Genomic DNA, 72,089 nt, shown 5'->3' on the forward strand with positions numbered 1-72,089 from the left:
CTCCCGGACGACTATGAAGTGTCTGAGGGTAAAGCATTGTATTTGTTGTGGTCATGTTTGGTCAATTCAATTGTAGAGCGATGAAATAGCAATATTTCCAATAATGTCGCTCTTTGTTTGATTATCAGGTTTTTAGGCAATATTTGGGTTGTCTGTAGCACTTTTGTAGTAGAATCAGTATCCGGATTCTTCTTTACATTGTTATCCTTCTTGATCATCCAAATTTGCTTCCGATTTGCCTGTGCTTGCCACAATTTTTTTGCTACCCAAATTTGCTTGACTTTAGGTTGTGATGTCTCTGTCCTTGAGTACTTAGGATTCTCTGGTGATTGTACTGAAGGGAGTTTCTGCTTTTTGATCTTTGGAATCCAAATTTCTTTGCTATGGCTTTGTGCTGTCGTCAACTTATTTGGAATCCAAATTTGTTTCGCTGAATTTGACTGTCTGAAATCACTCTGTTGTCTGGTGTTGAAGACTTTGTTTTCTACCTTTGTTCTCTCTGGCACAACCTTCTTTGGCCTCCATACCAAGTTTGAGTCTGTCTTTATCCACGGTTGAGCTGTGCTTGTATTTTCAGTCTTCTTTACCCATGTCTGAGATTTCTTTTTTGAGGAGCATTCCGGTTGTGTAGAAGTGGATTTTGGTTGCCATTGCTCCTGTTATACCTCTTGAGGTCGTTTACCCTTGTCATTGGATTCTTCATCTTGCACCTGTTCGGTTGCTTTGGAGAATGGAATTGATTGACTTTCCTCCTCATATTTGATGTTAAATGAATTAGAGCTCCAATTAATCATCACATTGTACTACTTTTGCCATGGTTGTCCTAGCAACAACGGATGTTGCGTAGCTTTGTCTTCAACCACATAAAACATATGAGGATACACATATTGATTTATCTATATGTGGAGTACTGTGCATCTGATTGCTTTAATGAGTGTTCTGAATAACTCTTCAACTCCTGTTTGGTAGTTTGCAGCTTAGTGTCATGTTTCAATTGCTTGTACAAACTGACTGAAAGTAGGTTAGCTTGTGCTCCTGAATCCAATAGTGCTATGGCTTTAATCTGGTTTGTCCCCACTTTGACCTCGATGATGGGTTCTACTTTGTTTTCACCCATTTCAGAAACACTGACTGCGTTTATGCGTAAGGCTCCTTCATTGTGCTATCTCTGACGCAGTAGTCTTCTTTTCTCCATTCTTTCTTTTGCTTCCTCAACAATCTTTTTCTTTTTCTGAAGTCGCAGCTTATCTTGATGTATTTTGAGAAGCATCTCTTGGGTTAGTGACAGATGATACTTCTTCAATCTGCATCCACTAATCCAGTTTGGCATTTCTTCTCCGTCTAATGTAGCAAGCTTGACGGCCCCACTTGGTGATAGATCTCTAATCACAAGAGGTCCCATCCCTTGCTTTTTAAGTTTTTTTGCATGTTGTTTTAGAGTGTATACTAGGACAAAGTCCCCAATCTTAAACTCTTTAGTTCGCACATGCTTATCAAAGAACTCTTTTTGTCGCCTTTTCTGAGAGTAGATTGAAGCCACGGCTTTCAAGCGAAGCTCATCTAGCTTTTCAAGGTCGTCTATTCTATCTGAAAGCTCATGTCCTATCCACTTTAATTCCTTAGCTACTCTCAGTGTTGGAATTAAAAATTCTATTAGTAAAATAGCATTCAAACCAGAAACCATGTTGTTATATGGGGTCGTTCCTATGGATGTTTTATATGCTAGACTATACGCCCATAATGTCGAATGCAATTTTTGGTCCCAATCAGTTCTCGACTCAGATACAATCTTTGTAAGGACCGTGCATATGGTTTTGTTCGTTGCTTCAGCTTGTCCATTGGCTTGTGGATGATATGGAGCTGATTTGCGATGTATTACCATGAATTCTTCTAGAAGGATCTCTATCACTTCATTTATGAAGTGTGTGCCTCGGTCACTCACAATTTCTATTGGTAATCCATATTGTACAAAGACGTATTCATAAGGAAATTGTGTCGTGGTCCTGGCATCTGCTTTTTGAGTTGCTTTTGCCTCAACCCACTTTGTTAGATAGTCCGTCGCCATAATGATGTATTGTGCATGAGTCCTGTATGCAGGAGGTGAGATAGGTCCAACATAATCAATCCCCCATTTTGCAAAGGCTCTTGCTCCCATCATTGGTCTAAGCGGCATATCATCTCTTTTCAGTGGTACTTTTGTCCGCTGACAGTCATCACATCGTTTTACGTATTCCTCAGCGTCCATGTGTAATGTCGGCCACCATATTCCTACAGCTAAGACAATTTTTGTTGTCTTATCACCTGAGAAATGGCCTCCACCTACTCCTCCATGAGCTTGCTCTAGGATTATCACATACTCTGACTCTGATGCACAAATCCTAAGCTGGTTGTCTTTACCTCTCTTATAGAGTTGATTCCCTATTAAAGCATAATCTCGCGCTTCTGTCTGTACAGCTCTCTGATGCGCTTTTGAGGTTCCCTCTGGAAAAGTTCTATTTGTGAGATATTCAAAAATATATTGACTCCATTCAGAAGCGATCATTATCTGATACAGTGTTGAATACTCAGCTGGCAGTTTTGACGAACATGTAATACATATTGTGACATATTCATGTACACTCTCTTCCATTCCTGGCCAGTAGACTCCCAGTTGTAACAGATTCCTATACATGTTACTTCTTGAACAATGAAATGCATATTCCTGAACATGTGCTTTTCACAGATATATGTTATATGCTTCAGGATTGATGCATAACCTTAAAATGTTATCGATTCCTAAGTGATACAACCTTCCTGCAATCAACTGAAGATTCTTGGATTGCTGAATAGTAACTTGTTTCTGGTTGTATTCTTTTCTATCAAACTCTCCTCCATAGGTTAATAGACTAACAACATCGTGAGACCACTTTGGTATCATTTCTATGTTGAATAAGTACGCATCTGGCATGTCGTCATCTACACCTATAGGGGTCTTCTCCATTCGTCAACCTTGAAAGGTGATCAGCTCTGAAATGTGTCTTTCCTTTCTTTACTACTACCGTGAAGTCGAATTCTAATAAGATGATGAACCATCTCACTATCCGTCCCGTATTGCATGGTTTGTTCACTAGGTAGAGCAAGGCTTGATGATCTGTGAAAAACACAAACTTATTGGCTAGAAGATAATGCCAAAATTTCTTCACAGCATAAATCATTCCTAATCCCTCTCGCTCTGTTGTGGTGTAATTCTTTTCAGCATTGTTGAGCTGTCGACTAGCATAACAGATTGGAAAATCCATATTTCCTTCTTCTGGCTGTGAGCAAGGATGCATCCTCTTGCATATGCCGAAGCATCTATATGCACATGGAATATCTTCTCCCAATCTGGTGATTTCAATACTGGAGCAGTAATGAGTGCCTCTTTCAGTTTCTTGAAGGATTCCTCACACTCCTCTATCCATTCGAAATTCACTATTAGCCTGTAAAGTGGTTGGCCTATTATAGCGTACATGTAAATGAATCGTCTATAATATCCACAACGTCCCATAAAGCTATGCACTTGTTTCGCGTTGGTTGGTCTAGGCATATCCACTATTACTTTTATTTTTTCCATATCCATGGATATTCCGTTATGTGAGACAATATGTCCCAGGATTCTGCCTTGTGGGACCATAAACACACACTTCTCAGGATTGAGACAAATGCGATATGTCCTACATTTCTCGGATACCTTTTTTAGGTGTTCTAGATGCTCATCTCTCAGAAGAGAGTGTACACACAGGTCATCCATGTATATTTCTAGAAACAACCTCAAGTACTCTTTGAATGCATGCGTTATCAGCCTTTGGAATGTTGCGGGAGCATTAGTTAAACCAAACGGCATAACTCGATACGCATAAATTCTCCACTCCGTTGCAAAAGTTGTTTTGTGTTGATCCTCTGGCACAATGGCAAGCTGATTATATCTTGAAAATCCATCTAGAAAGGAATATGCTCTTTTCCCCGATACACGTTCTAGAACATGATCAGTTATTGGCAAGGGATAATTGTCCCTGATTGTGCAGCATTTACTTTCTTCAATTTGACACACACTTGGAGTTTCCCGTTTTTCTTAGGCACTACCACAATTGGAGATACCCAGTCCGTGTGTTCAATCTCATATATGAATTCAGCTTCCATTAGCTTGTCTATTTCTTCTTTGATTTGCTTAGCAAATGTGTCATTATACGTGTACGGTCTCTGTCTGCTAGGCTTAGCATCTTGTTTCAATGGAATAGTGTGTTGGCATATTGATGGATCGACTCCTTTCAAGTCCTTGTACGACCATGCAAACACATCCCTGTATTCTTTGAGAAGACTCAAAAGTCTCTCTTCTTCTTTCGAAGACAAATCTCTAGCTATGTATACCGGTCTCGGTTCCTCTCCTGGAGCTGCTAAATCAACCTTTTTAGAGTCCTCCGGTCCATCATAGGATTTGTTCTCCTTTCTTTCTCTGATAGGCTGGGTTAATATCACCTTCCTATCCTCTATCGTAAATTTCTTGTAGTGAGAGGGAACATCCACGTTTCCCTTGATATTGGTGTTTTCTTCCTCACCACTCTCGATTTCAGTCGTCCAAACTTCTTTCAGAGTTTTCTTTAACTCTCTGTACTTGTTTCGGCGTTCTAATTTGGACTCTTTGTTTTCCTTGTTTCTCATGTTCTTTTCCGCTTTATCTGTTTCGGTTTTCGTTTCACTGGGTTGAACTCGGTTTCTTGAGCTTCGTTTGTCTTTCCGTGAGCTCGTTTCCACCTTTCCTCTCATTCTTCCAGAAATATTGTCCTTGACACAATCTTCCACCTTTACTAGCATTAGGAATTAGTTTTTCCCTCTTATCCTAGGCATCGGATTGTTTCTAACCCCTTTCGTTTTTCTCTTTTCTCTATAGCATTTCTGGCGTTTTTCAGTTTGATTTGGGAAGTCGTAGAATCTGACATCCTTTATGGTTTCCTCGTTCTCGCTTGAGTTGTATATGGACTCATTGTCAACTTCATTTCCCCATTCTGGATGATCGAGAATGTCGTGAAACATCTCCTCTTCATCTTCCTTGTCTAGTGTATCAATCTTTCAGTCTCCTTTTCGAGTACAGCTCTCATCATGAAGGACGGAACCACTTCATATCCATCTTTGTCACTGAACTTCGTTGTGGGACCATCTTGGATCGCACAAACATCTAGGGTTGCTAAAATGTGTGTCCATTCTAATGGTTCAAGTGCATCCTCTGGAAAGGGTTCACCTATATAAGTTTCGTCTTCAATTGCCCTTTCTAAAACACATTCTTCGCGCTTCAGACTTCCACAGTTCGAAGCTCCACACATCCATAACTCTTTGGGTTTGCCTAACCAAGCTGGAAACTCTGATCCTGCCAAAGTAGCTGAATCAAACTCTTTAACTAGTGTTCGGTTCACATCCTTGTAGCTATGGTCTTTTAGGTTCACACGAGTAGTGGTTTCCATATGTCTCAAGTATATGTGGTCGTAACCCCAATCCTGGACCATTTTCAATTATCTCATGGACGGTCTTCCAAGTATAATATCATAGTTATTCTCCTTGCCAAAGTCAACAATAGCAAAAGTATGCTCGTACTCAATTCCGCAAGAAGTCACTACGACTTTCTCTAATAGTCCCAAAGGTCTCTCCATATGTCCGTCCGCTAGTTGGAGTTTCAACCTCGTTTTTCTTATCGCCGGTTTTTTCCATTTTTTCCAGATTTCTTTCGAAGCAATGGCTACCCGAGCCCCGCTGTCAAGTATTGCCATCGTATTAACTCCCTGGAATTCAATTGGTAAGGTTGTATTCCCCTCTTCGCCTTCGCAATACTCTCCGACCTGTTGGGGTATAAAGCCCAATGTGGTCGCCCAGGTAAGTGGGCGGGCCGCCAGGTATGTACACATATTCTTTTGTAAAAACCTAATAAGAACTCACTATGCTCTACACATTACAGTAGAGCGAGTTCACCATATCGTCGTGCTCGTCTTCTCGCACTCTCTCTCGCGTCGCACTTCTGCTCGTACTCCTTCAACTGGTATCAGAGCTCAGATTGAGGCTCGGGGCAGCACTGCAGGAGGCTAGAGTCACCAGCTCAGATTGGAGTGAAATTCGACAGGCAAAGACACGGCCCCAAATCTTGTGGGAGCACCCGTAGGACTTGGTGTGCTCAGAATTTCATTCTGAGGTCATCTCGGTCACCATTCGGCTTCGACAAAGTTCTGCGCAGGCCATTTTCGACTATGTGGTCTCAGCGGGTGCAGATCCGACTCTGCAAATTTGGGGTTTTCGGCCTACGACTACAGGTGCTGAGGATATCGACACTCCCAGAGTGTTGATTTGTGGCTGTCTACACATCGAAGGACGGCTCACAGTTCTTGGAGGCGTGTCACATACGACACGGGCGCATCTACACACAGACTGTAGGCAACATCCACTAGTTCATCAGGTAGCTTGTGTTTGCTGCTTGATATTCCAGATTTCATCCTGACATTGCAGGTACTTCCACATGGGATGTATTGTCAGAGATGATGTATGTCTGTTGAGGGTTTGTTGGCTGTGAGTCACGCAGCAAACAACTGCCGCAGCGATTACAGCATACAGTGGGAAATTTGTGGATGTATGACTTTGTGGGAAGTCTATGTACTGTCAGATTTATTGCAGCCTTTGTTGAGGGTCGAGTGAGGTTTTATTGAGCTGGGGGATTCTCGAATGTTGAGATCCTTTTGGTGATACAGGTCTTGGAGCGATCCCTCGAGCACCCTTAGATAGGCAGCTAGGATGTATTAACTGTGAGTTAGACAGTTGGGATTGCATCTTTGCTTTACTGCCGTTGAGGCATTGTCACAGTCTATGCTTACAGGACAATGACAGGACAGTGAGAGACAGTACAGGTGCAGGACAGGTTTACCTGCATCTTACAGTGTCAGAGAGACAGTGTTTTTTTTTTGAGCTATTTTTGGTATGTTTTTTGAGTACACCAGAGCCATTTTACAAAGGAGACTCTGCCAAAATTTATGCAGAATCTGAAGCTTTCTTGGTTCATTCGACAGGTTGATATTGGTTTAGAGGTCAGTTTACAGGGGAAACTCTGCCGAATTTTTCCCAGGAAAGTAAACTACTGTGAAGCGTAGCTATGGCTGGATCACAGGACACTGCTCTTTACAATATCAAGAAGCTGGATGGAACCAATTTCCCATTGTGGAAGAAGCAGATTTGGCATGTGTTGGTACAAAAGAAGCAGATAAAACCAATAAAGCTCAAGGGGATAAAACCAGAAGATATGGACGAAGATGAATGGAGCGAAATGGATGAATTGGCACTTTCTACCATTATGCTGACTTTGGCAGAAAGCGTTTACTTCAATGTAGCAGACGAGATGTCGGCTTATCAAGCATGGTTAAAGCTCAGTGATCTTTATGAGAAACAGAGTGCAGCTTCACAGGTATACTGGCTTAAGAAGCTTGTTGGCTTGAAGATGAAAGAAGGGACACCTATGTCCAATCATCTGAATGAATTCAACACAATCTATAGTCAGTTGTCAGCTCAAGGTGTCAAGTTTGATGAACCTGTTAGAGCTATGTTCCTGTTGATCACATTGCCGGAAAGTTGGGACACTTTTCGCACAGCTTTGAGTAATTCTGCACCTCCAGATGGTTTGAACATAGCAGGTGTAGAAGGAAGTCTGCTTACTGAAGAAACCAATAGAAAGACAATGGACAAAGGCAAAGGAACAGCCTTAGTTGCAGGGGAAGGACCAAAGAAAAGTACAAAGGTGGAAAGAGGAATCAGTCTCATAGCAAGTCCCGCAGTGCTAAAGGCAAGAGTGACATAGAATGCTACCATTGTGGCAAGAAGGGTCACATGAAAAGAGACTGCAGAGAATGGAAAGCAGAAAAAGGCAAAGAGAAAGCTGAAGACCATGGTGAGAAGAACAAGTCCTCAGTGAAGATTCAAGAAATAAATGTGACAAACACTGTTGCAGAGGATGACAGTCTAGTGTCAGGAGACATCTACTTCTTGAAGAATACAATGGACTCAGCTCTTCTTACAGCATCTGATGGAAATGCATTGAGTGACTGGATTATAGACTCAGGGGCATCACTTCATGTGTCTCCAAACAAGGAGTGGTTTACTTCTTATGTGACCACTAAAGATCATGTTCGGCTAGGCAATGGGCATACATGTGAGATCTTAGGTGTTGGAGATGTTCAATTGAAGTTTTAGAATGGCTCTTCTTTCACGCTGAAGAATGTGAGACATGTTCCCGCAATTACAAAGAGCTTGATCAGCACAGGTTTACTTGATGATGCTGGCTACGTCACCACTTTTGGACAGATCATGTGGAAGATATCCAAGGGTTCTATGATAGTAGCACATGGAGTAAAGTCTTGAGGACTTTACATGATTTATGTATCAAATGTCTCTAAAAATGTAATCAATGTAACCGAGCAGCCGAACGTTTCTTTGTGGCATAGCCGGTTAGGACATATGTCCAAGAAGGGAATGGAAATCTTGTCTCGTTCTGGTTATTTGCCTGGCTTTTCATTTAATGATTTTGAATTCTGTGAACATTGTCTGTATGGTAAGCAAACACAGCAGCCACACAAGCATAGAAGCAGTAAAAGAGATACACAGTTGGCACTTGTTCATAGTGATTTGTGTGGACCTATGCCTAACCTATCTCTAGGGGGAGCTTCTTACTTTATGACATTTATAGATGATTACTCGAGGAAAGTATGGGTTTACTTTCTCAAGCACAAGGATGAAGCGTTTAGTGTTTTCAAAACGTTTGTGACACTTGTGGAGAATTAGAGTGGCAAGAAGCTTAAATGCTTACGCACTGACAATGGTGGAGAGTATGTTTCAAAGGCCTTTCAGGACTTTTGTGAGTCAAAAGGTATAAAACGTGAACTTACCGCTCCTTACAATCCTCCTCAAAATGGTGTTGCTGAGAGGATGAATAGGACCATACAAGAGAAGGTCAGAAGTATGTTGTCTAATGCACAGCTGCCAAATGGGTTTTGGGCTGAAGCTGTATCAACAGCTGTTCATCTTGTAAATAGATCTCCTAGCAAGGTTTTGCAGAAGGATTCAGTGCCAGAGATGGTATGGTTAGGCAAAATTCCCTCATACAAGCATCTCAGAGTCTTTGGCTGTGAGGCATATACTCACGTTCCAAAGGAATTTAGGAACAAACTTGAGCCAAAGAGTAGAAAGTGCATCTTTCTAGGCTATGGTAATTCTGGTGAGATGGGGTACAGACTTTGGGATCCCGAATCCAGAAAGGTTGTCCGCAGCAATGATGTTCACTTTAATGAATCCAAATATCATTCTAAACCAGAGAGGGTTGAGGAGATTAGAAGAGTTGTCTTCCAAGAAGATGGACCTGCATGTGCAAGACAAAATGTCAGGGCTCAAGAGGAGCAAGGACAGGATAGAGTGGAACCACAGGTTGTGGCTGCGCCTGAGCCACCTATTGTGCGTAGATCTGGACGTGTCACGCGACCACCTGATAGGTTTGTTCCATCTATGAACTATGTCATGTTGACTGATTGCAATGAGCCTTCATGTTACAAGGAAGCAGTGCAAATGAAGGACTTCGGGAATTGGCAATTGGCCATGCAGTCAGAGATGACAGCTCTGCATAAAAACAAGACATGGAAGCTAATTAAATTACCACAGGGCAAAAAGGCTCTACCTTGTAAATGGGTTTACAGGTATAAGATCACCACTCATGATAGTCAGCCAAAGTACAAAGCAAGGCTTGTTGCCAAGGGCTTTAAGCAAGAACAAGGCATTGACTTTGATGGTCTTCTCTCCGGTGGTCAAGATGACTACATTGAGATGATTTCTTGCATTGGTTGCCATATTAGATTTGGTGTTGCACCAAATGGATGTCAAGACAACGTTCTTGCATGGTGATTTAGATGTGGAAATTTACATGCAGCAGCCAGAAGGGTTTGTTGAGAAAGGCAAGGAAGATTGGGTATGCCAGTTGTTAAAGAGTCTTTATGGCTTAAAACAATCACCGAGGGCATGGTACCATAAATTCCACAAGTTTATGCTTTCTCAAGGCTACAAACGTAGTGAGTTCGATCACTGTCTATATACAAAGAAGGCTAAGGATGGTAGTTGGCTGATCCTTATTTTGTATGTGGATGACATGTTGATTGCTGGCAAGCACTTGGAAGAAATTTCAGCTTTGAAGTCAAAGATGGCAAAATCGTTTGACATGAAAGACATGGGTGAGGCAAGTCATATCCTTGGTATGCGCATTGAGAGAGACAGATCAAAGAAGTTGATTTGGTTATCTCAAACACAGTATATTGACAAGGTTTTGCAACGTTTCAATATGGAGAAGGGAAAGGCATTGAGTGTTCCATTGCCACCATATGTGAAACTTAGCAAACAAGATTGTCCCGTGTCTGAGGAAGAACAAGCTGAAATGGATAAGATTCCATATGCGTCTGCAGTGGGTAGTTTGATGTATGCAATGATTGCTACTCGCCCAGACATTGCATTTGCAGTGGGAGTAGTAAATCGATACATGTCAAACCCAGGCAAGAAACATTGGGAGGCAGTGAAAGGAATATTGAGATACCTGAAAGCTACAAAGAGTATGCGTATATGCTATGGGAGTCAAGAGCTAAGTGTAAAGGGTTTTACAGACTCAGATTATGTAGGTGGCTTAGACAACCGAAGGTCTACGTCAGGGTATGTCTTTACATTGGCTGGTGGAGCAGTATCATGGCGTTCTAGATTACAAGATTGTGTTACTCAGTCTAGTACAGAGGCTGAATATGTTGCAGCATCAGAGGCATGCAAAGAATCAATTTGGCTTAATCGACTAGTAACAGATTTGGGAATCAAAGAAGAGATGCCTGTGTTATATTGTGATAGTCAAAGTGCTATACAATTGGCTCACAATCTAGTTTTTCACTCAAAGACAAAGCATGTGGATGTGAAGTATCATTTCATCAGGGAAATGCTCGAGGATAAGCAACTTCAGCTTGTCAAAGTTCACACCACAGAAAATCCTGCTGATCTACTTACAAAAGGACTTCCCTCAGAGAGCTTTGCGCATTTTCGCAAGCAGTTAGGTGTAGGGTAGTACATCACTTCTCTACATCTCTTGTATATTAGCTTGTATAGTAGCTTCTCTCACACTTAAAGTATCACATTGGACTTTAAGTGGGAGGTTGTTGGGGTATAAAGCCCAATGTGGTCGCCCAGGTAAGTGGGCGGGCCGCCAGGTATGTACATCTATTCTTTTGTAAAAAGCTAATAAGAACTCACTATGCTCTACACATTACAGTAGAGCGAGTTCACCATATCGTCGTGCTCTTCTTCTCGCGCACTCTCTCGCGGCGCACTTCCGCTCGTACTCCTTCACGACCTTGTTCAAAGGTACAGGCTTAGCGTTTTTGTGTGGCTTACTCAGCTCTCGTATGCCCTCTTGCAGTTTTGCAGTTGGGTCTTTTATCCCAAATTTCTCCAAGCATGTTCCTATAGTTGCCCACATGTTTGGTCGTAGTCTCAAAAGCTCAGCTAGGGTGATAGTGCATGTCACTGGTGTTGATAAAATCTCTATCAATCCTTGCAAGTCCATAACTTTTCCTAATCTCATATTTTGCTTCGTATTCTCCTAAGTATGAAGGTAAGGTATTCAACGAATGAGGTTTACTCTTTACTGTTCTAATAGAGCCTCCATCTCCCCATTAAGAATGCAGATCTAAGTCCACTTGAGATCCTGCCTCAAATTCCTCTATGGGAGGATTCCTGATGTCCTTTTCCCCATTAGTCTTATTAGCTTGACAACTCAGCTCGTTTGCAAAGTTTGCCTCTCTCACTTGTTTCCAAAACTCATTGTAATCCTCATCTCTTCCGTAAGACCTTTGTATCATACGATGAAAACTCTCTATTTCTTGATCTGTTGTGTTCATCACTATACGTTTATCCCCGTGCATTTTTTCAGGCTTTTGTGCACTGTTAGGCTTTTCAACTACCCATTGAGAGGATAGTCTCTTGATGAATTGGGTTTTCCGCTCCACAATTCATTGGTTCTCTAGGTGGTTCTAACAAGGCTTGTGCAGTCTCGATCATTCTCTGACACATTTCAAGTCTCTGCTTTTCCAATTCCGCGTTTGGATAAGTCAACCACCATTGTTCTTGTGTTTGGTTGCTCTTTAATCTCGCTTCATAAGCTCTCATCAGTGCATCCAATGGTTCGTGTACTTTGTCGACTAACACTGATCCCCCTGAGCTCACGCTCGTTGTCTCTTTGACGCTCTTTAGTTTCGACTTTTCAAAGTCCATTTCCCGTATTCCATTTTGACTCTCAAGTTTCTCTAATCTGTCTTTTGTTTGTTTTGATTCCTCAGCTAGAATCGTGTCTTGCTGTTCTTTTTTCAGTTTCATGCGTGCTTTCCTAGCTTTCCATGTGTTTCTATGGCTTTGTCGTCCTTGACTAGCCAATTCAGCCTCTGACTTTCCATTCTCTGGTTCTCTAGTGGTTTTCTTCGCTTGAGCTCTAGTAACAACTTGCGTTGGTATCAGAGTTTCATTTTCAGACCCACTGCTAGTAGGAATCGACTCTAGCATGTTCAATGTCTTCTTTTGCACTTTGTTGGGATTCTTTGAACAATCCTCAATGAAGTGAGTGACACCACACTCTGTGCAATATGCATTTATTCTAATGATCTCCGTGTGTGGACAAACATTCATCAAATGGTCACCTCCACACTTATAACAGGGTCCTAATGCAGGTCTTTGTGTCCCTTGATTTTCCCTTTGTGGGTAAGCTGGTCTTTAGCCTGACAACCCTCCATGAGCTACGAACATAAGTGTTCTTGCGTCCAAGCTATACCTCTCTTCATCTGAGGCGTGTGCGGTTGTTGGTGGTCCAACATTTCCCATCATGCTCCAAGGTTCTGGTTGTTTTGGTTCTTCAGGTGGGTAATACACAGTAGGAGCCATGAGTGCACCGAAATCTTCGTAATAAGTCTGAACAGGCACTAAAGCTTGTTCTTCATGATTCTCTAGGGTGGGTGCATATCTAATGCCCACTGGTCTCGCTCCTAGTAAAGGTGGTTGTTGCCCCAATACCAGCTGTGGTCTTTCTATCCCCATAGGTCCTGGTACGTTTCTCGTTGGGTATCGAGGTACTGGATGTACCTGAGGTGGTGCTATTTGAGCTGGAGGCGCATACTGACACTCCTTCACATAACCCTTGTTGTAATAGCACTCCTCTGTTGAGTGATTCGTCCATTTTTGTTCAATCGCACACCATTTCGTTAGTTTTGGCATTGGTTTAGGGTATGGTGCTAATCTCCTTATATCATCCTCTATCATTTGTTCCATGTTCGGCACTGTTGTTGTTTGGACATTCTTCTTAGTGGTGGTCTCACTAGCTACGGATGATGAGCTACTGGATGCGACATCCGTATTCGTTGTCACCTCTCCATAAACCACACAGTTATCCACTAAGTACAATGCTTCTCTGGTCACTTGCTCAAAACTTGTACAATTTTTCAGGTGCAAGTATTTCTTGAGAGTGTCATTTCTCAACCCTTCTATAAAGAGGACAGATAGTCTATCATCTTGCGGTCGTTCCCGTACTAGACATCTCTCTATGTATTGTTTGAAGCGAAGCGAAGCGAAGCTTCCTTCACCTTTTCTTGCTCCTTCTATTTGAAAGCATATATTTGGGATACATTGTTGTGTTTGATCCCTCTTTTCGAAAATTCCTCGGCAAACTCTCGCAGCAAATGGTCAATGTCATGGAAACCTCCGCCATTCAGTGGTTGAAACCATGTCAATGTCGCCCCTTCTAAAGTAAGACAAAATCCTTCGTATTGTGTGTGGAAATCTGTTATTTGCTCAGCTCTTAAGACTTTCTTAAAGAGTGAGACATGTGCATATGGATCCCTTGATCCACTATACTTCTTCGGCATACACTTGGCCACTTGAGATAGTCTCATGCGTCTATTGTCTGCGACCAAAATCTCAATGCTCCTGTATCTCGACTAAAACTTTCTCTTGCGTCATGGACTTCATGGGCTGCTCTAGTTGGCTCCCTTGCCACGAATCTACTACTAGGAGGCAAATGTGATGGTGCTGCTACAAACATCGGACCTACTGTAGTATGTGTAGGGAATGGAACTGCACTACCTCGATTCGTAGCCATTGACTCTCTAGAATGTGATGGTGCAGCTGCAAACATCGGACCTACCGTAGTATGTGTAGGGAATGGAAATGCACTACCTCGATTCGTAGCCATTGGGTTTGGCATAGAATAATGAGGTCGACTGAAAGATTCAGTTACATGAGTCCTCTCTTCCCCTATTGCCATCGGGTCTGGCATGACAATTGTAGGTGCTGGTCTCTGTGAGCTAGGAGTGACATAATACTGATGGAGTGGTCCCCCAAAGTATGTGTATCCTTCCAACTCCTTTTTATCCATTGTCGAGTATTGCCTTCCATACTTGTCGTATGCGACAATTTTTGTTTATGATCCCTCTGTGTAGGTGAAGACATAAAGTCTTTTCCGCTCTGACGTAGGGTTCCTCGCATCTATAATAGAGATCTTCCTCTCCGTTATTATACTTGTATAACCCCACGTAGATGTTATCAGTGTTGACTCTCGAAGTTCCGTTTTCTCGCCTTAATCTCGCATTAGGGAAGCTCATTGTTGGTGCTTTCTCCGCAGGTTCCTCATCTACTTTGGCTTTCATGCCCATCAATCCCCACTTGTCCACAATGTTAGGATTCAGGACTACCAAGTACATGATACCTTCATCATCTAGGTACCTATCTCCGCTATAGCTCACAGGCACTAAGTCCTTGAACTCACTTGGTCTATCGTCTATTTTCACACAGTAGCGGTCCATACCATCTTTGTAGATCTTGGCACCTTGCTTGTTGTCATACCGATACTTGATGAACAATAGCTTCATTGTGGCCGAAGGTTTTGATGGTCTTGCTGCCATGTTTTCTCTTTCGTTTAGGTTTAAATGTCCCAAGTGTTCCATGAAATACTCGTAAGATCTCTCTGAAGAAGTATCGGAAATACTTTCTTCAGGGATCTGCTGTAACGGTCATACTAAACCTTGGTTTACACTCTCCTCGATTGATATAACACTCGCTTGTTCTCTTTGTCTCGGTTGGTTATTCTGGAGATATCTACCGGATCTCAAATTCATCAATCCTCCTAAAGGAATCTAACTTTTCAGTCTCGGCAGTTTGTTTATCCCAATTTTCTCTAGGTTTTTTAACCTTTGATTTCTCTAAAATATATAGGTTCAAAAGGAGCATTAAAAGCGAGGAGCATTTTTAAAAAATATCAGTAAACTTCTGTAATTGGGATATTATGTTGTAATTTTCAAAATCTTTAAGTAAAAGGAAAGTTGGAAAATAAAGAACGCTTCTAGGCAATTGGTCGTGACCTTTTTAGTTAGAGTGAAAAGGGATGAATTGAGGGTAAGACACTGAGGGTGAGAAACGATGGGAGAAAAAAGCTCATGGAAGAAGAAAGAAGAAAGTGAAAGGTGAAGCGAGAAAAATGGCACCCAAGACCTTTGCATCATGTAGAAGAGGGCGACCACCTGCAAGTACTCTTTTATTCCTTTCCTTAGGAAGATGAAAAGGCACATTCGCTACTCGTAGCTGAGTGCAAGCAGGGCCTTCTCAAGTCTATTGTTTCTTTTGAACCTCCTCCGCCATCCGCGTCAACACGGATCACCACAGAGAGCAACCTTAGCTTATCTCAAAACGCGCCCACAGGCATACTTCTGCTATTCTTGGATCACTTCCATGACAACGAGTCAAACACCTCCTCCAAGCCATCTGCGGCGGCGCGGATGGCTTCAGAGGAGTAAAAAAAGGGAGCAACAAAGGGATAAAGATCGGCTGCAATTAGGTATGTATTTGCTTAACGTAGTTATTAAGTGTGCCTATTAGCTTATCTTGAAGCGCTTTCACAGAGGGATAAACATCTCCTCCAAGCCTGGCAGAGGGATAAAGATGAGAAGGGAATAAATGTTTCAAAATGGGCGCTACAGAACACATTTTACTTCAAGCGTGTGCTATTGATAGGCAGTGACAATTGACTGAGACAGCAGGTCGACATACATTGAAATAGCAGGGCAACATTGTGTTTGATACATCAGGGTGACAGCATGTCGAATACATTAGTTGAACCTCAGAGCACCGCTACAAAGTTGCAGACAGACCACGACTACAGAGTGTCGAGTATAGTAGTTAGGCAAGAGTTGAGCATGGGGAGCTGCGCGACAGCATGGGGAACCTCATAGAGATATTTGTCAACATTTGATCATCTCATTTCGTTGCTGTAGATCTGCAGACAATTTCATCCTCAATCTCAGAAGACGTATACTTTAAAGACGCATTAATGACAACATGAAGACCGATCAGGCTGCGGGAGGAGCAGAGGTGGGTCGGTAATTGGGGTAGCCATCGGGTAGGTAGTCGCCGGGGTGCCCTCCTCATCCACAGGGGAAGGGGCGAGGTGGCGTGGGGTTGGAAATATGGGACCCTCGAGCTCTGCACAACTATGAGCAAGCTATGAGCTGCCTTCAAGCATGTTATGGCTTCTATAGCTTGTTAAAGCTTCTCAGAACTTAGCGAGCTAATCTCGTAAGCAACACACAAGTGTTTTTTGGGGCTTGGTTATAGCGAAAGGCTCTCGTACCAGTATTGGGTAGCGCAACAGAGAACCCTTGAACACCCACACACGCCCACACAGTCGGCTCCGCCACTCCCCTTTCGAGATCCCCTGTCGGCCGCCGTTACCTTGCATGGGTAAAAGTCCCTCCTCTTGACACATGGTTTATTAATTCTTTATCCATGCCTTTAGAGGCAGTTCCCACAGTCACGACCCCATAGCTGGCTATGGTGCATATGTACCTAGCTATATGATACTTCACACTCTCACTCCGTCCAAGATGTGAGACAAGGCATTAGGGCAATGGGGAAGAGTCCCTTCGTGTATGCACACTATGCTTGTGCAGGTTCAAGAGTATAGGCATCGTGCCCTACTTGAATGCTAAGGCTATAGCTTGATTTACCCACATTTTTAGCTAGGACTATTCCCTACATATCTTTCTCTTCCAACCATGAACCATTTCATGGGTTCTCATTTGCCACCCTCATATCCACAACCCTCAAGCATTGAAAGTAATTGATAAGTGCAACATAGAGCTTGTAGCATGTCTCATCACGTCCCATAGGTCATATTTGACTTCCAAGGGTGTCATCCCCTCTCTCTCTCTCTCTCTCTCTCTATCTCTACACACTCACATTTACACCAAGATATGAAAATAAATATACCAATATTAATATATAGGGAAAATTATCAAAATACCCCTCTAATTTGTGGAAATTCCCAAAGTACCCCTCAAATTTAAAAATTTCCCAATATACCCTTGCATCATATTGGGATGGATTTGCCCTGATTTTTGGATATTATACTATACATGACAAGGGGGAGTTATTTTGAGTTTTCTAGACAAAACTGCACTCACAAATAGAGGCACGTGTGTCTAAAAATGATGAATAATTTCATCTTGAGAGCCTACAAAACCATATAAAATCCTAGTTCTATCATCGTCTATTGAGGGAGGACCAATCTTCCTTTGAAAAGTTGAAAAAAAAAAGTTTTTAGAGATGTCTACGGGGTTAATGAGGGGTATTTTGGGAATTTTGGAGAAGTTGATGGGTAGTTTGGGAGTTTTGGGTCAAATATCTGGGAATTAGAGGGGCATTTTGGTAATTTTCCCTGGGAGCTAATGCAATGCACTGCGTCTATGGCGCCACCAGCTTCACTTTTGTCGACAGAAGGCGTGTCGTGGGCGTTCCAAGGGTGCGCACCAAAGCGCGCGCGCGCGCGCACACACACACACACACACAGACAGAGAGAGAGAGAGAGAGAGAGAGAGAGAGAGAGAGAGAGAGAGAGAGAGAGAGAGATATGTGCTGTTTGAAGTATGTAGGCAAATGCAGGCTTGGAGAGAGCGGCCATCGATGTGGAGCACCTTCATCTCAGCTTTCAAAAGGATTCAAGGGTAGTACCCATCCTTAAAGATTGCTGCATGAGTATCCCCCAAGGTCAGCTTTGGATGCTGCTTGGCCCCAATGGCTGTGGAAAATCTACACTTCTGAAGGTCAGAACTACTTTCCTCTGATTTGAAGTCTTTTCTGAATTCAGGTGCAGGTAATTTCTAAAGTTAAGGCTTGTACTTCATAAGGTTGTGGGTTCATGATCGGAGAAAAAGACAGCTACGCTCCCTTCTTATGTACACATTTGTAGCTCTTTAATAGCTGGAGAAACCAAGGAGGTGAATCTTTTGGACATCCTTGGAGCTTGGTGTCCTTTTTTCTGCACGATGATGTAATGTGAGGTGGTCGAAAGACGAGACGAGTTCCTTTTCTTTGAGTATTGCTCGTTTGTGCCTTTGAAACAAAAACATCCTAGGTGTTTGATGGGTGAGCAAAGGATTTTATCCTTATTCATCCATGTCAAGGGGACTTGCTGTCGGGGTAGTCTAGAGGTGAAGCATCTATTTCTAGAAATAAACATTGATGACGTGTTGACCATGATCACTGACATAAACTGCTTACGTGTCAAGCCATTGCAGACCTCCTGCAGATGCTGGCAAAGGGGGCTAAACCCTAATAGAAGGAGAAGAAGCTAAGGACTTACCGACTTACAAAGTCTTGGTGAGTGGCCCAATTATTAAAGAAGGGTTAGGATTAAAATTTCAACCCCCATTTTGCTTGGGCAATGACAGTGCCAAGGGAATGAGAGAGGGAGAGACATGAAGCAAGAGATCAAGTTGCATAAGTAATGCTGATGCCACACAACATGACATAGGGAGAGAATCTTTTTGAAATTTGCTCACCTAATTTGCAAAAAGAGTTGTCAAAAAGTGCTTGCCAAAAAAACACGTCCGAAGTAAACTACAAGCTTTGTGACATACACTTCCTCTTGCAAGGCATCATTTGAAAACATAGTCTTATGTCTAATTGATGCACATTTCCAACCAATTTGAGTTGCAAGTGCACAAATAGTATGAATGGTAGTCATATAATAAGATAGAGAAAAAGTTTCATCAAAATCAATGCCCATATTTTAAACATAGTGTTTTGTCCTAGTCTACTTTTATCCCTTCCAATGCTATCAAATTGCTCATCTTCCAACTTAAAAGCTCACTCAACACCAATGACCTTTTTACTAAGAGGCAAATTGCACAAAGACCAAATTCCATTCTTTATAATAGAAATCATACTCAGTTGCATAATAACCAAGCAGTTTTTGATTTGTTTGCCTCATGAAACATAATAGGCTCCTCCTCATCACACATCTGTAGAATAGCCAAAACATAGCAAATTGATGCATAAGAGGCTTGTTGAGATTCCAAATGAGGACAAATACAAAATACAAATACACGCATTCAATTTATTGTCACATAGTGGATGCACTAGCCATTTTGGTATACTTCTAGCCTCTCTCTTTTTCAGCCATGTCGTCCATCAAGTTCTTTGCATATATTTGCATCCACAATAGGCTATGTTGCATTATATGAAATTTGCACAGATTGAAAAGACGAACAAATGTGTCCGTACAGCTCTGCCACGTTAGCAGCCAACATAAAATGCGGAAATCCGTACAATCTGCCGCGGAAGCAGTCATGATAAAATTCGGAAATCCGTATAGCAGCTGCCACGTCATCAAGCTACTCGCAAATTAGCCTCTGTGTGAATGTGTTGGGTCCAGCTTTATTTTAATGTCTTTATGTCACTTAGGCCCCATCGGATAAGGTCTCGTAAGGTGGTGGGAACTTCTTCCGCTTCTTCTTCTACTGCTTTTGCTTCTTAGGGTTTAGGCCCCTCGGCTGGGATATGCAGGTTGGCTCCGTTCTTTAGTGACTTGACACGTCAGCAGTTTGTGACATCCCCCTTCTTGAAAGAAAGTAATCGTTTGCGATTACAACATATCTGCAAACAACTCAAATTAGCTCGAAAATGTCCGATGGTCATTCTGAGGGACAATCCAAAGGACAATCAGCTTTCTCATTCCAAATTGGAGCTCTTGATTTCCTGGGTCGTTGGCTTCTCGGAAGAATCTCATCCAATAAGGAGTCTCATTACAGATTGGAACTCTTGATATCTTGGGTCGTTGATTTCCAAGAAGTATTTCATCCAATAAAGAATATTCAGTGGTTGGCACATCACAATGCAACACAAATGCTCACATATGCATGTTACAAGTAACAACGAACAACGTCGTTGAGCACTCCCTTGAGACAGATGGTCTGCGGTATGAAGCTACTCAACGACTACCTCGTGACCCCCCCTGCAAATATCCGAAAAAGGTCCGGGCCATGAGTTCAGAGGAATGGTACAACTGAACGCTTCCTAGATTGTAGCGTGCCTCGCTTGGAGGTTCAAGCATACAACCAAACGCTCCCCAGACATCCCATCTGCGTCATTCGGAGGTTTTCCAGCATACAATGAAACGCCCCGTAACATCCCGTCTGCATCATTCCGAGGTTCAGACAATATCAAAACAACATTTCTCACTACTCCACCCGGGAGTAAATCACCAAGTATTGAAACCAGTATGCAAACCAGAGTCAAACAGTTCAAATTTGCACCAAGGCTGGTTCAGAACAGATACCATCTAGTTCAAACAAATTCCAAAGAGGATCTCAAAGAGATTCAAACTAAAAAAGCAATCTAAATATCAGCCGAGCTCAAAAAAGTCGACTGACTTTCCATCCTGAAACCTGCACCAAGATTAGGATTAGATCTCTTCCATAAGTTTATAGCTAACTGCAACATGGTCCATCAGCTCTTGGACAGACAATGTTCTTGTGGCGGCGATGGTAGTCCCAAGACATAGCAATTACACCGGACCTCCAAGGTTATGAGCTCGAGAAGAGACCTGATGAGAGATGTCGAGAAATTTCAAGTCGTAATGTGCAAGGGTTTTCGTGGCAAGCATTTCTGGATATGCCACTCTGCCAGAAGTTGCACTCCAAAGGAAGATGTCAAAAACCATATACCTTCGGGCAATTTTTTTCTTGAAAGCTTGCCAAGTCCTTGGAGTGTGCGGCTTTGTAGCTATAGACTTCCATGGCATTGCATCTGAGAAAAACACTAGCTCGAAACAAATCTTGGATCCTTCTCTTGCAAGTGATCTTTATGGCTTATGCCCTGTAAGACAAAGCGATGAAGACGGGAGCATGCCCGATGCACGATGAAGTAAGGGTGGGAGTCGCTAAAATGTCCGGGATCGGGGCACAAAGATTCTTAAATAAAATTTCCTTGAAAAACTTGGAAGCGCCATCTTGCTTCGTCTGCTCTTTGGTAGGACCGTTGTGCTTTCAGAAAAGCACACGCTTGAAGCTCTGATACCATTGTCACAATACGGACACCACGTTCCAATAGAAAAGAACAGACTGAACAGACTTTTAGCACTCCGAACTGAAAAAGAGAGAGAGCACACATGACAGTGGCGGAATTCCGCCCCATAGAGTATTGGCCCCAAACCTTGGCGCCCCTTTTTGTATTTCTTTAAATTGCTTCAACTGAGTACAATGTCGGTACTCCAATCCATGCACCTTCACATTGAAGCATTCCAGAGACTGAGCCCTTTGCACATGATTAAACTCCCTTGGCCTCAGTTGACGTAATCGACTCGTCTGACGTTGAAACTGGGGTCCGCCTAATGCGTGCACATTCCATAAGATGATCCTCATGGAGTCAATGAGAAAAAATAGATGCTGCAGTAGCAACCAACCTCGCTATCTTTGAGGCCGGTTTGGATGGGGAGTAATCCGCATCTGAGTGTCTCTAGACAAGCGCGTCTGAAGAGACTCTCCCAACCAAGCTGAAGCTGAGCGTGTAGTCTGTAGGGCCACATCCTCTGTCCAAGAGTCCTCATGTACAAATACATAGCAAGGGGGTCTCTGAGTGTCAGCAAACAAGTGCACCACAATGTGCCTGCAACCTGTTGCATCCGGGGGCGTTACACTGAACTTGGCTAGAGGCCAAAGCGTCTGTACCAGATCTGGCACCCCCAGGTCCCCTGTGTGATCTGAGAACTCAATAGCCTGGACTTGGAGCCAATTAAGAACTATGTGCAGGGTCCACTCTATATGATCCTTGCCACATAGTGGAAAGGAGAAGCCTACCGTAGTATCCAGAGCCTCAGTGCCTTGGGTTGCTAGAAAGAGGACGTGGACTCGAAAGTAGGCATCCTCCAGGTCGGGAGAAGAGTCACCAAGGAAGCGTGTAAAGCTGTAGTCAAAGAAGTCCCATCGTCTTCGAATGTCAAAGCTGGTCAGACCCCGAGGGACTACTGCAAAGGGAGAGGTCTGAACCAGAAGTGGGGTCCTCAAGTGGGGCTGTCCCTCTTGAGCCATGCGACTCGTAGCAAAAGCACTAGCGAGAGATCGTCTCGCTGTAGATGTGTGTTCAGTCCTTTGCGGCTGAGGAGGAGTGTGGGATGGGTCCGGTGATGAGGTTGAGGGCCCCACCGAGGGGAGAGGAGGAGCGGAGGTGGGGGTGAGGGTGGAGGGGGGGGGAGGCGAAACGGAGGAGTCCGAAGGTGGAGTGTTATGTGCACATCTAACCCTATGTGTATGTGAACAAGCTATTCCTACTTCTAGGGTTTAGGATAGCTTAGGAAGTGTTCTGGCACCTTTGTGAGCCTGTTCGCGGGCCGTGCATGTCCAGGCACTTAGAGTTGCTGTATACGCTCTGATTGCACAACCCATAGCATGAGCATTTCCACCCAATGCCCACAACATGAACATTATCACCCGCATGAACCCAGTTTTAATAACTGCACATGAACCATCCCTTAGTACTTATTTTATAAGTGACATTCACTTATTAAATTAAAAAAGGCAAATGGTGGAATTCTTGGCTAATGACTGCTCGACCCAAATTGTGGGGAATATAAAAGAATCCTTGAATTTATAGTCATCAAATCACCTTGCGTTTGCAGTCTCCAACCTCACCGTCATTGACCTCTGCATAGCCGCCTAGTACCGCCACAGTAGCAGATCCACGGTGGTAGAACCATCGTTTCAGATCTCAACCCTTTAGTCTTGTCGTCGATATCGTCATCGGCATCATCGTCGACGTCATCGTCTTCATCGTCGACATAGCCATCATCAAGTACCACAAATCTAGAAGCATTGTACCAGACCTTTGTGCAATCTAAAGCAAATACCTCTCTAGCAATAGAGGAGAGGGCCCTTGGAGGGGGGACACATGTACCAGCAGACAACTGGCTCTAGTGTTTTCTTCACCAGCAAGACCAGCGTTTTGGAGCCGCAAGCCTCAGCGTTTTCAGCCATTTAGAACAACAATATTCAGCCCATAACCACCTACATTTTCAGTTTCCAGCCTTAGCCTCGCGAGAACCTGCATCCTCTGGTTGCAGATCCTCTTTTGCAAACTCTATCTGATAGTATCCTCGCCCAAGATGTCAGTGATCTTCCCCACCTTTGCTAAAAGGCAGGCCTGGAGGAGGTCACGCACCTCCCCTCTGCTGGGTTTGGTGCCGAGAATCTTGCAGATGACAGAGGTGGCCTAAAGGCGAGCCACCTCTACCTCTAAGCTCGCTTGCTCTGTTGGCGATAGAGCAAGTAGGATGGTGGTTTCCATGGAGTGGGTGAGGGGGCTTCCGTCGAGTCCCTTTGTGGCAGAGAAGAAATCTCCGTCTGTGTCTGCTGCTGTGATGGCGAACGAAGGTGAGTGGAGGGCGTCGATGTGTGCGAGGTGGAGCGAGTCAATGCCACTGGGAAACACCACCGAAGACGAGCTTAGGGGAGTAGCCCATAGAGCGTTGTGTGTGTGTGTGTGTGTGGGGGGGGGGGGGGGGGGGGGGGGGGGATAGATGGGGCAGGCAAGGCTGGATAAGGGTTATGCAAGGGGCAATGATGGCAAGCGTGCGAGCAGCAATAGCGAGCTTCAAGGCTTCCTTTTCAACATCACTCTTTTCTTTGTTGTTGTTTTTCTTCTTACCCTTTTGCTTGTTGTTGTCGTTGTTGGAAGAACCAGTCAAGGCTTTTGAGCTTGACTTCTTCCCCGTCTTGAACCGCTCCTCCTCGTCCAACACCATTGGAACAATCTCGTCCCAAGAAATAGTATTTAGCCCGCCACTAGTAATCAGTGAAGAATAGAAATTGGTATACCGAGGAGGTAATGGGGCCAAAAGCTGGATGGCCATGTCCTCTGAATTGATAACTTTTCCCACATGCAATATCTCTTGTTGAAGCTCTTGCATCTTGTTGATGTGATCCCTCATGGATGAGTTCTTCGCATCCAGGATCCTCAACTACACCTTCAGGGCTATTCGCTTCATTGGAGAAACACGATCATATAGCGAAGAAAGCCAATCCCAAATCAACTTCGTGTCCTTCATCAATCGGATGTGACTGATGATTGATGGTGTACTATTGAGGATCATGAAAGATTGGATCCGAGCATTAACATGCTCCCATAGCTTCGCTCACGCAGGGTCCTTCGGCTTTTGAAAGTTGCTTGAAACAAAGCCTCCAAGCTCGTGAGAGTTGAAGACCGCCATCATGGTCGCTTTCCAAATGACATAGTCCTCGCCATTCAATTGTTGATTCGAGGGAAAGGTAGTGAGAGTAGGTACCTTGATTGGTTGATCACCTACAGTGGAGTAGAACTGGACCAATCTCCCCACTCCTCGTTGATGGGTGGGCCGCCATCACCACCGATCTCAACCTCAGGTTGTACTTCTTCATCACGGACCAAATTCATGGTAGAATCATCACTCCTCTTTATGGTGTTGGAGAACTTGGGCATGTGACGAGGCTAGGTCGAGGTAGAAGAGAGAAAAACCTCAAATCTGCCACTACAGCCACAATCAGCCCCAAATGAGTGAAAAACGCTGAAAAAACATCAAACTGTCTCTTTTGGTTGCGGAGATTCAACACCAAAAAACTCACACAGATCACGACTCCAATTCGAGAGTACGTCGTGGTTCTGATACCATGTCAAAGGTGTAGTGGAAAAGGGTGAATTGGGTGATGATCTTGTCTGCAACCGCGATCACACCTGTTCTTGGACTAGGACAGCCAACAGATCTCGATTTATTGCTATAGATCTCCTCGTACACAAGCTCCTAGCACGAACCGCCCACCATACAGACACCAGAATCACTTGCAAGCACAAACACCATGTGTAGGATGTCTACATGCAGAGGAGAGGGAGCGCTAGCAAGAGAAGATATCGCTAGGGAAAAACGCCAAGAAGAGAGATCGTTGAAGAGAGAAAACGAAGAGAGAGAAAGTGGCCGTACATATTGCAGAAAACGCTAGAGAGAGTGTGTGTCCAAACGCTAGATCTTTGCACTGAACAACATGCCAAAAGTACATGCCGGGGGGGGGGGGGTTGAGGGTCGCATATATATGGAATTCGTAGAATTGTCCTACCTGCCTGGAAAACCCTACGATTATGGAAAATGGCTAAAATTGTTAATAAATATGTGAACTCACTAAAAGTAACGTGACACATATGTATAGTAGTAGAAATGCAGAAGCCTCGAGACTCTGACCCCGTGAAACCCTAGGAACGGGGGTCCCGCCTCATGCAAGCCTACCAGGTGAGTAACACTGTGGAGTGCATCACTGAGAAAGATACGTCTACCTTAAATATGATTATATGACCGGGCACAGCCACAAAACAACCCTCACTTCCTAATCTGCTCTTGGGAGATATTGTATCCACTATAGGACAGGAATCTGAACTCTTAACACAATGATGATAAGAAACAGGGTTTTCTCTTTATGTTAGCTTGCCAATATAAGCAGTTTGACTTCTTGCAGGTACTTCAGAAGTATGTTATGGATGATGTTATGTGTGAGACATGTGGTAGTTGGACAAATATAAAAGATGCTTTTGTGAATTTAGCAAAGGCCTTTCACGTGGCAATGAAATTCACAAAGGCCTTTCACGTGGGAATGAAGAGTATGCTGACGAGTATACATATTTGTCGGACAAGGAAGACATTGTGGTCGTTAGCACATGCAAAATGGATGAGGTCATGCAAACTATGAATGTGAATTTTCAATTTGAAGAAGCCCACATAGACAAGCCTCTGGTTGAGTATGAATTGTGGAAGCTTGAGACAATGAGATGGGCTTTGATGAGAAAGTGGTGGTGCATGAGAGTGATGTGACATGCAAACAAGTGGAAGAAGATGTTGTCAATTTGGCATATGGATGATTGTGATGAGCAAGAAGGTGCTGGTTTTTATGCTTTGAAGGTTGATTTGGTTCCCTATGCTATGCGTGGTTTTGATAGTATGTTTGATGAGAATGACGTGGCTTATGACCATGTGCAAGAGGATGCCATTAAAGATAGTGATATGGATTCAAATGAGGATGGTTGTATGGAATCTTGTGTGATGGAGAAAAATGTTGATTTGGTTCATGTTCTTGTGAAATCTGATGATATGCATGCTATGGTTGATGATGACTATATATGCACCTATGGTTTGTTTTATGAGTCACTAGTTGTTGAGAGTTCCTACATTTGTGGAGAAGCTATGAAGGTAATGCAAGAGGGTTCTATCTTTGAAAAGTATGATGAGACAGCTGGTAATGTCCTTTTGTTTGATGTGTATGCAAAGTGGGACGATGCTGTCTTATAGTCTTGTAATTGATGGGCAAGTGTTTGTGAAAAGCAACACTATCATGCGGTGCTCTCTCAAAATTGGAGAACTCTTGATGAGGATGCCATTAATAAAATGAATGGGTTGCCCATGGGTATGTTTTTGGCATTGAATCACGAGGACTACGAATGGAGAGATATGCAGAGTTTTGTGTTTGATCGTGGTAAGAGGTGCCTTTCCTATGTGGTGATGATATGGGACTTTCTTTTTGGTGTGCTATGTACATGAGTACTTGATGAGAGATGGTTAGGCTGCTTCAAGAGTGTAGGCATTTTTTAGTTCTCATGATAGCCATTAGTTTTATGTGGAAGTTAAGTAATAAGGATGCAAAGAAAAGCTAAACAAAAGAAGTTGAAACACTTGAAAGTGTTCCAAGCTTGTTGGGGAGGCAATATGTGACGTGTTTTTATGGATGATAGGAGCCGCCTTGAAGGCTTAGAGAAATTGTTTTTTAGTGCTTTGGGACCCCTTGGATGTAAATAAAGCATGCTTGTACAAAGTGTACAAAGGCGGTGTGCCACGTGTCTCTATGCATGCGGGTTAGTTGTGTAGCCAATTTTGCTGTTTTTGCACATAGAGGTGTCAAGACTTCAAGGAATGAGTAAGTGTTTTTAAAAACATGAAGAAAGCTGAAGTTTATGGTCGTGAGTGTTGAGGAGGTTTGAGGGAAGAACATGGAAGCAAATCAGCCCTGCTTCTTGCGTGTGATGGAGGCATTCGGATGCGGAAGGCCCATCGTTGCCAGCTATGGGGCTTGTGTAGCCAAGTTGAGGGTGTGTCCCTCCTTTTGGAGCTGATGGAGATGGTGTTTTTCCTCTGAAAATGTGCCTCTTTGGTTTTATTTTAGTAGCCTCTCTTGTGCGTAGTCGAGGCTAGGGCTTGTGGATAGAAGCCTTGATCTGGCATATATGAAAGTGCAGAGGTTACCTCAAGTTTTGGCCTTCAAATTTTGAGTTTTTTCTTATATTTTGGTTGGAGTTGGTTGGGTTTTAAATTTCTCTTGGTTTGGGTTTCATTTGCCCCAATATCATGTGTAGTCATGAGCGCCTATGCTCACTTTGCAAGGGTATACATTAGCGAGTTGAATAAGCTGTAACCCAAGCGTGATAACATAAAAAAAAATCAGAGATTTCCGTAGCTTTTGAGTTGGTTTTCTTATGAGTTCTAGTACCCTACTTGGTGTTGCATGGGAGTTGGTCATGATGGACTCTGTGAATGTGTAGATTGCGAGTAGTTGAGGGTAGGTGGGGTGTTGTGAGCTTGAGAGTGGTGTGATTGAGGGAAGAGTGCATTCTATACCCCTTTTTGAAGACCCTTTTCTTCATCCTCATCTTGTGATTGTTGTAGGAGGTGTTTAGAGGCCATCCCTTAAAGCCTTCACAACATGCTGCTTGATTTTCTCGAGCTCTTGCATCAGCCAGGGGGCGGCTGATCAGGAACTTCTTGTGGTCAGGAAGGACATTCAGTCGGCTCGAGCCAAGGTTTCCTCGCAGGTCATCACTCTACCTTTATCAAGGAGGGTTGGGGATCATCGACCCAACACGTCAGAGTACAGCCCTCCTTGGGAACATAGTAACAAGAAATGGTGTTTTGGGGGGCCGGAACGAAAATGCCGTTTCGGGGAGACAAGATCTGGAGACTGCTTTTGCTAAGATGGAGCAGGCTTTGTAGAAGTCTCAAGCACGGTATAAGATGGCAGCAGACAAGCATTGACACGTGTTGCAGTTGAAGGAGAATGATCGGGTGCTACTTCGATTTGAAAAAGCATGCCTGCGAAAGAGGAAGGGTAAAGAGAGGCTTTTTCCAACGTAATGTGCAGCGAAAGTGATTGATGGTGAATGCTCAGGATGAGTGCTCAGTGTGTACTCAAGGTTCCTTATACTAAGAGGGAGAGTGAGCCCCCTTTTTACTTCATGAGAGTTGCGCAATAAACTAGAACGAGAAGAGAATGAAAACTGTGAGTGAAGTTGCTGTGAGTGATAGATAGAAAGAGAGAAAAACCGACACCAGATGGGGTCCCAAACCCCCCTCCAAGGGCCCCCCTCTCTATTACTAGAGAGGTATTTGCTTCAGATTGCACAAATGTTGGTACAACGGTGCTAAATGCGGGAATGCTGATGGTACTTGCTGTAGGTGCTGGGTGTTGCGAGGGTAAGGGCTGAATGCTGGAAACGCTAATGATGCTGAGGCTTGTCACGTGTACATCTAACCCTATGTGTACATGGACAAGTTCCTACTTCTAGGGTTTAGGAAGCCTAGGAAGTGTTTAGGCAACCTGTGAGCCTCTATGTGGGCCGTGCATGTCCAGGCACTTAGAGTAGTTGCGTACCCTCTGATTGCACACCTAGCATGAGCTTTTTTTGCATAAACCCAAGCTGCGTTGCATATGAACCTCCTCTTATAAGTCACTTATTATTAAGTGACTTACCAAGGGATTTTTGAATTAATAAATCGTGGGGGGCTGGCTAATGAGTGCTCGACCCAGTTTGTGGGGAATACAAAAGAAGCCTTGATGCGCATGGGAGAGCCAGAAGACAGAAGAGAGCATAGGCCCGAGTTGCACATTGCCTTCAGCGTTTTCAGCAAGGACACAGTTTGCCTGGAGTTTTTGCCTTGAACCAGACAGCGTTTCAGTTCTCAGCCCTTGAACCAGTCAGCGTTTCAGTTCTCAGCCCTTGGACAACAGCGTTTTTGCATTGGACAGTCAGCGTTTTCCGCTCTCAGCCCCTGGACAGCAGCACCTCCGATCAGCCATTGCACCTACAGATCCTCGCCGGGATTGTTCCGTCGCAGCAGGTCTATTAGCGATCAGTTTTCAGCCCATCTCGGCATCGACATTTCCAGTTTCCAGCCATCAGATCACCTTGCGTTTGCAGTCTCCGACCTCACCGTCATCGACCTCTGCATAGCCACCCCAGTACCGCCACAGTAGTAGATCCATGGCGGTAGAACCATCATTCCAGATCTCAGCCCTTTTGTCACGAGGACGTGGCAACTGCTAACCTTAGTTGTTGGTTTCTTTCCCTTGATTTTTGTTTAATTTTTGGGACCCTCTTTTTTGAAGTTGCAAATGGCTGGACACTGTATGGCCAGTGTGAAACGGCCGACGGCCGAGAGTTTCACCCGCAAACGAGAAGGCCTTGTCGCCAGGAGTTGGTCTGGCCGACCGACACTGGAATCCGAGCAGTAAAAGTATGTCTAGGCTCTACTCAAAGTTTGAAGAGAAGATCACCCGATAATTGGGCTACATTGCATTTTTGGATGTGGTCCCAGTGGTGATAGATGGTCAGATGACCAGTGGAAGTTCCATGGAAAGCATCTCCTAAAATTTAGGGAACTGCTATTTTGGGCCATGAAATCTGTTTGCGTCATTAGCTCCGGAATGACAAGAGGAACATTTTATTACTTTGGCGCTAAGTCAATTGAGCAATCGGTTGAGATATTTTTAGACCGGAAGGTACAAAACGGGAAAACCATGCATGAGTGCCATCTGGCACATTTTTGGGCACTTCCCAGCTTGAGAGAGAGAGAGGCGTTGAAATTAAACGTGGGGCTGCATTTTCAGTCGTATGGTGGATTGTTGTAGGTACCAAAGCTACTGTGTGTTTGCCTACCCTCTATGTACAATGAAGTGCAAGAAATGAAGCCTTGCACAACATTCACTACTCTCTCTGTCCCCTGCGTGCAGTTATGTGATGCCCCACAAGAGGGCTTTTCATTTGACCTATGTACAATTGTGTGGTCATATGCTTTTGTGCCGAGGCAAGAGCCTCTTTGAGTAGGAACAGGAGTAGCTAGCCACTCAAAGAAGCAGGTGAATCTTCTCGTAGCACTGATAGAGGCGACGACTCCAACAATCCAGTCACTGAGAAGTTTGACGTTTAGTAAGTATGACGGTAAGATGGATGCTTCTGTGATTCATTCGTGGTTGCATCAATTTAATGCTTACTTTGCGACTAACAAGAAAACAAGTAACAATAAAGTTTTGACGGCTGTCATGTATCTAGCAGGGGTTGCCATTATGTGGTATCAAGCTTGGTAGGAGTCACAATTGGCTGAGCACCTCGAGCATGCCGAGGAAGGCGTTCTCCTCTCTGTGAGTTGGAGCTTCCAAGACAAGCTCAAGGCTCGCTTCATGCCACCATAGTACCTAGTTTGGTTAAAAGAAGATTGGCGTGGTCTCAAGCAAAATGGATCTCCTGGCATGTCTTTTTCTAACCGTATTTTGCAGGTCGGCGTCCAATTGCGAAAGTCGGATGTCGAAAGAAACGAGTCTTTCCTTTTTGGGTTAGACGAGGACATCAAGTTTGATGTGCAAGTCTTTAGCCCTACAGACTACAACATGGGAGTGGCGATTGCTCTCGCCCAAGAAATGAAGCACAACAAAGGCAAGCCCAAGCAGGCCAAGTCGTCTCAAAGTACCTCTCAGAACGTCACAAACTGTTGACGTGTCAAGTCACTGAAGAGCAAAGCCAACCTTTAGATCACGGCCGAGGGGCCTAAAACCTAAGAAGAACAAGCAATAACAGAAGAAGAAATTCTACTGACTTATGGGACCTGGTTCGCCGTGGCCCAAGTGACATAAAGGGATCAAAATAAAGCAGGACCCACACACACACACAAAAATACTTGCACAGTTGATGACGTGGCAGCAGTACGGACGCTCCGAAAATTGCGTTGACTTGCTGACGTGGCAGCTTGTACGGATTTTCATGATTTGCCCTGTTGATGTGGCAATTGTACGGATTCCCGTAAATTACGCTGGCAGCTTTTGGGCATCGCTTTTGGACCAGATGCTTTTGAGTTTGAAGGCTTTTCATGTAAATTGCTTTTGGGCCTAGGGCCTTTAGATAAGAGGCCATGGGCTCATTCTCGGGCATGCTTCTTGGAGAAGATGTAGAGTCTGGAGTACCGGCTTGTACTGCGTTGATGCAATATAAAGAAATATCGAAAGGGGTGCCAAGGTTTGGGGCCATTACTCTCTGGGGTGGAATTCTGCCACTCCGTGTTGCGTGTGCTCTCTCTCTCTCTCAGTTCAGTTGTTATTGAAGTGCTCAAAGTCTATTCAATCTGTTCTTTTCTATTGGCACGTGGTGCCCGTCTTGTGACACAGAATCCTCAGAACCCATCGAATGGTAAGAACGGTCTTCTTCTCAATCTTCTTTCACACCTAGAGCACAGAGCTCCACATCTTCTGTCAGCACTTTGATAAACCCAAGAAGTACACAACTTGTCTCTGATGAGCACCTTGATGAGTCTCTCTTTAAGTGTTATGGGCATGTAAATGGTCAACGCATTGTGGTCTTGTTTGACTATGGCAGTATGCATAATGTGATCAGTGATTTTCTTGTAAAGAGGGCTCGCCTAGAAGCTCTTCCAGCATCTCCTATCGAGGTGTCTTGATTCGCTCCCAGCATGCACCCTTTTCTCCCGCACGAGTGTCCTAGTGTGTTAGTCTCTATTCAGCATGCATCTTTTCGTCGAAATTTGTTGTTTCTTCTCTCTCATGATGTGATATGATTTCGGCATTAAATGGTTTCGAGAGCATGATCCACAAATTAAGTGGAAAGAAAACACGCTCACTATCACGAAGACGTGGCAAGTGCTAACCTTAGTTGTTGGTTTCTTTCCAATGAATTTTATTTAATTTTTGAGACCCTCTTTTTGAAGTTGCAAATGGTCGGACATACCAATGTGAACGGTAGTTTCACCTGCAGACGGGAAGTGGGTCGGCACTGGAATTTGTATAGTAAGAGGATGTCTAGGCTCAGTGCAAGATCATGTAGGTCCCCCCGTCGCACTTAGCAAATTCGTGTATACTAGGAAGTGAACTAAATAAATGCATAAAGTCAAGGTGGGACTACCAATAGAAAGTATCTGATAGTTGGGCCATATTGCACTTTTGGATGCGGTCCCAATGAGGATGGTCAGATGACCAATGGGAGTCCAACGGAAGCATCCTCTAAAATTTAGGGAATTGCTATTTTGGGCCACGAAATCTATTCGCGTTATTAGCTTCAAAATGACAAGGGGAACACTTTATTACTCTGCTGCATAGTCAACTGATGCACCAGTTTAGAGATTTTTAAGCAGGAAGCCCAATGCGGGGAAATTGCATGCATGAGTGCCAAGTAGCACTTTTTGGCCAATTTACTAAGTTTGGGAGAACAAAACTCGTAACTGACTTTTTGGAGCAGTTTTGGAGGCTGATAACTGTGATTTTCAGCCATTTCTCTCTATTTTTGAGGTTCCCATGACTTTATCTAGGTCCGAGGGACTCATTTTCAGCATTTGAAGGCATCAGATGCATGCTTACAGAGCTGTTTTGCTGCGTTTTCAGCGATACGCAAATTTTGGCAGCCATGGAAATCTTCCCCTTTTTGCATCTATTTGTTCACAGATGCATTACAGGTCAAGCGCAAAAGAGGGGGCGCTCGATTTATGCTGGGGGGATGCTTCATTGAGAACCTGTTCACAGGTTAAGAGCTATGGAGTGCTTTCTTTCCCTCCCATGTACAGTGTGGTGCTAGGAGTGATGCCCTGCACGCTACACACTGCTCTCTCTCCCCTACCTGTAGTTATGTGATGCCCCACAAGAGGGCTCTTCATTTGAGTGATGTACAGCTGTGTGGGTTCATGCTTTTGTGCTGAGGCAAGAGCCTCCTTGAGCAGGAACAGGGGTAGCTAGCTGCTACTCCAAAGCAGGCACCGGTAAGGGTCATAACCTCACCGTATAGGTGCAAATTCAGCGCTGTGTGTGCACAGAAAATTGATTGTTTTTCAGCCATACGGACGCCAGAACCCTTGGGAAGCGTGCCCCACTGACAGAGGATTGTTCGGAGACTGTTTAAGGCTGGAAACAGGGCAAAAACAAGTAAATACAACGACCTGAATTTGCTGTTTTTGGGCAAGAATCAGAGGGTTTGTGTCACAAACGGGAGCGCATAGCAATATAAAATATACTCGGATAAATAGAATTTATCACTTAATACTGAAGCCAAAGGATATAGAGAGAAATAAATAGAGAGAGAGAGAAGATCGACACAGTACTGGGGACCAGAAGATGGGCTGGTCCCCCCCTTAAAGAGTATTCTTTATTAGGGGGAATCTTTTTACAAGCACAAGAACCGGAGAAAACCCCTCCGTTCTAAATCTCTGACTCGATGGTCGTTCCTTCTCGTAAGGGAAATCCGAGAGACAAGCTCTCAATTCTTTTTCCGTCTGTACTTGGAGTTGAGACTCCGCATACAATTTCCGAATTCTGTTTCCGGAATTCCCAAGCGTAGGCCGAAAGCCTTCTCGCTTCTCCTTCGCGATGAAGTACTTGCAAACACACACGCAAACACACGACAACAATTCGTATGGCGAATCCACAATAGGTACCTGTCGCTCTTGCGCGAGAAAAGCGACTTCCGTGCTTCGTAGTCGCGCGATCTCTCGCGTCTTCTGGCGGCAGAGTCTTCTCTTGCTGGCGTTGGTAACCCCTTTTCAATGAGGGCATGTGGTGCTTTTATAGCTCCTTCACCACGGCGCGAATAGCTGCTCGCGTAGAGATCGCGGCAATTTTTTTTTTTTCCCCCCCCTCTGTTCTACCTGAAATAGGGAGAGAGAATTCGCTGGCTTGTTTTGTTGCTTTATTTTCTAAGTGGCTGTCCACTTATTAAGTGGGCGGCCGGCATATTTTAAAATTGGTCTGAATCTGCCCAAAAACTCAATAAAACCTTATAAGTTAAAAACAATGCCTTTCACAACACTTCCCAGGCGTCCCTGGATGCAACCACATGCACAAATGCAATGCATACATAGATTCCTCGCGGGAAAGCATTTGCTCTTCTCGGAAAACTCGTTAAAATATTCCGCTTTTTAAGAAAAGCTTCTTAGAACCCATCTTTATTCTTGTGCTTGCGTCTTTACGTGTATTCCTCTTTTCCAGTTCAGATTTCCTCTCGACCATGGATATCCCCTTTCCGATGCACTTGTCACCCACCTTGTGACGCATCAGGAATACCCATCACCTAGTTCTTTCCTACCGAAATTACGGTACAATCCCCTTCACGATGCTCTATGTCACCCATCCTATGACGCATGAGAGATGTCCGTTCCCGGATGGTCGGATACTTCTTCCCGATGCTCCCTGTCACCCATCCGATGTGACGCATCAGAAGTACCCGTTCTTGGTGGCCTTACCGATATTCCCGTTCACAGTGCTCCCGTCATTACTTTGAATGACGCACTAGGAATACTCTGTACTCGGATGTCTCCAGTGAGAAAAAACCCTCTCACTAAAAATTCCAATAATTCATTTAGAATTAGTTTCTTGGTGTTCCAAGCGAGAAAACCCTCTCACTTATAAATCCAATAATTCATTTTGAATTATTTTCCTGTTTGATAAAGCCAATTTTGCAACAGTTTACGCCAGTGAATTGATTTTGTGCAAGTTTTGGGGTTGTTATGTTGCCGAAATTTGGCCAAATCAGGTAGTATCTAGCGGGATACAGGTAAAGGATTCCCAAGACTCTACTTTGTAATTTACCCTCTCAAAGTATAAAGAAATACCGAAAGGGGCGCCAATTTTGGGGCCTACAGGTTGTCGGCGTCTGCTCGGAGCATTCTAGCTTCTGAGCCGTGTGTGTGCGTAAGTGTTAATTCCTGTCGCAGGTTCCCTTTGCGAAGTGCTCTGTGTGTGTGTCTAAAATAAAGAATTTCGGGTGAAAGCCAACGCCTACCACCTTATGGGCCGGTTTCAAGGTTCCGTTGCCGGGACATCAATCACTTTTTCCTCAAAGAGTGAGCCTCGGTTGTTTTGGGTAAAGACACAGAGTACAAGAACGCGGGATTACACTATGGCCGACAAAGGGTTAAGACTGATTTTCTGTTGCGTTTTTAGGGTTTGCAAGTATGAACCAAGATGAGATAGGGAGATGTCTCACGGTGGTAGATTGGCCACTAGATCTCCTGCGGGAGTGATGCGGGTCTCCCAAGTGGCACGTTGCTTGCCGATTCTCTGAGGCGATTGCTTGGATTCTTTGACACATTGGTAAATCATCTTGAAATTTGAGCTTACTTGGTCGTGGGTGGTACGTCTGTGTTGTGGAATTATGTTCGTTTGCAGAGGCAAGTGCCTCTTGCACAGGTAAAAAGTTAAGGGACAGGTTGCAAAATGCTATGTGGTGAAGTTCAAGAACTATCCACCTATGGATGCAAAGTGGATGGAAGAGCATGAACTGTCAGAGTTACCAAATGTATTGCAGCTTTACCTTGAGGTCTTTGGGTTACAACCTATTTATGCCCCAACCCAACGTGTACAAAGGAGGGATAATGATAGAACTAGCACATCAAATGTATATATGAATTCAGTGTAATAGATGGAAATGACAAAAGTATGAGTCATTTGTATCTATGTGTTACGACCTTTCTTGCGGATACATACGATGATAAAAGAGTGCTAACAACACAAGATCATTAGTGGCATGTATTTATGGTATGCAATCGAGGACGTTTGCGATTTCAAGAGGGGGGTATGTCACGAGGACGTGGCAACTGCTAACCTTAGTTGTTGGTTTCTTTCCAATGATTTTTATTTAATATTTGAGACCCTCTTTTTGAAGTTGCAAATGGTCGGACATTGTATGGCCAATGTGAACGGTAGTTTCACCCGCAGACGGGAAGTGGGTCGGCACTGGAATTTGTATAGTAAGAGGATGTCTAGGCTCAGTGCAAGATCATGTAGGTCCCCCCGTCGCACTTAGCAAATTGGTGGATACTAGAAGTGAACTCAATAAAGCCATAAAGTCAAGGTGGGATTACCAATAGCAAGTATCCTACAGTTGGGCCATATTGCACTTTGGGATGCGGTCCCAATGAGGATAGATGGTCAAATGACCAATGGGAGTCCAACGGAAGCATCCCCTAAAATTTAGGGAATTGCTATTTTGGGCCACGAAATCTATTCGCGTCATTAGCTTCAAAATGACAAGGGGAACATTTTATTACTCTGTTGCAAAGTCAACTGCACCAGTTGAGAGATTTTTAAGCAGGAAGCCCAATGCGGGGAAATTGCATGCATGAGTGCCAAGTGACACTTTTTGGCCAATTTACCAAGTTTGGAAGAACAAAACTCGTAACTTACTTTTTGGAGCAGTTTTAGAGGATGATAACTCCATTTTTGAGCTTCCCATGACTGTATCTAGGTCCAAGGGGCTCATTTTCAGCATTGGAAGGCATCAGATGTGTGTTTACAGAGCTGTTTCGCTGCGTTTTCAGCGATACGCAGGTTTTGGCAGCCATGGAAACCTTCCCCTTTTTGCACCTATTTGTTCACAGATGCATTACTGGTCAAGCGCAGAAGAGGGGGCGCTCGATTTATGCTGGGGGGATGCTTCATTAAGAACTTGTCACAGGTTAAGAGCTATGGAGTGCTTTCTTTCCCTCCCATGTATAGTGTGGTTCTAGGAGTGATGCCTTGCACGCTACACACTGCTCTCTCTCCCCTACGTGCAGTATGTGATGCCCCACAAGAGGGCTCTTCATTTGAGTGATGTACAGCTGTGTGGGTTCATGCTTTTGTGCTGAAGCAAGAGCCTCCTTGAGTAGGAACAGGGGTAGCTAGCTGCTACTCCAAAGCAGGCACCGGTGAGGGTCATAACCTCACCATACAGGTGCAAATTCAGCGCTGTGTATGCGCAGAAAATTGACTGTTTTCAGCCATAGGGATGCCAAAACCCTTGGGAATCATGCCCCATTGGCAGAGAACAGTTCGAGGACTGTTTAGGGCTGGAAAAAGGGCAAAAACAAGTAAATACAGTGACCTGAATTTACTGCTTTTGGGCAAGAATCGGAGGGTTTGTGCCAGTGCAAGTGAGATCCAGTAGGGGAATTGAATTCGTGCAAGTTTTGGGGTTGTTATGTTACCGAAATTTGGCCAAATCGGGTAGTATCTAGCGGGATACGGGTAAAGGATTCCTAGGACTCTACTTTGTAATTTATCCTCTCAAAGTATAAAGAAATACCGAAAGGGGCGCCAATTTTGGGGCTTACAAGTTGTCGGCGTCTGCTCGGAGCATTCTAGCTTCCGAGCTGTGTGTGTGCTTAAGTGTTAATTCCCGTCGCAGGTTCCCTTTGCAAAGTGCTCTGTGTGTGTGTCTAAAATAAAGAATTTCGGGTGAAAGCCAACGCCTACCACCCTACGGGCCCGTTTCAAGGTACCGTTGCCGGGACATCAATCACTTTTTCCTCAAAGAGTGAGCCTCGGTTGTTTTGGGTAAAGACACAGAGTATAGGAACGTGGGATCACTCTATGGCCGACAGAGGGAAGGGCACAGGAAATTCCCCATGTTCGCCTTGCTAGAAAGTGGTCAAATTAGGGCTGATTTTCTGCTGCGTTTTTAGGGTTTGCAAGTATGAACCAAGATGAGATAGGGGGAGGTCTCACGGTGGTAGATTGGTCACTAGATCTCTTGCGGGAGTGATGTGGGTCTCCCAGGTGGCACACTGCTTGTCGATTCTCTGAGGCGATTGCTTGGATTCTTTGACGCATTGGCAAATCATCTTGAAATTTGAGCTTACTTGGTCGTGGGTGGTACGTCAGTGTTGTGGAATTATGCTCGTTTGCAGAGGCAAGAGCCTCTTGCACAGGTAAAAAGTTAAGGGACAGGTTGCAAAATGCTATGTGGTGAAGTTCAAGAACTATCCACCTATGGATGCAAAGTGGATGGAAGAGCATGAACTGTCAGAGTTACAAAAAGTATTGCAGCTTTACCTTGAGGTCTTTGGGTTACAATCTATTTATGCCCCACCCCAACGTGTGCAAAGAAGGGATAATGATAGAATTAGCACATCAAATGTACATATGAATTCAGTGTAATAGATGGAAATGACAAAAGTATGAAGGTCTCATTAAGTCATTTGTATCTATGTGTTACGACCTTTCTTGCGGATACATACGATGATAAAAGAGTGCGAACAACACAAGATCATCAATGAATGGCATGTATTTATGGTATGCAATCGAGGACATTTGCGATTTCAAGAGGGGGGTATGTCACGAGGACGTGGCAATTGCTAACCTTAGTTGTTGGTTTCTTTCCAATGATTTTTATTTAATATTTGAGACCCTCTTTTTGAAGTTGCAAATGGTCGGACATTGTATGGCCAATGTGAACGGTAGTTTCACCCGTAGACGGGAAGTGGGTTGGCACTGGAATTTGTATAGTAAGAGGATATCTAGGCTCAGTGCAAGATCATGTAGGTCCCCCGGTCGCACTTAGCAAGTTGGTGGATACTAGGAAGTGAACTCAATAAAGCCATAAAGTCAAGGTGGGACTACCAATAGAAAGTATCCTATAGTTGGGCCATATTGCACTTTTGGATGTGGTCCCAATGAGGATAGATTGTCAGATGACCAAAGGGAGTCCAATGGAAGCATCCCCTAAAATTTAGAGAATTGCTATTTTGGGCTACGAAATCTATTCGCGTCATTAGCTTCAAAATGACAAGGGGAACATTTTATTACTCTGCTGCAAAGTCAACTGATGCACCAGTGAGAGATTTTTAAGCAAGAAGCCCACTGCGGGGAAATTGCATGCATGAGTGCCAAGTGGCACTTTTTGGCCTATTTACCAAGTTTGGGAGAACAAAACTCGTAATTGACTTTTTGGAGCAGTTTTGGAGGCTGATAACTGTGGTTTTCAGCCATTTCTTTCCATTTTTGAGCTTCCCATGACTTTATCTAGGTCTGAGGGGCTCATTTTCAACATTGGAAGGCATCAGATGCGTGTTTACATGGCTGTTTTCTGCGTTTTCAGCGATACTCAGGTTTTGGCAACCATGAAAATCTTCCCCTTTTTGCATCTATTTGTTCACAAATGCATTACAGGTCAAGCGCAGAAGAGGGGGCGCTCGATTTATGCTAGGGGGATGCTTCATTCAGAATTTGTCTTAGGTTAAGAGCTATGGAGTGCTTTCTTTCCCTCCCATGTACAGTGTGGTGCTAGGAGTGATGCCCTGCACGCTACACACTGCTCTCTCTCTCCCCTACGTGCAGTTATGTGATGCCCCACAAGTGGGCTCTTCATTTGAGTGTTGTACACCTATGTGGGTTCATGCTTTTGTGATGAGGAAAGAGCCTCCTTGAGCAAGAAGAGGGGTAGCTAGCTGCTACTCCAAAGTAGGCACCGGTGAGGGTCATAACCTCACCGTACATGTGCAAATTCAGCGCTCTGTATGCGCAGAAAATTGACTGTTTTTCAGCCATACGGACGCCAGGACCCTTGGGAATTGTGCCCCACTGGCAGAGAACAGTTCGGGAACTGTTTAGGCTGAAAACATGGCAAAAGCCAGTAAATACAGCGACCTGAATTTACTGTTTTTGGGCAGGAATCAGAGGGTTTACAGCAGTGCAAGTGAGATCCAGCAGGGGAATTGATTTCGCGCAAGTTTTGGGGTTTTTATGTTGCCAAAATTTGGCCAAATCAGGTAGTATCTAGCGGGATACAGGTAAAGGATTCATAGGACTCTACTTTGTAATTTACCCTCTCAAAGTATAAAGAAATACCCAAAGGGGCGCCAATTTTGGGGTCTACAGGTTGTCGGCGTCTTCTTGGAGCATTCTAGCTTCCGAGCCGTGTGTGTGCTTAAGTGTTAATTCCCGTCGCAGGTTCCCTTCGCAAAGTGCTCTGTGTGTGTGTCTAAAGTAAAGAATTTTGGGTGAAAGCCAACACCTACCGCCCTACAGGCCGGTTTCACTCACCCTCTCATCGGCAGGTTCCTGAAGCGGCATGGGCTGAAATCTGCGACGTCGGAAATGCTAATGATGGCGATGCTGAAACGCTGGCTTGATGGCTGAAAACATTGACTTGGGCGATGCTGAAAACGCTGGCTTGATGGCTGAAAACGCTGGCTAAGGCTGAGGGTATTGCTGGTCCTTGGTGCTGCGGTACTGTTTGTACTTCTTCTTCTTCTGTTTCTGGTCTTTGCAAGCGTCCCCTTGGCTACCTATAAGCATCCCCTTGACCTCCCCGATCTTGAAATAAGGCTTAAAAGTCACATACTAATAAGTTTGACAACTCACTAATAAGGGTGGTTTACATGCGGTAAATTGCCTAGGCTTGGGACTAATGGTACTATATGGACTGTGTAATCAGAGGGTATGCAACTACTCTAAAGTGCTCGGGCATGCACGTCCTGCGTACAGGCTCACAAAGGTGCCAGAATAATTCCTAGGCTGACCTAAACCCTAGAAGTAGGAGTTATAGCTTGTCCACATGCACATAGGGTTAGATGTGCACGTGACATCCAAAGCTTAGTATCCGATACTAAGGGCCCTTCCAGATTCAGGAGAATTTAAACGACGTATCCTTCACATTGAAGTTGTCAGATACTTGGAGAATTCACAATGCTTTTCATGCGAGTCTTTTGAGACCTTTCAAGCGGAGTTGCCAAAGGATAGGGAGCAGGCAGCAACCAGCAACCAGCAGTAGAGATTGTTATACTAGGATGCGTCTGAGCACACAAGGAAAGAGGAAAGGTAAGCTGGTGCGTTGATATTTGGTCAAGTTCAAGAATTATCTGGATCTTGATGCAAAGTGGATGGAAGAGGAGGACCTAGCAAGTACTTAGTTACTAGAGCTATACCTTGAGGCCTTTGGTCTAGCTCCGTAACGAGATTTAGTAGATTAAGACATCCGTGAAAAGATTCGCGCGGTCCGAATGTGATTGCCAAATGAGTTATAATGATCATGATTTGTATTTGAGATCTCGACGGGGATAATGACGTGAATGGGATTATGATTGTTTAATGACTTGCTTTGTGGATGTAACAGACTTAGACATTCCAAGTCAAGAATCTAGTGCGACACCACAAGAAATCACTTCAAAACAGTTCATAGTTCACAATTGATTCGACACTGGCCCGGCGGAGTTCCGTGCCTAGAGATGTTGGCCCCAAAGACTGGCGCCCCTTTCGGTATTTCCTTTTGTATTAATCTGTTGTAAAAGTACAAGTGAGTGGGAGGCTCTCACTCTCAGACTCTACGTCCAGATGCTCTGAGAAGTGGGAGGCCTGCCCACTTATTTAAAGGTTTACAAGGGATGCCAAAAGCAGAGCCCCAAAAGCTGAAAATCAAAAGCCTTGCCAGATAAAGCAAAAGCTCTCTGTTTCTCACAAGCTCTCTCTCTCTCTCTCTCTCTCTCTCTCTCTCTCTCTCTCTCTCCTTTGAGTAGTAATAAAGCAGGGCTTTTAGTTCTCTCTCTCTCTCTCTCTCTCTCTCTCTCTCTCTCTCTCCAACTCCAATTGCGTAGCCAGATAAAGCAAAAGCCCAAGCAAATCTGCCCTGCTTTTCTGCTGCCGCAAATCCCGCCGCAAAACGCGGACGTCCGTACAGCCTGCCACGTGTCAGCCCAGGGCCGCAATTTCCGGGGACTTCCGTACAATTTGCCACGTCAGCATTTCAGGACAGCCTGCCACGTCATCATTTCTGCAAGGGGGGTCCTTGCCAGAGGGTGTGTGTGTGTACTGGGCAGCCACGTCACCGAGTTGTGACAGTGGAATATCGTGTGTGGTCTGTTGCATGTGTGCATAGAATCAATGCCTACTGAGCTATGTTTTGTCTTGTATTTGTCTTGTAGGCGTAATCAAGGGTGATTACTCTTCTTTCAATGGGGGAGTATGTCCCAAAGTGATGAAGTGGTGGCCCAATAACCGAGGAAAGAGAGAGAGCAAATGTAGATGATGACATGGTAGCCGTAAAACACGCCGAAATTTTCACTACAAAATGTGGATCCATACAGCAGCCACATTTCCAGTTTTTGGACGCCAATTTTTGCGGAGCTTTTAGAACTACTATTTTTAGCACTACTGCTTTTGGGGGTTCCCTGTTTATAGGGGTCTCTGTTTTTTGGCTGGTGCCTTTAGAAGTGTGCCTTGAGGAGCTATTATGCAGATTGGTGTATGGTTCAAGCAGTTGTACTTTGTGATTATCAGTACAGAAAGAAGTACAAAAGGGGCGCCAGACTTTGGGGTCAGTGCATCTAGAAGAGGACTTCACCGCTTCATGTGGACTTCCAAAGTGTTTTGCAGTTAAAGTGTAAAAGGTTTTTGAGTTCTGTTCTTGTGTTGTTGAGGATTTTCTGTCTGGGGTGTCCAAGCCGGTTACAGTGATTACCCTTCTCTCCACAATTATTACAATATCTTTGGGCTTGCTCGATCTTTGAAGAACTGGGCCACTGTATCCAACCTTCTGTTTCCCTATGGAATCTTTGGCCAAAGCCTGCATTGAATCAGAAGTTCTCGATCTAATGAGGGATTTGAACTGCTCCTCGTGGTCGAAAACCATCGGCACTAACTCCTCCCACGTGATAGTATTCAGTCATCCAATTGTAATCATTGAATAATAAAAACCCGACTACGACGGTGGTAACTGGACATCAAGTAGATGGCCATGTCCTTTGAGTCTATGTTTTTTTCCATTTGAAGAATCTCGTATCGCAATGATTGGGTGTGAACCCTCATGGAAGAAGCATGGGCTGCATCCAGGTTGATCAATTGCACTTGCAAAGCAACCAACTTCATAGGAGTAACATGCTCATGGGTAGACTCCAAATGATCCCAAATCTGCTTGGCACTCGTCATTGCCTTCACATGCTCCAAGGTTTGCGATAAAGGACCACATTCGATCATTGACACACTCCCAGAGTGCACCCTCTTCCGCTTTGGATGGCTTCTCCACCTTCTAGATTGCAAAGAACTCCAGATCCTACGAGTCGAAGACCACCATCACCTATGGTTGGTACCATCCAACTAACGATCTGTCGGAAAAGTTGGAAGGGTAGGTATCTTCCTCAGTTTCACGTGTTATACCGATCCCATGTAGCACTTGATGATGATCCAACACCATCACCTTTTGAGTCAACGGTTGACATGTCGACATGAAAAGTATGGTCGTGTGAAGAGGAAAGGCTCACGTGCTTGGAATAAACATATGCACTTGATCACTCATAATGACAATTACTAAAACACTAGTGGAATGCGCGAGTGCTTGATTATTAGCAAGTGCCAGAACTATATACAACTACACTAAATTGCTCTACAAAATGAATACATGGGTTGGCCATTTTATGCACTATAGCCTCATTGAGTTGTAGTGAATCTTCAGCTGTTTTACTCCATTTTCAAGTAAATTTCTTGATTGATTGGAGAGTGTGGATGAAATCCTAACATCTCTCTTGCAAATTGCAGGCTCTGGCGGGGCTTTTGAAGCCCACATCTGGAAAGCTATATGTTGCTGGACCTAAAAGCTTTGTTTTTCAAAATCCTGATCACCAAGTAGTCCTCCAATTATGAGCATCTCGATCATTAATTTTGGCAGTTTGTCAAAGATAAGATTATGGCTAAATTTTTGTTTTTCCAGGTAGTCATGCCGACAGCAGAAGCGGATGTTGCGTTCGGGCTTGGAAGGCTTAAACTATCAGAAGAAGAAGTACGAAGCAGGGTTATGAGGGCTTTGGAGGCTGTGGGCTTGGCAGACTTGAATCAGGTAGTCGACATGATGGAATTTGAATTTGGGAAAGGTGTTTAAAGATAAATTTGCTTTTAGTCGTGTGTGAAGGAAGTGCCTTGTTTCTGTAGAGACCTGTACAAACTTTGAGTGGTGGTCAGAAACAGAGAGTAGCTATTGCTGGAGCATTGGCTGAAAGCAGCAAGGTCTTACTTCTTGATGAGCTTACCACATTTCTGGATGAAGGCGACCAGGTAATATTTGGCCTTTTGTAAGCATAGTGCTCCAGTATGCTGTGGTCGCTAGATATTACGTGCACACCATAGAATTGTTATTTTTGCTCATCTGTAAACACTGCAGATGGGAGTCATTGAAGCAGTGCGGACGGTAGTGGGAGGGCCGCATGGAGTGACAGCCTTGTGGGTTACTCATAGACTGGAGGAGCTTGATTATGCAGATGGAGCCTTGTACATGGAAAATGGTGCTGTTATACTTAGTGGACAAGTAGAAAAGGTAAAGGAGTTTGTCATACAGAAGCAGGAGGAATACAAAAAGGCCATTGCTTTCAGATGAGGTGACTTAAGGCTTATGATAAAGCTTATGTGACGACGTGTCTGGAAATAGCCCCTGTATGCTTTTTCTCTTGGCGGTTGTTCAAACCGGACAAAAGTTACCCACCTTCCACACATGTGTGAGGCGTGTATAGAGCTGCAAAGCAATGATCTTGTCAGTTTCTGTCTTCCCGTAGCCCCAGCAGTTTAGTAGAGGGCATTTTGTTATTTGTCATTTATGATTTTTCCCATGATATGATGTGCAGTGTTTTTTCTTGTTCTGTGTCCTTTGAATAATAGTGGGTTAATGGTTATTGTTATGTTCCCCAGGGCCTCGACAATGCCTCTTTATACCAACTGTTGAGTTCCAAGTTTCGTGTGAATTCTCACTTCAATATGGTTCTTACATTTTCCAAGCAGACTTCAAATTTGACGTGACAGAATGTTGTTGATGCAACCTTGCCATATAGCAAGATCCCTTGGAGGTTTTTATTTCATATGTGGACCTCTATCTAGGAGTGATGTTGCTTCAAAAGCTTGTCTAATTTTTACAGCTTTTTGTTGGGTTTGTGCTTGAATTGTTAAAGTTCTGATAGACCACAACTGGTCAATCGCTATGCGCGCTAGCAATTCAAGGGGTTGTTCAACATCGAGCTTGGCTAGTTGCAACCCTGTGCATAATTTTCTCAAAGCATGCTTTCCTCATCTTTCCCACATTGCCATGGTGGCTATACTCGTTCCTGCACCAACATCTAGGTTTGCAACCTATCCTTCATGTTCTAAAGGGAGAATAGTTGCTTGTGTCTTTTTCCTTTCCCTTTTTAGAGAATTGTGTCTACTTTCATTGATTTGGTTGGTCCTTTTACATGGTTGGATTGTTACTCTATTTTTCGCAAAACTGCTGAACCATAGGTAGCCTGGCGATGTCATTTCATATGTTTGGTTTCACTTTCAATAGTAGTGACGGACATGTGACTAGAGTTGACATTAAAATCTTAAGTTTGATATGTCTTGCTCTTTAGTCACCCGCCTTATTGAAGGGATGGAAAGGATCTCCTAATGAGACTCATCATTGGCAATGCATCTGGGAAATGGGTGTGTGGTGATTGGCTATTTTGATTGTCATCTTACTTAGCTCATATTGTTGTTTTAAAGCTCTAGAGATGATGCAATAGTTGAAATTTGTGAAGGAATAATTTCTTCCTCGTGGCATGTTGGACTGTGAGGACCTATGTGGGTATTGTGTATGAAGTCATACAGGTGCTCTGCGGACCTCTCTCAAACTGAATGAAGAACAAACACTACACATGGGAGTCGCAACATTCGTATTTTGTAATACAAGGGAGAACAGAATACATCTGTTTGTGTGCACGACTATGTGGGCAACGGTCAAACAGGTCTCAATAGATTTGAACCGGCTTGGCATTTGATGACCAGTCTTTATTGGTTAACAGGTTTACCTACTAACACTTGGCACGCCCGATGGTTTCAAAAGGATCTTTGAAGACATGCAACCACCACTTGTTGGGCCTAACATTTTTAGATAGATAGACTTTAAAGGTTTATATTTAATCAATAACGCTTCAAAACTTCATTGACAATAGTTACACACTTTAAAACTTCATCAATAATAGCAACATAACTTCAAAATTTACAAGGATATTCTGAATCTAGGATAAGGATTGCAACAATCTTTTCTTTATTTCCATTCATCATTTATTTGGTACAACTTTCTCCCTTTTCTAGCTAAGATGAAAAAGTAGCTCTCTGACTTTCTCAGAAACAAAATTATAAGGCTTATAGAATGGAAAAGAAATGTGTAACTCATGCTCGTTGTTACCCTTCTTACATGGCTTGGTGGGTTACTTCTCTAATACTTAAAGATCCTCTACTTACGGCTCTACGTCATTCAGTGGAGGTGGAGGTGGTGATAATGGGAGTGGTGTCGACAATGGTTGCAAATCGACCCTCACTGGTCAAGCTTGCAAAGGCCAAAATGCTAATTGTTGTGGCAGCATGTGATTCTCCATGAATAGCACAATGCAGCCACAATGCCTCAACTATGGCATTGCAACATTGTGTCGAAGAACATCTTGGCATGCTGCCTTTAAATATTGCACTGAAGTGGTGAACCCCTAGGAACCTTCAATCCTTTGACACTGCATCGTCATCGGGTGCATATGCTTCTACTGCTGTCTTCAATTTTGCTCATCGTCAAAACTCTTAGTTGTGTCTCTAGCATTTCACACTACATTCTGTTGAAATCTTTTGTTCTGGCATCAAACTTCTCCTTCCTTCTTTGTTTAGCTTCAACATTCTTGATGTCACCAAACCGATTTTGCAGGCGCCAAATTTTCACTTGTAACTCATTCATTTCCTTTGTTATTTCTTCAATCTTCTCCTGTTGCTTCACTATGGTCTTTGCCTGCCGTTCTGCATCAGTTCTTTCTTGGTGTATAAGCTTCCCTTGCAGTGGCACCGAACTTGCTCATGCAATTCCAGCGCATTTTCCACCAACACTTGCAACTCCGTAGTGTGTTTCAATAACTCCTGTAGAAGAGACCTTGGCACACATATGCCATTCTTGTAGTAAAGAGGGGTTAGCTGCATATACTTAATCATAAGTGCGGATTGCATCAATCTTGGCATCGACCTCCTCCTTTTTATTTCTGATTAGTCTTTCTCATGGCTAGACAGGTGCAAGTAGTTGGAGCCTGTATCAATGTCATTGGCAACTTGCTCCGGTGTCATGCTCTTCAGTTGTTTGATCCTGTTTGCTCGCAGCAGTGGGTCGCCTCCTGCTATGGCACTTCATCATCATCCTCGTCTTGCTCATCTTCTGTCAGCTCTTTCAAAACTTTACAGGTGGGAGGTAGATCAAGTGCTATTGCTAACATTTTGTTGATTCCTATCTCCTCCGTAAGTGGATGCTACAGGCTTTGCAATTGGGTCAGATCCACCATCACGGCTTCCTCACCGTCGGCCACGGCAACCATTGACCTATTGTATGATTCTATGCTTCTAGGGTGTTGATTTTGTATGACATGCTGTCCACAAATTATCGCGGGTAGCCTGTGTCTTCCTTCAACATGGTGAGGAGTGAGCTTGCAGACGCTTGGCTTGCTTTTGTGCGAGTTTATGTAGATTTTTGCTTGGATTCCTCGCAGTCTTGGAAGACTCCATGCTTTGATTTCTCGGCAATTTGTTTGCCACCATTGCTCAAGTTAGCTTCACTGGACGAATGGATGGGTTTGCTTTACCGACTTAACGGAAGCCGGTAAGAGTGCCGGTAAGTGGCTGATGGGCTTGCTTTGCCGACTTCTAACAAACCGGTAAGAGTGCCGGTAATAGCCGTTGTTTCTCTCTCCTTTGGCAGCAATTGCCATTGGCCAATGGACACTCTTGCACGTGCACAATCTCCACTTCTTGGGCTTTTGACGTCTTTCTGTCAGAACAAGATCTTCTTCAGTTTTCCCGATGACCCTGGTCCCTCAGCCTCAACACTAAGTAACACCGGGTCTTAAAGGTGCAGTTCACATGGAGCTCTGGTTTGCAACTGGTTGCCAATCAATTGCGAACCAGTTTGGTTCCCATGAGGTGTTGCGAGGAAAAAATTTGCAATTGGTTGCAAACCGGTTGCGATGCTGCTTCTAGGGGAGGAGGTGGAGCAGGCTGGAAACCATGGAAAAGGACAAAACTTTGCTCACTTTTTCAGCTTCGTAGAGGAAAAATATGCCATTTTTCAATGCATTTCCATAATTTTCGCTTTTCATGGAACTCAGTAGTTATTGGTTGCCAACCGGCAGCCGGTTGCGAGCCATGGTTCCACGTGAAGTGCCTCTAAGACTCTTGGGCGGTGGGATCTGGGAACGTCTATTGGCCCCCGCGAAAACCTCGAGGCTGCGGTTACACATTTGAACCCGACACCTCACACTTGCAAGTTTGATGGCCTAACCACCTCGCTTGCGCGCATCATGTGACGTGCGTGGCAAGCATAACGTTCATAACTAAACTCGAAGCCTCGCCTGCTTTCAGTTCCCCACTGTGGATCCCATGGCTTGGAAACCCCGTGTTATTTAGTGCTGAGGCCTGATGATCCCCAAGTGAAGTAAAGAAAAGCCCCACTCATGAGACACCAATGGTTCAGTGCTTTCGTGGTTAGCACAAGCGAAAGTAAATCCGACCCTCAAATTTCGGGTTCTATCCCTGATGGCGCGTTGGCTTTATACTCCCCTTGGGGGTGTCTCCTTAGAGCCCGGTCTCATGCAAAGCTTGCATTGGCTATAGAGCAAGCGACCCTTGCACTCTACCCACACATTAAATTGCGTCCCTCTAGAACCTGTAGGCAGCTGGTTGTGAAGCGGCATGCGACATTGCAAAACCAAGGCGTCTGCTGACCTGCAAAAATACCAATCAGATTCTGCTGCAAAACTGCCGCTCACCCTTAAAGCAATTGCGCTGCAAAAACCTGGAAAATTCCAAAATTTTGCAATGGCTGTAGTACATCACTCAACCCCTAGAAGGCCCATAAGCACTTTGTTGTTGTCCATGTGACGGCTATGTTGGAGCATCCAACCCCTGTAGCTCCGCCAGCCCCTCGGTGGGACGGGGCTCTTATTCGGCCCCAATTTTGTTACATTGCAAAATTGTCACCGTGTCGTTCGTCGCTTGTGTATCATCGCTTACGCTGCGGCTTTTACAGGTCCCTATAGATGTTTCTCTAATCAAACAATTTTTCTCCAAAAAAAGATCTAAAGTTTATACAATAATTAAAGAATATTTACATCGTATACTTGGAGGCCTTTGTAATCTTTGATAAATTGCCATATTTTTTTATGAACAAGTCGCCCGCATGATGTGCTTTCGCTCATGTGAACAATGCTAAGCACTCCTTGGCCATTTTGTTTGGCATTCGGATGGATTGTAGTATCCATTCGAACCTCAGCCTAATATCCTTTGGTCTACTTGTGCACACATAATACTTGCCTTGTTGCTGCTTCAAGAAGTACTCCTCTACTATGCTTGTAGTCATCTGACTTCTCGTAAATGCCATTGAAGAGTAGCTTATGGCGTCCAACGACATATTCTAGTGTGATGAACACTACTCGCTCGTTTCTCTAAGTAGACTACAAGTGTCATTTGCAACAGCAATGATCTCCTCAAGATCTTTGTGCACCTCTTGTTGATGCAAGTAAATATCATGATACGTTTTGAGGTGTACGAAGGTAAGAAAACTGTGATGTGCATAATTAATGATATGCGAACGAATAGCAGTTGATTGCCATGGTTATAGGGTGGAGGGAAATGCAAAGATGCAGAGAACAATAATAAACTTTTGAACGACAAGTGATGTTAGCTGTTAATAGCTACATGGAATTTCTTCATCGAAAATGAACTTTCCTTTGAAATCCTCCAATGAGCTGGGGCCACGACGCCAGATGAATTGACAGGTTGCTGTCATCATGAAAGTGACTATTCCTATTTATTGCGCCTCCACAACGAGCGATCTCCATCATTGCGAATATCAAAGAGAATCTTGGGATAGCCTTCTACGACGTTAAAATTCTCTTCTTCTTCTTCTGTCAAATGTGAATCAAATTTGGCATCAACATACTGATTTGACTGCTCAAGTACGACAAAATCAAGTTTATTGACACCTTGACTTCAGCATCTGTGTCCATCGGCTTCAACGTGTTGCTATGATACGTTCTCAGCTTGTATCCATTTACCATCTTTTTCAAACATTTACTATCTAGTTGCTGAAGCAAAAGGGTGCCATCATCGATGACTTTGTGGACAAAGTAAGGACCAATCCATCTCATCATCAACTTCCTCGGCATTTTGCTAGCCCTTGTGTTAAACACCAACACTAAAGTTTCTTTTTTGAAAGCTCTGATTTTGGGATGCCTATATACAAAAGTCTTCCTCCTCATCTACTGTTACTCACTGCTTGTACATGAAGTTGATTCTCTTCTAGTTGCAAAAGGTGAGATTGCTCCATTGAAAATCTCTCCTGCACTGCTATTCTCACGCTCGGCACCAAAAACTCCACCAACATGACTACTTCAGTCCCATACACCATTTTGAATAGAGTAAAGCTAGTGCTCACCTTAAATGTGGTTTGAAACGCCCTAAGTGTTGAGTGAAACTTCTAGTCCCAATTTGTTATTTGTTCTTCGACAGTTTTCTTCAACATATATAGCAAGATCTTATTTTTGGACTCAGCTTGCCTGTTGGCATGGGGATAATATACGATTGATTTCTTGTGCATGATCATACGAGTTTGGACTAACTCATAGACCACCTTGTTTAAGAACTCGGTTCCTTGATCACTAATTAGTTCTGCGGGGCAACCAAACCTTGTAATGGTGTTCTCATACAAGAAATTTTGCTACCCTCGTGGCCTCCTTCGTTCTAAGAGCTTTGGGTTCAACCCAATTGGTGTAGTAATTGGTGACTACTAGTAGGTATGCATTCTTGGTGGGCCACATTGTTGGCTTAAAAGGACCTACAAAATCTAATCCCCACTTTTCAAAAGGACCAAGTGATAGAACCGGTTTGTGTCTCATTTTGTCCTTCGTGGTAGGGTGGTGTCCTGTTTTCTAACAAGGATCGCAAGTCTTGACATGCAAGGTTTCATCCTTAAAGAAAGCTGGCTACCAAAGGCTATCATACAATGTCTTAAGTGCTTTTTCTTCACCTACAAAGTGTCATGCATCTATGCCTTTGTGTGCTTCACACAACACGGCTTCCTGGTACACATTGTCGAAGAATATCATCGGAGCAGCATGATACAATTGTTCGACAAATAGCTAGTGTAGACTTTGGAGAGTCATTCTGTTTTGCTTAATGCTAAGCAAACAAGCAGATTTGAAGAAAGATCATCATATCCTCTTGCCAATCGTTGACATGCATTGTGACCACATAGTGATGCATTTGGTAGATCATCTTCAATGTTGACACCTCAAACCTTGTCTAGAAAATCTCGAGGGCCTTCAAACCAGGATAAATAATCGGCAAGTGCATACTGTTTGGGGCATTTGGACCACAATAGATTCAAATTTAATTAGAATAAGAATCCATCTTGCAAACTTGCCATACAAAGTCTGCTTGGCCACCAAATACATCAAAGCTTAGTGATCTACATAAAAGACAAACTTGTTTCCCAGCAAGTAGTAGTGGAGCTTGTTGACAAAGTATCATTCATAAATCTTAACTTTCTATAACTGAATAGTTATGTACGGCTTGAATCAGTCTTGAAAAGTATAATACATTGCTTGGTACTGCTTTTGAACCTTGGCCTACTTAAAAAATTCTCCAATAGCAACATTTAAGGCATCTACAAACACATGAAAAGGTAAGCCCCATTATAATGGCTGCACCATTGGTGCTTATGAAAGAATAAGCTTCAGCTACTGGAATGATTTATCACACTCATTGTCCCATTGTAGCTTATTCAATTTGGTTTGTTGATCTAAAGGTGTATCTATAGCAACCAAAAACTTGAGAGTTTGTTCACGCCACCAAACTTGTCGAAGGAACCTTAGTAGATCTTTTGTAGTCTTCGGTCTTTGGCTAGCCAAATTACTTTAACCTCACGAGAGCTAATGTCTAGAATGATTCAAATGGACTTTTAAAAACCATTGGTCTACAGCACACTTCATGCTTGTGCATGTCAAGGCTGGCTGAAAAGCATAACAAGATCCCTTTTAGCAAAGTGTAGATTGGTGCCTTACATGTTTTTGATCTAAAGTGAGCACACATATGTAGAAAAAATATATATGCTTGCAAGCCGAATATGTTTTTTTGTCTCTTTTCCTTCTTTGAATATGGACATATATACATTGGCTCTTTTCTGATATGCACTTCGCAAAAAACGATTGGCCTGTTTTCTTTAATGACATGTTCCTCCAATACAATTTATTTCATTTTCAAGAGTGCTTGCATTCTCTTCTTTGCGCCTTTTTGAAACACCATTTCTCTTGTTTTTAGGATGCTTGTTGATAATAATACATGACGTATTCATTAGGAGATTTTGGAGGTCTTTTAAAGGACCATATTGAAGAGAGAGGAAAGAAAGCTCGTCCAATGAGCAACAACACAATGGAACATAGAAAATACATGATATAAATCAAGAAATAAGATAAAATATTCTAAAATTCTTTGTAAGGTAATCTTATTTTTATGACATTGGGGGTATCAATATATTGACCCACTGCTAAGAGACTCTAATAGCCGTCAAGGTAGTGGAAGATAGTGACTTAAAAGCTATCATATTCCCGTCTCACTGACAGCTATCCCTCTGTTAAGAAAACTTTCAAAACTCATCCTCCCTACATTATCAGCTATCTTTCTTCTTACACTTAGAACTATGGCTTCTTCTTTCTTCTTCTTCCCGCCACAAAATCTCTAGGGGTTGCTCTAATCTCTTCCCAACTAACCTCACCATGAGTCTACCAAGAAGGCCAAGCAATAGAATAAGCTCTATTTTCATCTCAAACTCCATCACTGTAGATAATCAATGGCAAGACGACATTGAAGGGCCAATAGACAAAGAAGGGCTCGATGATGCGGGAATTGAGTGCATTGTTGTTGAGTAGGAGAGCTGGGTCCCATGATAGAAGAGTTTCCAGTGCTACAAGTGAACTCTATGGCAGATGATGCAGATAAGTTGGGATCAAGATTTCCAAAGAGGTATGTGTGTGGTGGTTGAAGGGTATGTTGGTAGATGCAGCTGTGCAGTGGGCTATCAAGCAGGTACAGAGTCCGCTTGAAGAGGCTCTCACTTTACATGGTTTGGAGGGAGGGGCAGGTACGTGCGTAAGAGTGATGATGTGCCTGGTGATGCTTGGATAGAAATGGGCAGTATGCCATTGGATACTTGGAGTGGTGGAGATATGCTATGGGCACGTTATGTGGATGATTTGCTATGTGCTGGGGTGTAACACTACAGGAAGTCGTTGCTAATGGATGGGCAAGATCAAAGCCAGGTGCTTGATCCAGGTGGAAGCCATGTTGTAATGCAAGGGGTTGGGCAACCCGCTTGAGCAGGAGTGGAGGGTGGAAAAAGCTAGGTTTTGTACATATGGTAGGTGCTTTGTGGTGTACAGAGTGTCTGTTTGGAGTTGCATTTTTTAGTTCTATAAGCTTGTTTGTGGTTGAGCAAATGTTCAACGAGGGGGTTGGTCAATGATGGTGCAGCCAAGGTGTGTCGACCATAGCAGAGGGCACAAGCATGGGCATGGGTGTCTACAGTTGCAAGTCGAAGGGCTGGAACAGGTACAAAGAACCTGGGTAGGAAGAGGATATCATAAATGTATGGATAATGTGGTTTCTTAGGCTAGATGGGCTCTAAAATGTGCTAGATGGGATGGCAAGTGAAGATATCCAAAGTGAAAGGATTTTTCATGGGATGTGTGCTTGAGATTCTTTATGAGCTGGTCCAGATGGCTAATCAAATGGAGCTAGAGGGTGAAAGGTATGGATGTTTGAAGCTGGAGTGCATTGCAGATCTAGATGGATAGGGCAGGTGCAAGTAGGTGATCAAAGCTAGTTTTAGTGGATAGATGTGTATAGCTTGTGTTGTGGAACCTATCGGTCTTTTCAGATCATCAATCGGAGTCCCGGTTGCCAACATACCGAGCTTTGAAGTTTTCCTAGGGGCCGATTCTGAGCTAGTTTGATTGCACTGGTAGTTGTGACATTTGGTAGTTTTTGAAGCTTGACAGGGTTTTCAAAGGTGGTGGACAACATATGGAGTTAGCAAGAAGAGTCATCACATTGATATGAGTTGCATGCGCAAAGTTATAGCCGTTTGAAGTTGGCAGTCGACAATGACTGTGGAGGGTCTGGTGATTTTTTGTCGTGTTGGTGCTCATTGTTCAAGGCCATCAGGATGTCAAAATGCAGAGTAGTTGGAGTGAAGATTGGTCCGATAATCAAGCTTTGAGGGGGGTTTGACGGCTTGGAGAATCAGACACTAAATGGCCCTGCAATAAAGTTGGGATAAAAACAAATTTTTTTGAAGTTTTTTTTGTGGAGTTTGGAGACCCCAAAGGGGTGCAAGGTCTCTAGAGCCGCTGTGTGGCACCATCAATATCCCACATGCAGTATCCGACACGGGTGAGCAAGGGTATATATATAGGAACGTGACCGTCACTTGGGCAACATGAGGCGCGGAGTAAGAGCATGGAGTTGGTGGATATGGCGGTTGGCGTATGGTGTTGCTGCAAGGTAGCGCTGGTGGCGATTTGACAAAGATGGTGGTGATGCTGGCGAGCGACGATGTTGTGTGTTGCCATTCATTGCCATATTGGCATCCTATAATGATGACATGGGAAGGATGGGACCCCACGCCCAAAGCGGGCCCAAAATTTTGAAGGCTGGGGGGGCATCCCACTAGCGCTAGTGCTAGTGCCTTGAGGGGGGCCCTTCCTGCGGTGTACAGAGGCAGTGAGAGAGAGAGAAGATTTGATGAGGAGCCAATCAAAGGGCCGATTCACATGCAAAGGTTTCTAAATTGAGTCGACACTTGTTCGGAGCTCCATGACTTGCTAAAAAAGGATCATAGGCTCTATAAAACCCAATTTTTGGCCATATTCAGGGGTCTTTTGACAGACCAAGGAGGCTTTTTCCCTGGTGATTGAGTGGACCATCAAGTGTGAAGAGTTTTTTTGTGTGGAATGAAGTTTACATTGCTCGACAATTTATCTAAGCCCCTTTTCTGCTTTGTCTCTTTGTGTGTGTGTGTGTGTGTGGATGCGGGCGGACGTGTGTCGCCACGGACCGTTTTGTGTGGTGCAAAGAGAGAGAGAGACGAAGAGAGGTTTTTTGTGTGCATCGATGGTCTGTGCGATAGAAACTATGAGGATTTTGTGAGTGCATTTGAGTTTAGTCTTGGTGAGTGTCATAAAATCTAATATCTAACCAACCCAAATGATTTTCTCATATTAAACTGATCATTTAATGTGGGAGAATAAACGGGAACAAGGGTTAGAATATAGACATGTGCTTTCAGATCTATCTCAACACGCGGCCAATGGTAAAGGGGTCAAAATGAGAGATGGTCTGTCAAAGAGCAAGGCTAGCTAATGGAGCTTAAAGACCTTAGGGTTAGCTTCATTAAAGAACTCCAAAGGTTAGTGTTAAAAAGTCCTTTGACCTTAGGTAAGCTAGGGATGAGCTCGATGTGGGAACCCGGCCCAAGCTTTAGGTGCTTGTCGTGCTTGATGAGTAGGAAGCTTGAGGTGCTAGTGGGAACACTACCCAGGCTTGAGGTGCTTTGTCATGCTTGTTGACTAAGGTGCTTGGGGGTAAGGTGTCCAAAAAGTCAAATCCCATCCCTACAAGAGAGGGGGCGAGCCCTAAAGCTAGGGGGATGAGAGAGAACACACACACCCTCACACAAGGCAAGCTTGTTACAAAGAAAGCAAAAGGGACACTTGTCAAGCTCCTCCTCGTGTTGACCTCATGGTGTGGCTAAAGCCTATTGGTTGTCCTTCCAAGGGGTCCAATGATAATTTAGTGGATTTGATTAATTGTTTTTGCATTTATCAAGTCCTCTTTCTCAAAGGGGAAAGGGGGTTTGATTGGTCAGGCTTGCAAGGGTCCAATGAGCTTCAAGCTTGTGCTAGAAGAGGGGGTCGACCAAAGCAAGTAGGGGGCATGCTTGAGGGGTATAATCTCCCACACACACTCACACACACTCTCGTGTGAAGTGCAATGTGCAAGAGCTCCATCTCCTTCTCCAAGCTAGTAGAGAAGTTGAGAGCCTACATCAACACTCTTGGCTATGGAATGCAAATCCAACCAAGAGCCATGCTTCAATGCTTAAGCTTTCCATATTCTCCATCTTCATTACTATGCTATTATGTATGCTATCAAGAAGAGTGATGATAAGTGAAGAACTAATTATTTCTTCTATGAAATGTTTCTTCTTCCTCTTCCCTACCCTCATTCCTTGCTAGCTCTCTCCACCTTCGAAGGTGTTTGAGGCCTTGGGACTGACGCTTGGGATAGTTAATGCATTCCACAAAGTTTATGTTATGCTCGTGATGCATGAAGCTTTCCATCCTCATTGCATCACCTAGTCACAAGGAACACAAAGATTGTATTGTACCAAGCCTCTCTTGATTTGAGAAACTATAATACAAATGCCTATTGGAGGGGGGACCGGCTCCACATAAATCCGGTCCTCAAGTATTGTCATGTTCTCTAAACTCTCTCTCTTGCAAAAGTATTGTTCATGCCAAGTTACCTAAATGCTATGTTTATGTTGCTACCATCAATTAAGTTCACCCTCTATTCTCACAAAGTAATTCCACAAAAGTGCTATCTCTAATTTCGGCTACTCTCAAAGCTCATAGGACATTTCCATTACATTGGTATCCGAGCATTTGGTTTCTCTTTTCTTGCTTAAGAAGAGAGGTTCTTAAGTATCCTATAAATGGTTGATTTTTTAAATTATATTAGGGTAAGTGGGACTGGGATCTATAATCGGTTTTGTTGAGCCCACTATGTGAAATATGGTGCACACCTCGAGAGCTTTGGACTTAATAATGGGGTCTTTTTAGACTTGCCTACAGCTTTACCATTATTGAGCCATAAGAAGTCCGAAAGGAGCTAGCCCTCAACAATTCTGTAATATTAGACCCACTCCACTACTCTCTATAATCAACCACTTCGAGCCGTGGGTGCAGATACTTAAGTGCCGATTTTCAAAGGCTAAGAGGAGTGGCAACTAAGGTTTTGAATTTCCAAAGCATACACTAAGTACGTACAAAATTTTTGTTAACATGGCTGATAGTAACCAAGAGAGTAGAATGAACATTGATAATTTTGATTTTGCACATGAAGGTGCTAATGATACATGAGCTAAGACGCTTCATAGCTAAATTTTCTCAAATAGTAGGACCATTACATGACTTAACAAAGAAGAACGTAAGTATTCATGGACTGCTAAGGAGCAAAATTCTTTTGACATGCTCAAAGAGAAGCTTACCTTCCAACCAGTCCTCATGCTTCCGTATCTCTCAAAGCCATTTGAGGTCCAATGTGATGCTTGTGGTGATTGCCTTGGAGTAGTCTTGCTTCAAGAAGGGCATGCCATAGCATATGAGAGCTGAAGGCTCAATAAAGATGAACATGTCTTAGGCACTTATGTCAAAGAGCTTTTAGTTGTTCTACATGCCCTAGACACATGGAAGCACTATTTATTGGGGACTCCATTTATTCTACAAACCGACCACCAAAGTCTCAAGTACTTCATGACGCAAACCAAGTTTTTCGACAAAGAAATGAGGTGGGCAAATTTTCTTTTGCAATTTAATTTCCATATTGCTCACATTACTGGTAAGCACAATCAAGTGGCTGATGTACTTTCACAATGACCAAAAGTTAATGTGGTGTCTATAGCTACTCACAATGATCTATCTTCTATGATAGATGAGTATGCTACTGACCCTGACTATAGAGACATAATGTCAGCCCTTTATTTGGTAAAGAAAGAGAAACCATTCACCTCGCAGGATGGTTATCTTCTCCACGGAAATAGGCTATGTGTTACCACTCCCTTCGTGAGAAAGTCATGTATGAATCCCATGCTCCTCCCTATGCGGGGCATAGAGGAATTCAACCTACTCTCTGAGGAGTAGAGACGTATTTCTATTGGCCTACCATGAAAGTGAACATACAAGATTATGTTTCAAAATTGTGGTATGCCAAAAGACCAAGTATGATAGAAGGAAGCAACCTAGATTACTCCAGTCATTGCCTATCCCAAATTCACCATGGGAGAGTATATCCATGGATTTTATCTTTGGATTACCCAAGTCTATCCATGGGAATACGGGAATATGGACAATAGTCAACAGGTTTAGCAAGCAAGCACACTTTATTACTGTCAAAAAGACTATTAAGGCACACCAAATGGCAACTCTCTTCATATCACAGATTTTCAAACACCATGGATTGCCAACATCCATCGTGTTAAATAGAGATCCTAGAATGACCAGTAATTTCTAGAAAGGTCTCTTTGAAAATCTAGGAATAAGATTGAATTTCTCTTTGGCCTATCACCCACAAACGGATGGCCAAAGTGAAATAGCCAATCTTTTGATACTTGATCTACTAAAGACTTATGTTACCAAGGTAGATCAACACTGACAATGGAAAAAGTACTTACCTCTTGTAGAGTATGCATACAATAATACTGTACATACTTCTACGAGAAAAGCACCTTTTGAAATAATTGAGAAAAGACCTAAAAGTCCCTTTCTACTTAAGGTACATGGGAAGATCTTCTCTACTGTTGATGTGTATAGCTGTGACCTGCAAGAATCTTTTCAAAAGATTAAGGAGGCTATATCCATCTCTCAACAAAGGCAAAAAGCTGTTGCTGGTAAGCATAGAAGGGCCTTAATGTTCAAAGCAAATTATTGGGTTTTACTTAAGTTTCCCAAGGCTCGATTAAGGCAAACAAAGGGCAAAAATCCTATGGGCCATCAGAAGTATTTTACTAAGCTAGCAAAAAGATACTATGGTCTTTTCGAAATCTTGAAGCCCATTAATGAGATGGCTTATCAACTCAATTTTCCTAACCATTGTCTCATACACAATGCATTTCATGTGAGCCTACTTAATTAAGCCCTACAAAGGAGAGCCACCAAGTGAACCAATTAATGAAGACTCTCCCAAAATTGAAGACCAAGAAGAGGTGCTACAATCAGAAGCTATCCTTTGGCATGAAGACAAAGTACTACGACATGGTAAGATTATCCGACGGTATCTTATTAAGTTCAGAAATCATCCTTTTGAAGATGCTAGCTGGATGCAATATAGCTTAAAGATAGTATGAATCTTGTCAATGCTTACAATGCTACATTAGACTAAGTAGAAATAGTATGCATGCTTAGAATCATGTTTGTGATGACGACGTCTCTCAAACACCAAGTAGAATTTGTCAGTCTACTTGGGAGAATGAAATGGACTAAAGAGCAGACATGATTGCGGCAGCTATGTGAAGGAGTACGAGCGAAAGTGCGACGCTAGAGAGAGTGCGAGAAGAAGAGCACGACGATATGGTGAACTCGCTCTACTGTAATGTGTAGAGCATAGTGAGTTCTTATTAGGTTTTTACAAAAGAATATGTGTACATACCTGGCGGCCCGCCCACTTACCTGGGCGACCACATTGGGCTTTATACCCCAACAACCTCCCACTTAAAGTCCAATGTGGTACTTTAAGTGTGAGAGAAGCTACTATACAAGCTAATATACAAGAGATGTAGAGAAGTGATGTACTACCCTACACCTAACTGCTTGCGAAAATGCGCAAAGCTCTCTGAGGGAAGTCCTTTTGTAAGTAGATCAGCAGGATTTTCTGTGGTGTGAACTTTGACAAGCTGAAGTTGCTTATCCTCGAGCATTTCCCTGATGAAATGATACTTCACATCCACATGCTTTGTCTTTGAGTGATAAACTGGATTGCGAGCCAATTGTATAGCACTTTGACTATCACAATATAACACATGCATCTCTTCTTTGATTCCCAAATCTGTTACTAGTCGATTGAGCCAAATTGATTCATTGCATGCCTCTGATGCTGCAACATATTCAGCCTCTGTAGTAGACTGAGTAACACAATCTTGTAATCTAGAATGCCATGATACTACTCCACCAGCCAATGTAAAGACATACCCTGACGTAGACCTTCGGTTGTCTAAGTCACCTGCATAATCTGAGTCTGTAAAACCCTTTACACTTAGCTCTTGACTCCCATAGCATATACGCATACTCTTTGTAGCTTTCAGGTATCTCAATATTCCTTTCACTGCCTCCCAATGTTTCTTGCCTGGGTTTGACATGTATCGACTTACTACTCCCACTGCAAATGCAATGTCTGGGCGAGTAGCAATCATTGCATACATCAAACTACCCACTGCAGACGCATATGGAATCTTATCCATTTCAGCTTGTTCTTCCTCAGACACAGGACAATCTTGTTTGCTAAGTTTCACATATGGTGGCAATGGAACACTCATTGCCTTTCCCTTCTCCATATTGAAACGTTGCAAAACCTTGTCAATATACTCTGTTTGAGATAACCAAATCAACTTCTTTGATCTGTCTCTCTCAATGCGCATACCAAGTATATGACTTGCCTCACCCATGTCTTTCATGTCAAACGATTTTTCCATCTTTGACTTCAAAGCTGAAATTTCTTCCAAGTGCTTGCCAGCAATCAACATGTCATCCACATACAAAATAAGGATCAGCCAACTACCGTCATTATCCTTCTTTGTATATAGACAGTGATCGAACTCACTACGTTTGTAGCCTTGAGAAAGCATAAACTTGTGGAATTTATGGTACCATGCCCTCGGTGATTGTTTTAAGCCATAAAGACTCTTTAACAACTGGCATACCCAATCTTCCTTGCCTTTCTCAACAAACCCTTCTGGCTGCTGCATGTAAATTTCCACATCTAGATCACCATGCAAGAACGCTGTCTTGACATCCATTTGGTGCAACACCAAATCTAATATGGCAACCAATGCAAGAAAGCATCTCAATGTAGTCATCTTGACCACCGGAGAGAAGACTTCATCAAAGTCAATGCCTTGTTCTTGCTTAAAGCCCTTGGCAACAAGCCTTGCTTTGTACTTTGGCTGACTATCATGAGCGGTGATCTTATACCTGTAAACACATTTACAAGGTAGAGCCTTTTTGCCCTGTGGTAATTTAACTAGCTTCCATGTCTTGTTTTTATGCAGAGCTGTCATCTCTGACTGCATGGCCAATTGCCAATTCCTTGTAACATGAAGGCTCATTGCAATCAGTCAACATGACATAGTTCATAGATGGAACAAACCTATCAGGAGGTCGCCTGACACGTCCAGATCTACGCACAATAGGTGCTCAGGCTCAGCCACAAGCTGTGGTTCCACTCTATCCTGTCCTTGCTCCTCTTGAGCCCTGACATTTTGTCTTGCACATGCAGGTCCATCTTCTTGGAAGACAACTCTTCTAATCTCCTCAACCCTCTCTGGTTTAGAATGATATTTGGATTCATTAAAGTGAACATCATTGCTGCGGACAACCTTTCTGGATTCGGGATCCCAAAGTCTGTACCCCATCTCACCAGAATTACCATAGCCTAGAAAGATGCACTTTCTACTCTTTGGCTCAAGTTTGTTCCTAAATTCCTTTGGAACGTGAGTATATGCCTCACAGCCAAAGACTCTGAGATGCTTGTATGAGGGCATTTTGCCTGACCATACCATCTCTGGCACTGAATCCTTCTGCAAAACCTTGCTAGGAGATCTATTTACAAGATGAACAACTGTTGATACAGCTTCAGCCCAAAACCCATTTGGCAGCTGTGCATTAGACAACATACTTCTGACCTTCTCTTGTATGGTCCTATTCATCCTCTCAGCAACACCATTTTGAGGAGGATTGTAAGGAGCAGTAAGTTCACGTTTTATACCTTTTGACTCACAAAAGTCCTGAAAGGCCTTTGAAACATACTCTCCACCATTGTCAGTGCGTAAGCATTTAAGCTTCTTGCCACTCTGATTCTCCACAAGTGTCACAAACGTTTTGAAAACACTAAACGCTTCATCCTTGTGCTTGAGAAAGTAAACCCATATTTTCCTCGAGTAATCATCTATAAATGTCATAAAGTAAGAAGCTCCCCCTAGAGATAGGTTAGGCATAGGTCCACACAAATCACTATGAACAAGTGCCAACTGTGTATCTCTTCTACTGCTTCTATGCTTATGTGGCTGCTGTGTTTGCTTACCATACAGACAATGTTCACAAAATTCAAAATCATTAAATGAAAAGCCAGGCAAATAACTAGAACGAGACAAGATTTCCATTCCCTTCTTGGACATATGTCCTAACCGGCTATGCCACAAAGAAACGTTCGGCTGCTCGGTTACATTGATTACATTTTTAGAGACATTTGATACATAAATCATGTAAAGTCCTCCAGACTTTACTCCATGTGCTATTGTCATAGAACCCTTGGATATCTTCCACATGTTCTGTCCAAAAATGGTGACGTAGCCAACATCATCAAGTAAACCTGTGCTGATCAAGCTCTTTGTAATTTCGGGAACATGTCTCACATTCTTCAGCGTGAAAGAAGAGCCATTCTGAAACTTCAATTGAACATCTCCAACACCTAAGATCTCACATGTCTGCCCATTGCCTAGCCGAACATGATCTTTAGTGGTCACATAAGAGGTAAACCACTCCTTGTTTGGAGACACATGAAGTGATGCCCCTGAGTCTATAATCCAGTCACTCAGTGCATTTCCATCAGATGTTGTAAGAAGAGCTGAGTCCATTGTATTCTTCAAGAAGTAGATGTCTCCTGACACTAGACTGTCATCCTCTGCAATAGTGTTTGTCACATTTATTTCTTGAATCTTCACTGAGGACTTGTTCTTCTCACCATGGTCTTCAGCTTTCTCTTTGCCTTTTTCTGCTTTCCATTGTCTACAATCTCTTTTCATGTGACCCTTCTTGCCACAATGGTAGCATTCTATGTCACTCTTGCCTTTAGGACTGCGGGACTTGCTACGAGACTGATTCCTCTTTCCACCTTTGTACTTTTCTTTGGTCCTTCCCCTGACAACTAAGGCTGTTTCTTTGCCTTTGTCCATTGTCTTTCTATTGGTTTCTTCAGTAAGCAGACTTCCTTCTACACCTGCTATGTTCAAACCATCTGGAGGTCCAGAATTACTCAAAGCTGTGCGAAAAGTGTCCCAACTTTCCGGCAATGTGATCAACAGGAACATAGCTCTAACAGGTTCATCAAACTTGACACCTTGAGCTGACAATTGACTATAGATTGTGTTGAATTCATTCAGATGATTGGACATAGGTGTCCCTTCTTTCATCTTCAAGCCAACAAGATTCTTAAGCCAATATACCTGTGAAGCTGCACTCTGCTTCTCATAAAGATCACTCAGCTTTAACCATGCTTGATAAGCCGACATCTCGTCTGCTACATTGAAGTAAACGCTTTCTGCCAAAGTCAGCATAATGGTAGAAAGTGCCAATTCATCCATTTCGCTCCATTCATCTTCGTCCATATCTTCTGGTTTTATCCCCTTGAGCTTTATAGGTTTTATCTGCTTCTTTTGTACCAACACGTGCCAAATCTGCTTCTTCCACAATGGGAAATTGGTTCCATCTAGCTTCTTGATATTGTAAAGAGCAGTGTCCTGTGATCCAGCCATAGCTACGCTTCACAGTAGTTTACTTTCTTGGGAAGAAATTCGGCAGAGTTTCCCCTGTAAACTAAGCTCTGAACCAATATCAACCTGTCACATGAACCAAGAAAGCTTCAGATTCTGCATAAATTTTGGCAGAGTCTCCTTTGTAAAATGGCTCTGGTGTACTAAAAACAGACCAAAAAACAGCTCAAAAAACCATTGTCTCTCTAACACTGTAAGTTGTGGGTAAACCTGTCCTGCACATGTACTGTCTCTCATTGTCCTGTCACTTTCCTGTAAGCATAGACTGCGACAATGCCTCAACGGCAGTAAAGCAAAGATGCAATCCCAACTGTCTAACTCACAGTCAATACATCCTAGCTGCCTATCTAAGGGTGCTCGAGGGATCGCTCCAAGACCTGTATCACCGAAAGGATCTCAACATTCGAGAATCCCCCAGCTTAATAAAACCTCACTCGACCCTCAACAAAGGCTGCAGTAAATCTGACAGTACATTTTCCCACAAAGTCATACATCCACAAATTTCCCACTATATGCTATAACCATTGCGGCGGTTGTTTGCTGCGTGACTGACAGCCAGCAAACCCTCAACAAACATACATCATCTGTGACAATACATCTCATGTGGAAGTACCTGCAATGTCAGGATGAAATCTGAAATATCAAGCAACAAACACAAGCTACCTGATGAACTAGTGGATGTCGCCTACAGTCTGTGTGTAGATGCGTCCGTGTCGTATGTGACACGTCTCCAAGAACTGTGAGCCGTCCTTCGATGTGTAGACAACCACAAATCAACACTATGGGAGTGTCGATATCCTCAGCACCTGCAGTCGTAGGCCAAAAACCCCAAATTTGCAGAGTCGGATCTGCACCCGTCGAGACCACGTAGTCGAAAATGGCCTGCGTAGACCTTTGTCGAAGCCGAACGGTGGCCGAGATGACCTCAAAATGAAATTCTGAGCACACCAAGCACTACGGGCTCTCCCACAAGATTTGGGGCCGTGTCTTTGCCTGTCGAATTTCACTCCAATCTGAGTTGGTGACTCTAGCCTCCTACAGTGCTGCCCCGAGCCTCAATCTGAGCTCTGATACCAATTGAAGGAGTACGAGCGAAAGTGCGACGCGAGAGAGAGTGCGAGAAGAAGAGCACGACGATATGGTGAAATCGCTCTACTGTAATGTGTAGAGCATAGTGAGTTCTTATTAGGTTTTTACAAAAGAATATGTATACATACCTGGCGGCCCGCCCACTTACCTGGGCGACCACATTGGGCTTTATGCCCCAACACTATGTCTCCCAAGCACCAAAAGGGTTTAGTCATCCATCTTGGAAAGATGTCGTTGGGTAAACAGGGATCCTCTACCCGCTAAGCAAGATTGACTAATGACTAAGGCTTTATCTCTTCTACCTTATAGTCAAGGACAACTAGATTTCGAGAGAGAGGTAATATCATAAAATCTTATATCTAACCAACCCAAATGATTCACTCATATTAAACTAATCATTTAATGTGGGAGAATAAATGGGAACAAGGGTTAGAATATAGACATGTGCTTTCAGATCTATCTCAACACGGGGCCAATGGTAAAGGGGTTCAAATGAGAGATGGTATGTCAAAGAGAAAGGCTAGCCGATGGAGCTCAAAGACCTTAGGGTTAGATTCATTAAAGACCTCCAAAGGTTAGTGTTAAAAATTCCTTTGACCTTAGGTAAGCTAGAACTGAGCTTGAGGTGGGAACCTGGCCCAAGCTTTCGGTGCTTGTTGTGCTTGATGACTAAGGTGCTTGAGGTGCTTGCCAACTAGGGAGCCTAAGGTGCTTGTGGGAACACTAACCAGGCTTGAGGTGCTTTGTCATGCTTGCTAACTGAGGTGCTTGGGGGTAAGGTGTCCAAAAAGTCAAATCCCATCCCTACAAGAGAGGGGGTGAGCCCTAAATCAAGGGGGATGAGAGAGAACACACACCCTCACACAAGGCAAGATTGGTACAAAGAAAGTGAAAGGGACACTTGTCAAGCTCCTCCTCATGTTGCCCTCGTGGTGTGCATAAAGCCTATTGCTTCGCCTTCCAAGGGGTCCAATGATAATTTAGTGGAATTGATAAATTATTTTTGCATTTATCAAGTCCTCTCTCTCAAAGGGGAAAGGGGGACACTTGTCCCAAGACTACCCTTGTTGCTTGTAATGCATCTTGCATTTAATTGGTCAGGCTTGTAGGGGTCCAATGAGCTTCAAGCTTGTGGTAGAAGAGGGGGTCAACCAAAGAAAGTAGGGGGCATGCTTGAGGGGTATACTCTCCCACACACTCTCATTGTGTGAATTGCAAAGTGCAAGAGCTCCATCTCCTTCTCTGTAGAGAAGTTGAGAGCCTACACCAACACTCTTGGCTATGGAATGCAAATCCAACCAAGAGCCATGCTTCAATGCTTAAGCTTTCCATCTTCTCCATCTTCATTACTATGCTATTATGCATGCTAGCAAGAAGAGTGATGATAAGTAAGGAACTAATTATTTCTTCTATAAAATGTTTCTTCTTCCTCTTCCCTACCATGATTCCCCGCTAGCTCTCTCCGCCTTCGAAGGTGCTTAAGGCCTTGGGACTGAGGCTTGGGATAGTTAATGCTTTCCACAAAGTTTATGTTATGCTCATGATGCATGAAGCTTTGCATCTTCATTGCATCACCTAGGTCACAAGGAACACAAATATTGTATTGTACCAAGCTTCTCTTGATGGGAGAAACTATAACAAAAATGTTTATTGGAGGGAGGACCGGCTCCACATAAATCCGGTCCTCAACTGTTGTCATGTTCTCTAAAATCTCTCTCTTGCAAAAGTATTGTTCATGCCAAGTTAACTAAATGTTATGTTTATGTTGCTACCATCAATTAAGTTCACCCTCTATGCTGACCAAGTAACTCCACAAAAGTGCTATCTCTAATTTCCACTACTCTCAAAGCTCATAGGCCATTTCCATTACAGTGAGCACATTGGTGCGTCAATTTGTGTGCAAACGGCGGTTTGCTTGTGCAAGTGCATTGTTTGAAGTGTTTTTTGAGAGGATAGGGATGTTGTGAATGTCGTGATCTATAGAGATGCCTTTTTTGTGTATGCTGAGTGTATTCCCCAGTCCCCCTCTCCAACGTCTTATAAAAGGTCCTAACATTAGCCATCATACTCTACCACCATAACCTTGCTTGAAAAATCTTCTTTGTTTCCCCCAAGAAAAGATCCTTTCATTAGTTAGTGTGTTGGTGTTGAGGGCGAGCTTTTTGAAATGGGGCCTCTAAACCCAAACTAATGGGCCTACCCTCACAAAATGTTCGTAAAGAGGTACGCACACTACTTGGGGCACCACCTTCTTTTGGGAGTGGAGAAGGAAACCAATCAAAAATAACACTTGCACTCACCCACTCAAGCAACGCACTTTAAAACCCCCTTACTCTATATACACTTTGGACACTTGAACACCATCAACGATTATGCAACCCAATGCCGTGCATCAAAATGAAATATGCAATTTGTGGAATATCATTCACCTTCTCCCCATAAGAATACCCATAATACATCCAAACTCTTCCTCTCTCAAGCACTCATCAAAAAAATCATGCGCACAAGACTTGCCTCTCAAACACACAAGAGAATCACTTACATCAAACTAACACACTTTGCATAGAGAGCTCATCTCCATCTATGCAATGCCGTGACACAAATAAAATCACCATGAGAGGTAGCCACATGCATATGTAATGAAGCAAAAGAGAGTTGGAGAGAGAAATTTCTTTAGACCAATTGAATAAGTGTGGAGAAACAAACCAATGGTAAATTGAGAATAGAACACTTACTTGATTTCTCGCACACCTTTTAAGGGGAGGACAGACGCTGGCTAACCATCACGAATTGCGACACTTGAAAGTTTTGAAGATGATTTCATGATCATTAACATAACCATGAGAGAGATCATGATGTATTTACAAGTTATTGAGGTGCTACAAATGATTTATTGGGTTGATGGAGTAAGAGATGGTAGAATGGAAAGAGTGGAGAATAGAGTTGCACTTCCTCCAAAGAGGAGGGTTAGGAGGGAGGATGTGAAAGAGGGAGAGTTGGGGTTTTCTCTACTATTGATCAAGAAACAACATGAAGTTGAAAATATAGGTGTGTGTCCTTGAGTCTCTGCAAGGGGGGCTATTTATAGTTGTGTAGGAGTGGGATTATGCTACACTTAATTAGAGTAAGTGATTAGACCTAATTAAGTGTCCTTTGACCACTCATTGAATATTGGACATAAAAGGGACTATTTATTCACCAAAAATATCATTTTAGACCGTGAAGGCTCCATAGGGGTGCATAATGTAGGTGGGCCCCACCATGAGGCCCTACGGGTGGCTCCTGCGGGGTATCTCAACTTGTCTGTCTTGGCATTTAGAAAGCATCTTTAGGTTTGTCCCATCACATGCAAGTGACCTTGAACACTCATTGCTCTTCAAGAAGATGAGTAGGGGAAAAATAGGATCTCACCCTCTTGATTTACTTTATTTACAGTTCCCTTTTGCTGCGAATCTGACAGATTTACACTATTTTGACCATAACTTTTTACCTGTAGCTCGGAATGACATGCTTCAAAAGGCAAAATTGACCTTCTCAACATGTTTGATATGAATTTGGACTATTCTTCACGCCCATGCACCAAGGAATTCGGTTTGGAAGGTCCACACTAGGCTAGGGAACCTTTTGCTTCCAAGTCTTCTTGTATGGGCCCTTTGCTTGTATGCATCCAAGGGGAATCATGCTTTTTCAAAAGGCTATGATGCTTAAACAAATAGAGGAGGGCCCAATATTATTTTCTTGTGAAAAGAATATACAATTGGAGTCTTTTTTAAAGGAGAGAAACTATATGTATATTCTTAAGAGATATTGGGCCACCTATGTAGGGGGCATAGAAGACTTGTAGAGAGGGACCATAATCTTTGGTAAAGACAAGTGGAGAGTTGATTTCCATGGGAATTTATCTATATGGGGTGGAAGATGGATATATTATTTTTCTACTACTAATTCACAAGAGGTAAGAAAGTTTGGGGGTATATAGTTGGTTATTGTATGCTTATTCTATTTACAAAGCAAAAAAGAAAAGGGTGGTAATATAAATATATGACTAAGGTGACATTTTTGGGAAGAGTATAATGTATGTGTCGCCACAAAGGTTAAACGAAGAGGGGGAATTTACTCTAGATAACTTAATAGCGTAGAAAAATATATACACATATGAGGAAGAGGACGTTGAGTAGGCTGACAAATGTTGTAAAAAGATGGTTACCATTTTATGCCACTCAGTGTGTGTGTGTGTGTGTATGTGCACGCGTGTGTGTGTCTGTGGGTGAGTGCACGCATGTGTGCATATCCGTGGGCGTGCATGTGTGTGCACACACACACACGCGTACGTTGGCGTTTGTGTGTGTGTGCACACACGCTGACGGCCGATTTTCGAAACCGCAACCGCAAGAACCAACCCCAAGAAGGGGGGAGCACATTACCAAGGAAAACCGATAAAAAATAGTTTTTTTTTAACATTCACCACCCCTCTATGCTTAACCACTGGCCGGACGCCACCAATTTGGCCACATCTCTCCATTATCACCAGAAGACAAAAGTCTCTCACTATCCTGCTGCTCGGCTCCGCCAACTCTCTCTCTCTTACTTACCCTACCGCTGCATCGCCCGGCCCAGTGGGCGCATGAAACATGGTGCCACTGTCTATATTCCCTTGGCGGACCACCACGCTTTTGTAAATTCTCTCTCTCTCTCTCTCTCTCTCTTTCATTATTCACAAAGCACTCTCTCTCTCTCTCTCTCTCTCTCTCTCTCTCTCTCTCTCTCTCTCTCTCTCTCACCCCTCCTCGCTCGTCCATACCCCTGTCCAGCGGGCCGCCACACCTCACCCCTCCCTCTTCCCTCTCGTCCACACCTCCTCGACTTCACTCTCCCCTCCATATCTCCCCTCTTATTTTCTTCCCACCGGCGGACCACCGCTCTCTCTCTTCCCCTATCTTCCCCTCGCTCAATTAGCTCTGTGTGTGTGTGTGTGTGTGTGTGTGTGCACGACCCCGCCATGAATAAATCATTTTTTCCTCTCTCTCTCTCTCTCTCTCTCTCTCTCTCTCTCTCTCTCTCTCTCTCTCTCATAACCCAACCCCCTCCCATTGACCTCCTTTTCCCCCCCTCTCGCTCTCTGTTGGACAACGGGCCCGAGACCCTCTCTCCCTCTCTCCCTCTCTCGCGCTCTCGTCAGCCCACAGGCACCGCCATTGAGCACGCTCTCTCTCTCTCTCTCTCTCTCTCTCTCTCTTAATATACACAAACACACACCCTCACACTCCCCCTGCTAACTCTCGTGCTCTCTCTGTGTCGAGCCCGCAGGCCACTCTCTCTCTCTCTCTCTCTCTCTCTTTCATCCTCACACACTCCCTTTCCCCTCCCTCGCTATCTCTCTCCCGCTCTCTCGCACCCTCTGAGTCCCACACACTCTCTCTCGTGTTGTTGGCCTGTGTAGGTGCCGCCACAGGGTGCCGCTCTCTCTCTCTCTCTCTCTCTCTCTCTCTCTCACACACACACACACACACACACACACACACACACACACACACACACACACACACACACACACACACCTACCCCATGCCCCTCCTGTCATAATAATCAATATCTAATTCTCCTAAATGATTTTCTCATATTAAACTGATCATTTAATGTGGGGAAGGCCAGGGGAGAAAAAGCTAGAATATTGGTTAAGCTAGTAGACCGGCCACAGTAGGGATCCAAAGGGGGGTCCATCTGCAAAAGAGCATGTGCAACAATGGGCTAAAAAGACCCTAAGGTTCAGCCCATTAAGACTTCCAAAATGCTAAGGTTCCAAAATTCAAAGGTTGTGTCCAAAGGTCAACCCTAGGGAAAATTGGATGCTTTGTGTGTGCCCTAAAAGTCTTTGCACATCCCTACATGGGAGAGGGCGAGCCCTGAAGGTAGGGGATGAGAGAGAAAGCCACACACACACACACAGGCTCCCTTTACACAAAGGGAATGAGGGACACATGTCAGCTCCCTAGGCCAGATGCCCACAAGGTGTGCCCAATTTCTATTGGATGACCTTTGAAGTGGACCAATGAAAATTAAGCTAGAGTAAATCTAGTTTAATTAATTTAAAAACATTTAATAAAAGAAACCAATGAGAATTAAGTCTCTCAGAAGACTATTGGGCAGTCTCCCAAGGGGTCCAATGAGCATTCAGGAGCCCCATGGCTTGCGTGATTCCTATTGGCCAGGAGGCAAAGGGGTCCAATGAGAGTTTAGTTTAATTATTTAATTACGTTAAGCTCTCACAAAAGGGGAAAGGGGCACACATGTCAGAAGGCTATCACTTATGCTGTTTAATTGTAATTGGCTTGACTTGGGGAGGGTCAATGAGGCTTCAGGAAGAGCATTTAGCAAGAGGGCTCGCCCAAGAGAGAGAGGGGGCTGATTTTTGCAAGGCATTATCACACACACACTCACACAAGCTCATGTGTGAAGAAAGAGAAGACTATCTCTTCCCAAGCTTTAATGGAGAACTCATCACCTACTCCAAGCTTGTGAGATAGAAGCCTACATCAACACTCTCTTGGCATGTGGATGCAAATCCAACCAAGAACCAAGCTTCAATGCATGCTCGTATCCTCTACCAAGCTAATTACTAAGCTAAGCTATGCTACATATGAGTGATTATGTGAGGAGATGTACATCTTTCTCGTAAGATACTCCTTCTTCCTCTCAATCTACTCTCATACCCTGCTAGCTCTCACCATCTTAGAAGGTGTGTGAGGTCTTGGGTCTGAGAAAGGGAATAATTCAAGTTGTGTTTGTTAAGTGTTTTGCTTAGGGCATGAAGTTTCCATCTTCATTGCACTAGCTAGTCTTGAAGGAACACAAAGAATTGTATTGTACAATGTCTCTCTTGATGGGAGAAACCATAATACAAAGCCTTTTGGAGGGGGGACCGGCTCCATGAAAATCCTGTC

General features: G+C 43.6%; 1 protein-coding gene across 2 annotated transcripts; it reads left to right on the forward strand.

The window, feature by feature from the left end:
• Window positions 1–15,673: 15,673 nt before the first annotated feature.
• Window positions 15,674–45,065, forward strand: ABCI10 (ABC transporter family protein). 2 transcript variants are annotated; one of them, XM_086484602.1, is made up of 6 exons: window positions 15,674–15,925; window positions 18,028–18,188; window positions 43,980–44,066; window positions 44,152–44,277; window positions 44,370–44,492; window positions 44,599–45,065. In XM_086484602.1, exons 1-6 carry the CDS (start codon window positions 15,820–15,822, stop codon window positions 44,809–44,811), a joined length of 816 nt encoding a protein of 271 aa, XP_086340728.1. In that variant the 5' UTR covers window positions 15,674–15,819; the 3' UTR covers window positions 44,812–45,065. The 2 variants fall into 2 exon arrangements, with proteins under 2 accessions (XP_086340728.1, XP_086340736.1); XM_086484610.1 differs by lacking the exon at window positions 15,674–15,925 and adding an exon at window positions 17,738–17,887 and having other exon boundaries at window positions 18,018–18,188.
• Window positions 45,066–72,089: the final 27,024 nt, after the last annotated feature.

This window comes from Adiantum capillus-veneris, chromosome 2 (genome assembly GCF_014529385.1).
Source record: "Adiantum capillus-veneris isolate H3 chromosome 2, ASM1452938v2, whole genome shotgun sequence".
In the NCBI taxonomy this organism is placed as follows: domain Eukaryota; kingdom Viridiplantae; phylum Streptophyta; class Polypodiopsida; order Polypodiales; family Pteridaceae; genus Adiantum; species Adiantum capillus-veneris.

Coding starts and splice junctions, on each gene's coding strand:
- ABCI10 (XM_086484602.1), top strand. CDS start 15,820: ATGACAACGAGTCAAACACCTCCTCCAAGCCATCTGCGGCGGCGCGGA. Junction 15,926..18,027: donor TAAAGATCGGCTGCAATTAG/GTATGTATTTGC, acceptor AGGCAAATGCAG/GCTTGGAGAGAGCGGCCATC. Junction 18,189..43,979: donor GAAAATCTACACTTCTGAAG/GTCAGAACTACT, acceptor TGCAAATTGCAG/GCTCTGGCGGGGCTTTTGAA.